The sequence below is a fragment of the Labrus mixtus genome, chromosome 7, assembly GCF_963584025.1.
Source record: "Labrus mixtus chromosome 7, fLabMix1.1, whole genome shotgun sequence".
NCBI classification, from domain to species: Eukaryota; Metazoa; Chordata; class Actinopteri; order Labriformes; family Labridae; genus Labrus; species Labrus mixtus.
This window is the reverse complement of record NC_083618.1, coordinates 25,059,332-25,122,786: the sequence shown is the minus strand read 5'-3', so window position 1 is coordinate 25,122,786 and position 63,455 is coordinate 25,059,332. Positions and strand designations below refer to the sequence as shown.

The following is a 63,455-nucleotide window of genomic DNA, read 5'->3' as shown; positions in this document are numbered from 1 at the left end:
GTCCCGCTGGCTGTGTTGTTGTTAGAGCCGTGTTTACATGGACGGGACGGCCGGCTCCTCCCCTTGTGTATAAAAGCTGTTTTAGTCAAGGACTAGAGAGAAGAAGAAGAACATACTCACTGATTATTTGGATGTTAGTAAGAGTTTTTAGATCACTATCTTTCAGTGTCAGTTTACATGCAATGTGACGCTACAAGCTTACTAAAGAGCGCTAACATTAGCATGCTAACACAACAATGCAGGACACAGGTGATGGCAGCTCGAGCTGAGGACAATTTTGTCCGTTGTTTGCGTTAAACTCCTTCATGCGACTGCTAGTGGAGGGGGGTTGGAGGTGTGTCTCTGTAGGAGAGAGGAGGCTTCAGTATGGAGGAGGCGTGGCCAAACAGCAGTTTGTTTTGGTTTCATGCTGGAGCTCAAAAAGTCACACATTCTTCTTTAATTGAAAACTAAAGAAATATTAAACTAAAATGTTACAAACATTTTCTTTAACTGAAAACAGAAATCAAAAGAAGACTACTGAAAAATGATCACCAACTGAAACTTGTGCGTAAGGTTTTTTTATGTAAAAAATAGAATAATAAATAAATAAATGAGTGACATGCAGACTATCTCTTTTTATCTCAGACACGTCAGTTTATATTTTAATGAGCTTGCTGAAGTTTAAATTATTTCAGGGAATTAAACTTTATTCATCTTTTAAAGAATCTGCTTGAGATCTTTCTCTGAACCACCGTCATTTTCACGAAATAAACACAAAACTAACAAACCAGCATTTCAGACCAACATCATTGAAACAACGTTGAAATAAAAAAACAATGGTGTTAACCATGTAAAGTTTGAGGGCAGTTAATGATTGGATAGGATTAAAGTTAACTTTTAAATCAAAATAAATAAAACACTTGGTTTTCGTTGTTCAATAAAGTTAATGATTTAAGAATGTATTCATCTTCTCAACATTATCCTAACTTTGATCAAACCTGTCGAAAACCTAGATTTAAACTGAACACATACACACACGCACACACACGCACACACACACACACACACACACACACACACACACACACACACACACACAGACTCCTCCCTGTTGGTCAATATACCTGTCGAGCAGGTAAGTTTGGCCTCAGGCCAGAGTTTGAAGCACGTAGTTTACTGGAAACGTCTCGATGTGTGCCAGAAATAATTCCAGAGGGAGGAGCAGGTTATTACTGGACACACACACACACACACACACACACACACACACACACACACACACACACACACACACACACACACACACACAAACAAGCACACACACACAAGCACAAGCACACACACACAACACACACAGACAATTTATTTCTTCTAACTGTGGCCTGGTTTATTGCAAACTATACTATACTTTTAATATATTCTAATGGTTGGTCATATAATCTTTACAGAGCAGCAAAGTGATCAGGAGTCAAAACAGAACTCAAGGTGCTGCTGTGCCAGCTCTTAATACAAGCTTCGTCAAAAAGAAAAGTTTTAAACCTACTCTTAAAAGTACAGAGTGTCTCTGCCTCCCAGACCTTAAGTGGTAGATTATTCCAAAGTAGAGGGGCCTCATAACTGAAGACTTTACCTCCCATAGTACATTTAGAAACTGTAGGTACCACGAGCAGGCCTGATAACTGAAGGCTCTACCTCCCATAGTACATTTAGAAACTGTAGGTACCATGAGCAGGCCTGCATTCTGGGAGCGTAATGTTCTCTAAGGGTAGTACGGAACTATTAGCTCTTTAAGATAAGACGGTGCCTGACTATTAAGAGCTTTGGGAAGAAGGATTTTAAATGCTATTCTAGATTTTATAGGGAGCCAGTGCTGAGAAGCCAGTACAGGAGTAATGTGGTCCCTTTTGCTAGTTCTAGTCAGTACACCAGCTGCAGCATTTTGGAGTAGGGTTAGTGACAGGATATGTCTGATTTTAGAGATATTACAATGGTGAAGTTTATATTTATGACATCGAACTATAGATTATTGTAGCTACAGTTTATAAAATTAAATTGTTGTTTGTCACCTCAGTATTTTTTTTCTACGCTGTTTTATAGATGTGTTACGGAGACAGTCACAATCATGACTTAATATTAAAGTTGTCCTAGGTATGTCAGATGGGTTGATTTATTAAATATATTCAACATGTTCAGATTTGTTTCAGCGTGAAATTTTTCCCTCTACAAAACATTTTTTAATGTAGTTTGTATAAGTGAAAACAACGCTTTTTCTGCCGCAGTAACTTCCATCCGCCCAAACAAATAAACAGACGGTAACCATTAGTCACGCCCCGTTTCATCCAGGGCTTTCTGGATCATTTGAACTGTCGCACCTCAAACAGCCTTCAGTAATCACAATCATAAGTTCAGCAGCATGTTTAGTGTTTTCAATAAAGTAATAAAGTCTGAGCAGTAAAAACTTCCCGTCAGGAGGAGATAAAAATCGACTGAGAACATATCTCCAACACAACACACGCGATCACATGACCTCCATATCAGCTGTTATCACACGTCTCTGACAGGAAGCCCGGGGTAGGAGGTGTTCAAGTAGAATGATGTTTTTAAAATGATATGATTCTTTCGATGAAGTATTAAAATCATGTATGATTTTAATATATATTTTCTCACCTGTACTTTCGCTACCTGTGCTATATATACTTCTCTGCCAGAGGAATATTCACACGCACATATACATTTATATAAGTGGTCTGGTTTGAGATTCGGAGGCTCCTTGAACATGCAGTTTGCATAAAGGCCTCACAGAGATCCAGCCCCGTATCGAATCAAATGGCTGTTTATACAAGTCTGACTTCAGTAAAAATCGAATGTGCTGGACTCTGGACTTCTTAAGGAACAGGATACAGAGAATCTGGGTAAACCTCTACTGGTTCACCACAAGGGGGTGTGCTTTCACCTTTAATCTTCATTATTCACACAAATGTATCCGTGGCAGTGTGACAATCGAACCATTATAAAACATGCAGAGGATTCTGGTTAGAGTGTACCTCAGTGTGAGGACTCTAACCTCCAGACAAGCATAAAAATAAAGATGCTGATTGGCCTCATCAAAGAAGTCTCTGTAATTAAAAGTGACACAATCGAATAAGTGCTGACAGAACGTTTTCACCTGTTTGTCGTATAAACAGTTTCTTCCTGTTCGTTTTTGATCGCCCTCATTGCTCTCACCTGTGTCTTGTTGTTCAATCAATCAATCATTATTTGTATAGCGCCAATTCATAACAAGTGTTATTTCGAGTCGCTTGCAGGAAGGATTTCTTCTTTGTGTTCCTCACGTTCCTGTTGTCCTCGCCGCTGAGGTGGAGGTCGGAGCAGGCCGTGCATGAATGAGGACGGCGATGGTGGTGGCTGAGCGTTGGGTGGTGGGTTAGGGACTACACGGCCCGATGGTAGTGACTGGGCGTCTGGGACATCAGGTGGTAGTAGTGCCAGATCATCTTGCTGAAGGTTGGGGGAGCTCCGTTTACTTGAGGGCCTGGATTCTGCTGCCAGGACAAAAGGGACTGGGCTTCTGGGGGGTCCATAGTAGAAGGATGTCCTCACCTACAATCCACACAAACACAACAATAACAATTCACTAAGACAGAACAATAGAAGCTATGACAACAGACAGGAAGCACAGGAACATGCATGATGTTCCGGTGCTTTTCTTCTCTCTGGAGAAACGACTCTTTAAATGATTTTCATGTTTTTGTTCAACATTTCTGTAAAACTTTTCACTCCATGCAGACACATGGTGGAGATTTAGGACTGCTAGGCCGTGCACATCACTCCTGTTTGACCACAGTGAGCTTCATAATCCGTGACCTCTGCGTAAGAAGATCTAAAAACGTGTTAAATCTCAAAACTCCAAAAGAAAAAGTTTGTCACAGAGGTGTTGACTGAAACTGAACCTGTCAGCAGGGTTGGAGTGTGCTCTGGAACACAAAAGAATCATTTCTTGTCTGTGACATCATCGTCACAAGACGAACACACGATAAATAAACGATGTAGACTCCTGTGAAGACGCCGAGCCGCCACGTTAACACAATGGAGCCATTATGAGACGACAACAAGCCAGGCAAGTGTCGCTTTACTGGCTGTGAACAAAAGACGGAACAGTTTCATCACTGACTTTGGCACACACACACAGATACACACAAACACACATATGCACACACACTTTATACACGCACACACATACTCACAAGCATACACACACACACACACACACACACACACACACACACAAACACTTTATAAACACACACTTTATACACACACACACACACACACACACACACATACTCACACGCACACACACACACACACACACACACACACACACACACACACACACACACACACAAACACTTTATACACACACACAGACACACACGTGCACACACACAAACACAAACACTTTATAAACAAACACTTTATAAACAAACACTTTATAAACAAACACTTTATACACACACATAAAGACACAAACACACACATATAATCACACACACACACACACACACACACACACACACACACACACACAAACACTTTATAAACACACACTTTGGGTGTTTTCGTAGCAGGGGCGCTTTGCAGACTCTATTGTTGGTTTCTTGTTGTGTCCGTGTCATTGATCCATACAGAACTCTATGAATGTGTGCAGAGTACTTCCTGAGAATGTACTGGAGAAATCCCTTCAGTCTGTATGCAAATCAAGCTTGTTAATTATTGGCAGTTTTTTCCTGAACTGAAATGTCTCCAATAAAACAGTTCAGTTAACAGAGGCCTGAGTGTTTGTAGACTAACAACAGAATATCTTTCTCTTCTTAGGCTCGCTGGATTGACTCATCCATTCATACACATTCACACATTGATGGTAGAGGCTGCTGAGTAAAGAGTCCATCAGTATTAACTCATCCATTCATACGCATTCACACACTGATGGTAGAGGCTGCTGAGTAAAGAGTCCATCAGTATTAACTCATCCGTTCATACAAATTCACACACTGATGGTAGAGGCTGCTGAGTAAAGAGTCCATCAGTATTAACTCATCCATTCATACGCATTCACACACTGATGGTAGAGGCCGCTGAGTAAAGAGTCCATCAGTATTAACTCATCCACTCATACACATTCACACACTGATGGTAGAGGCCGCTGAGTAAAGAGTCCATCAGTATTAACTCATCCACTCATACGCATTCACACACTGATGGTAGAGGCCGCTGAGTAAAGAGTCCATCAGTATTAACTCATCCATTCATACGCATTCACACACTGATGGTAGAGGCTGCTGAGTAAAGAGTCCATCTGTATTAACTCATCCACTCATACGCATTCACACACTGATGGTAGAGGCTGCTGCGTAAAGAGTCCATCAGTATTAACTCATCCACTCATACGCATTCACACACTGATGGTAGAGGCTGCTGCGTAAAGAGTCCATCAGTATTAACTCATCCATTCACACACATTCACACACTGATGGTAGAGGCTGCTGAGTAAAGAGTCCATCAGTATTAACTCATCCACTCATACACATTCACACACTGATGGTAGAGGCTGCTGCGTAAAGAGTCCATCAGTATTAACTCATCCATTCATACGCATTCACACACTGATGGTAGAGGCTGCTGAGTAAAGAGTCCATCAGTATTAACTCATCCATTCACACACATTCACACACTGATGGTAGAGGCTGCTGAGTAAAGAGTCCATCAGTATTAACTCATCCATTCACGCACATTCACACACTGATGGTAGAGGCTGCTGAGTAAAGAGTCCATCAGTATTAACTCATCCATTCACACACATTCACACACTGATGGTAGAGGCTGCTGAGTAAAGAGTCCATCAGTATTAACTCATCCATTCACACACATTCACACACTGATGGTAGAGGCTGCTGTGTAAAGAGTCATTCCTTTTAAGTTTAGTTACAAGAAAACAAACATTTCCCCCCCCCCCAAAAAAGAAACATAAATCAGTGTAAGAACCTTTATAATAGTTCAAGTGACTTTAATTTGTGCATCTTGGAGGAATTAAAAGTCCATGAAGTGAGATCAGATGTTTACCTGGGCAGGTGGTGTGTGATAAACACTTCATGTCAGAATAGAGTGGGATTAATCTCTGGTTTCTGTTAAAGCAATAAACACAAGCACATTCTTTTTAACAAACTGACTGTAATGTTTTTCTTATGGTTCCATACTTTGGTTTTAATCAGCCTATCAATGTGTAGACCAGATTTAACAAATCAGATCAAAGGGGGTTGTACAGCACGCCTACAAAGATCTTAATTTCAGAAGCTTCATGAGGTCAAGGTTGACACGAGCTTTAGGTTACTCAGTTATTAAAAGTCAATAAAGTATTGGATTGTAAAGGTGGACTCATTAGAAATGTTATCACAACATTCAAACTGGGCCCCTCCTCCTCGGCTCACCTCCCCCAGAAGCTCCGCCCCCTGCAGGACGTAGTGTGAAAGTTTACTGCTTGTACCTACACTGCAAGCTAACGCACGCTAGCACAAGCTATCCGCTGCTGTTTGTCACCTGCCTGTCCAACAGGAAGCAGACCAACTCCACGTCCACGGGTAAAAGACAACACAAGGTTCACCCTCGTTTTAGAACGAGCTTTATCCGCTTGGTGTTTCTCCTCACTCTGATTATATTTTCTCTTCTTTGCTGCTACGTCCACGTCCGTCTTATTCATCGGTTTGAATGGCGTCCAATCACTGAATTGTATCCACTCCTAAACTCACCTGCTGCGCTGTCATTGGCTGGAGGAAACACACCAGCTACCCACCCAGAAACGTCCCGAGTCAACCAGAACAAAGCAGAACAGTAAAATCCAGTCAGAGGACAGAGTCTCTGCAGACAGTCACCACCACACATGTATGGAGGCCCAGAAGGGACGATGGAGCAGCTTCACTTTAGGAGAAGTCTGAATTTTATTTTGAAGGAGACAGATACTGACTCTGTCTTTATGTTCTCTGCCACAAGAAGAGAATCTGAAATTGTCGAGACTGACAAACTGACAGTTTAATTGATGAAGGAAACAATGCAGGACGATTGTACAAAACTCTGTAAGAAGACAGTTTAGTTGGTTTCCAAGGAACAGAACTGTTCCCACTGACATAATGGTTAATGTGAACCGGAGACAGAGTGAAAGCTGCTCAGGTATTTAGCATGACAGAGTTAAAGTAAACTATTGTCTGTCACCACACAGACAGCCGGAGGGAGGGTGGGGTGGGGTGGGGGTGGGGGAATCTGGTTCCTCTTGTTTTCAGAAAGAGAGTTTGGTATTTGTCTGTTATTCCACTGCTCTGATTGTAAAGCTTTCCCGGAACACAATAGCTACCGTCATTACTGTCTAACACTAAAACAGCAAACAGCCAGGACGCGTGTGCGGTAACACACACAGCCTAACCTCTGATTACATTAACACAAAATATACTGACTGCACAATATATCTACTGAAGTCACTGCAAACTCCAATCTAAGAAATGTGTGTCTAATTTAAAGACAAAAACGTCTCGTTGGACTTTTATACCTGACCTGATATTCTTCTTATTTATTAATAATAATAATTTAAACTTTATTAATCCCGCGAGGGGAAATTCCGTTTTTACACTCTGTTTAATGAACATGCTACATAAACAGAGTTTGAAATACACACACATGCACAAACAGGATCCTATGGACATGCATTGATGGAGGGGTCTCGGGGTGTCGGGGGGGGGGGAGCGAGTGCTCCAGAGCAGTTTTGGGATTCGGTGCCTTGCTCAAGGGTACCTCAGAGGAGGTGGACTGGCACCTCTCCAGCTACCAGACCAATTACCGGACTTGAACTTGAATTTCATGGTAAATGGGTTTGTCCCATAAGCAGATGACTCATAACAAGCATCTCAGACCTTATTCCCGTCTTTAGATCTTGAAATGAGACGTTGATCTTGGTCTTGTTGGGTGAATTTGTGAAGTTTCCTTGGATTAGAGTTTTTTCAGTGTATCTTTAAGATTTCAGTCACCAGGTTGGAGTTTGACTCCGTAACAAAGCAGCATCAGGAATAAAGGAATATACAGTGAATACAGGATGCAGCTGCAGGGCTGACAGACAGGGGGAAAGTAAATGCACAGCTCCCCTCTGTGGCGGTTGAGTGTAATGACAACACATTAACTGCCCTGATTCTCTGTAATGAATCAGTTCATATTTACTGATTATATGAGGAATATAAAAGGTGTATATAAGTGTAGAATAGTATCATAGGAACACATTCAGGTGAGGTCTCCATCCCCAAACCTCTTATTGGACTCCTTTACCTGTCTCACCTTGTCACTTGTCTCACCGCTCACCTGTCTCACCTGCTTCAGCTCACTTGTCTCACCTCTCACTTGTCACCTGTCTCACCTCTCTCACCTGCTTCAGCTGTCTCACCTGCTTCAGCTGTCTCACCTCTCACCTGTCTCACCTCTCTCACCTGCTTCACCTCTCTCACCTGTCACCTGTCTCACCTGCTTCAGCTGTCTCACCTCTCACCTGCTTCACCTCTCTCACCTGTCACTGTCTCACCTCTCACCTGTCTCACTTGCTTCAGCTGTCTCACCTGCTTCAGCTGTCTCACCTGCTTCACCTCTCTCACTTGTCTCACCTGCTTCAGCTGTCTCACCTCACCTGCTTCAGCTGTCTAACCTGTCACCTGTCTCTCTCTCTGTGTGAAGACTTAAGAGTGTTTTTATTTAAATAATAAGTTGAAGTAAAGTTTGTGTTACTGACTTCTCAATCCTCTGTGTTCACCTCAAACAAACCTTTAGTTTCATAACCATATTCGATCAGAATAAAATATTAACCATGTTTAAACGATGTCTGTAACCCGGGTGGTAAATCTGACAGTAAAAAAGGTTAAACCGGGATAAACATTGAAATAGAAACTTTAAATATGAGTGAAGTCTGAGTTATAACAACAGTTCATGTATCAGAAGTAAAAGACAATAAGACAGTTAATGTTTTTATTATCTGTCACACGGATCAGACAGCAGGACACTCAAACCATCACTTTTTATTATTCTTATATCTGAACATGTTCGAAAGCAACTCTACACACGAGCCTAAATACACACACACACACACACACACACACACAGAGACACACACACACAGACACACTCACACACAGTTGGTTCCTTAGTCAATCTGGAAAAACTAAAGCACCACAACATGAACATAACACTGTGCAAAACTTTTCTGAATACAAAATAAAATCCAAATAAAAAAGCTTAGAAAAGTCACGTAGAGCCGCACGATATGTTAAAGTCACGTAGCGCTGTACGATGTGTTTAAAGTCCCGTAGAGCTGTACGATGTGTTTAAAGTCACGTAGAGCCGTACGATATGTCAAAGTCACGTAGAACCGTACAATATGTCAAAGTCACGTAGAGCAGTACGACGTGTTTAAAGTCACGTAGAGCCGTATGATATGTTAAAGTCACGTAGAGCTGTACGATGTGTTTAATGTCATGTAGAGCTGTACGATGTGTTTAAAGTCATGTAGAGCTGTACGACGTGTTTAAAGTCACGTAGAGCCGTATGATATGTTAAAGTCACGTAGAGCTGTACGATGTGTTTAAAGACACGTACAGCCGTACGGTGTGTTTAAAGTCACGTAGAGCCATACGATATGTTAAAGTCACGTAGAGCTGTACGATGTGTTTAATGTCATGTAGAGCTGTACGATGTGTTTAAAGTCACGTAGAGCCGTATGATGTGTTTAAAGTCACGTTGAGCTGTACGATATGTTAAAGTCACGTTGAGCTGTACGATATGTTAAAGTCACGTAGAGCTGTACGATGTGTTTAAAGTCACGTAGAGCTGTACGATATGTTAAAGTCACGTTGAGCTGTACGATATGTTAAAGTCACGTTGAGCTGTACAATATGTTAAAGTCGCGTAGAGCTGTACGATATGTTAAAGTCGCGTAGAGCTGTACGATGTGTTTAAAGTCACGTTGAGCTGTACGATATGTTAAAGTCACGTTGAGCTGTACGATATGTTAAAGTCGCGTAGAGCTGTACGATGTGTTTAAAGTCACGTAGGGCTGTACGATATGTTAAAGTCACGTAGAGCTGTACGATGTGTTTAAAGTCACGTAGAGCCGTACGATATGTTCAAAGTCACGTTGAGCCGCACGATATGTTAAAGTCACGTAGTGCTGTACGATGTGTTTAAAGTCACGTTGAGCCGTACAATATGTTAAAGTCACGTAGAGCTGTACGATGTGTTTAAAGTCACGTAGAGCTGTACAATGTGTTTAAAGTCATGTAGAGCCATACGATATGTTCAAAGTCACGTAGAGCCGTACGATGTGTTTAAAGTCACATAGAGCTGTACGATGTGTGGCTCAGAAAATTATTTACAGAATACATTTACACACTGAAGTAAAAACAAAAACAGTTAATTAAAAGGAGTTGCAGATCAATTTGCACCATGAGGTTTAAAACATTTAATTAGAACTATCATTATATCAACAGGAGTCCTCTTTGAAGATGCTATGGTGACCACTGATGGTGGAGTCCTGAGAGAGAGAGAGAGAGAGAGAGAGAGAGGGAGACAGAGAGAGAGAGAGAGGGAGATAGAGAGAGAGAGAGAGACAGAGAGACAGAGAGAGGGAGACAGAGACAGAGAGAGAGAGAGGGAGACAGAGAGACAGAGAGGGAGACAGAGAGGGAGACAGAGACAGAGAGACAGAGAGGGAGACAGAGAGAGAGAGAGAGAGAGAGAGAGAGAGAGGGAGAGGAGACAGAGAGAGAGAGGGAGACAGAGAGACAGAGAGAGAGAGAGAGAGAGAGAGGGAGACAGAGAGAGAGAGAGAGGGAGACAGAGAGAGAGAGAGAGAGAGAGACAGAGAGACAGAGAGAGAGAGAGAGACAGAGAGACAGAGAGAGAGAGAGGGAGACAGAGAGACAGAGAGAGGGAGAGGGAGACAGAGAGAGAGAGAGAGGGAGACAGAGAGAGAGAGTTATTAACGACAGTCTCAGAGGTTCTACAATTAATTATTAAGACACTTTTTCTTTATCTTTTTCTTAAAGGTGCAGAGGGACTCTGCAGATCAAATGGTGTTTGGAAGTTCGTTCCACCACCGGGGGGGCAACAGAGGAGAAGAGTCTAGTCAGCGTCTTAGGACCCTGTTGTGAAGGTTGTATCAGACGCCTTTCATTGGCAGAGCGTAGTGGGCAGTAGGGAGTGTAGACCTGGATGAGAGAGTTAAAGTAAGGAGGAGATGTTTCTGTCGCTGTTTTGTAAGCGAGCAGCAGAGTTTTAAATTTGATGTGAGCAGTAACTGGGAGCCAGTGTAAGGAGATGAACAGCGGAGTGACATGTGCTCTTTTAGGAAGGTTGAAGACCAGTCGTGCAGCATTTTGTATCATCTGCAGGGGTTTGATAGTGCATGTAGGAAGACCTGACAGTAGAGAGTTGCAATAGTCAATGTGTGATATCAACGGCTGTCGCTCAGTTGGTAGAGTGGTTGTCTCTCAATCGGAAGGTCAAGGGTCTGATCCCCAGCTCCTGAAGCAACATGTCCGATGGGTCCTTGGGCAATACACTTAACCACGAATTGCTCCGGCTGCTTCGTCGGCGGTGAATGAATGCCTATGATTGGGATTAGTTACTTCTGATTGCATAGATGGACTGGCTGGGATGTCAAGGAGCTCAGTCTTTGAAAGATTGAATTGAAGGTGGTGTTCATGCATCCATTTAGAGATATCAGCAAGGCATGACGAGATTCTTGCTGAGACTATACCATCGTCTGGCGGGAATGACAGGAAGAGCTGGGTATCGTCAGCATAGCAGTGGTATGAGAAGCCATGAGAGCGGATTACTGAACCAAGTGAGCTTGTGTATATGGAGAAGAGAAGGGGACCAAACACTGACCCTTGGGGTACCCCTGTGGATAAACTGTGCGCTTTGGACACTTCTGCCTTCCACGACACTCTAAAGGATCGCCCAGAGAGGTAGGACACGAACCAGCAGAGGGCAGATCCAGAAATGTCAAGTTCAGAGAGCATGGATAGGAGGATTTGACGATTGACTGTGTCAAAGGCAGCACTGACAACTGCTGATCCGCAGCTCTAGCCAAATGTAAAGATTCTGTTACTGACAGTAGTGCAGTCTCAGTAGAGTGGCCCGCTTAAAGCCTGACTGATATGGGTCATAAAAATAATTTCTGGACAGGAACTCAGAGTGCTTGAGTATACCCGTTGACTGAGAGGACTTGATGAAGTGCTTAAAGGGATACTTCACCCGTTGAAACAAGAATCTGTATTGACATTTGGTCATATATGTAGTAGAAATGTGAAATAAATTTTGAAATTGGTGCCTTCTTGGCCGAGAAAAGGCAGAAATTGTCTTTTTGACTCATGTGGATGAAACACACCAAATCCCAGAATGCACAGCACGTCAGGCCACTACCACTAAGGTCCTCGATTTCAGAATCAGAATCAGAAATACTTTCTTAATACCAGAGGGAATTTCGATCGTTACAGTTTCTCCAAAATATACAATATAGCAGTAGAAATATAGTAATAAAAACATTTACAGACATATTTACTTCAACACGAGGACATTTGCTCAACAGATTCCGAGATTTCTTCCAGAATTGATCTTGGAAATTCCTGGCAGAAAACAGACTCTATGTCAGCAGCCGCTATATTTATATTTTTTCGCCATTATCGAGCCTGTTAGCATAGCTTCCAAGCAATATGGCGGACGTTAAGTTTCGATTCTGAGAGTGAGTTCCTACCCACTGATCTGTGATTGGTCTGTAGCTTCAGTGGTCGAAAATATGAGGAACTAGCGTTGTAGTTTCACACCGCTGACTGCAACAGGCAGGCCATATGTCTCGGCCAGCGCTAGCGGCCCCGGCGACCAGTAGCCGCAGCGGCCAAAACTCAAGACCGGCCTGTCGGCAGCAGCCTTCTCGCTGCTATGTTTATATTTTTTCGCCATTATTGAGCTTTCTCCATAGAGTTTCACACCGCTATCCGCAACAGCTTCTGCAGGAGGTTTTTAGGGTAACTAAAGCCAACCTGTTCAGGGAGGAAGTAACTTAAGCCCTCCTGTATGTGTGTGTTTGAGTGTGTGTATGGTTGGGTGTGTGTGTGTGAGGTTATACTGACTGTGGTCACTGTAAAATGTCGGCCAGCTTCTCCTGGTAAAACTCATAGTTGTCTTTGCAGTCCTCCCACAGGTTCAGAGGTTCTTCTTCGTTCTCCACAAACGTATCCCAGGTGTACGAGAAGTCCAGAGGCTTCATCACTCTCAGCTTACAGCCGGCAGCGTGCAGCATTTTCAGTCCGTCTTGGATCTCTGACTCCTCCCACTCAAACAGACGAGCAGCGAACACGCTCAGTTTGATGTTTTTCCTCACTTTTAACACCTCAGCGATCTTCGCTGCACAAGCAGAGCACGGACTGGACGACACATACCTGTGAGTGCAGAAAGGGATGTATGTAATATTTATATCTATGACTTTAGAAATGAATCTACACTAACACAGAAAGAGAAATAATTGATCTTCTTCATATTGATCTGTTATGATTATGAAGCTCTCATCGAGTTTCAGGATTAACTTGAGTCATAGAAGCTTTGAGTCCAGACTGAAGTTACTAAACCTTGTATATCTGACGGTGAAACAGAGCTCAGTACCAGGTCACAGTGTATTTGAGAGCTGGGTCATAGTGAGGAATACACTGTGTGAAGAAGGCCTCCTCCACATGAGGTCCTGTGTGTTCATCCTCCAGATATCCTCTCAGCAGCCCATCAGCCATGTCTCCTCTGTCCACCAGGTAACACAGGAACGTCTTATTACGGCCTGACGAGTACTCCACGTTCTTAAACTGGAACTTAAAGACGAAAGGTTCGATCCGGTCTCTATAGAGAACAGAATCTATATCAACATACATGTTTATATTAGCATTATTATTTGTATCTGATATTTGATCTGCAAGGATCAAAAGTTTGGTCTGAAGTTTGTGTGTACTAACACAAGTATGAACATAATGAATGTATGGTTCTGTATCCACAGATTGACCATCACATCCTATTACAGAGAGTGGAAAATACTTGGAATAACATGGAGAGCTTTAAATTAGTTTAAATCCTATGTTAATGGTGAATCATTATATATGCTTCCTCTGGGTAATATTATAAGGAAACACCCAAAACATTTTCATTGTTATGCAGATGAAACTCAGCTATACATAAAAATGAAGAATGATAAGCCAGTTATGAAAACTAGAAATGTGCCTTAAGGACGTTTGGACCTGGATGACCAGAAATTGTTTCGCAACACAACTCAAACAAGATTGAAGTTATTGTGCTAGGCCCTTGAAACCTCAGAGAGACTTTATCTAATGATATGACTGTCCTTAATGACATCAGTTATCAGGCCTGCTCGTGGTACCTACAGTCTGTAAATGTACTATGGGAGGTAGAGCCTTCAGTTATCAGGCCTGCTCTTGGTACCTACAGTCTCTAGATGTACTATGGGAGGTAGAGTCTTCAGTTATCAGGCCCCTCTCTGTTGGAATCATTCACCAGCAAGGGTCCAGGAAGCAGACACACTCCTAGTCATGCTGCTTTAGGCCTGGACTACCGTGGGAACAGGCATCCCCTCCCCTCTCCCCTCCCCCCCTCTCTCGCTGTGCACTCACATCATATTTCTGCTATGTCACTATCTGTTAAGCTTAGTTACTAACCACATCTTTTCCTAGGAGCTCCTGAGCTCTCGTAGGTTCCTCTGGATCGTTGGTGGGGATTGCCCCCCGTTTGTCTTTATCCTTATCTCAGGGATCAGATCAGATCTCTCAGATCAGACTCTACAGATCAGATCTCTCACATCAGACTCTACAGATCAGACTTTACAGATCAGACTCTACAGATCAGATCTCTCACATCAGACTCTACAGATCAGATCTCTACAGATCAGATCTCTCACATCAGACTCTACAGATCATCACTATTTATTAAATATTTGTTTTTTAAAAACTCACCCAGCAATGATTTCAAACGGAGGAAGTTCCATCGGTTCCACCTGAAGTTCTCCATTCTCTCCGTTACTCGTTGCAGCCTCAGAAGACACTTCTCCTCCATCCTTATCTCCTTCATTCCTCACCTCCTTCACCACTTCAGCTGACTCCTTCTCTTTCTTCTCCTTCCTCTTTGTTACAGAACGACTTTTATCGGACATTATGAGTTCAGAACGTCTGTGTGGAGATAAAGAAGTGAACAGAGTAGACACAGAGAGAGAGCTGCACTAAAACTGACAGAGGGACGAGACAGAGAGAGAGAAAGAGAGTGTGGGTGAGCGTGGGGGGGGGAATGTGAGCGGGTGAAAGAGTTTGTGTGTGTGTGTGGGGGGGAGGAGAGGGACAGGTGGGAGTTAGTGGGGGGGCAGGGGAGTGAGGGAGTGACAGAGAGGGGGTAAGTGAGGGGGAGAAAGGGGTGTGTGTGAGGGGGGAGACCTCCCATCTTTAATGACACATTTCTGTTCTTGTTTTAAATGTGTTTTTTTATTTTAAATTATTTAAATGGTTTTTTTTTATATTTCAGTGAAAACAAAACGTTTATTGTTTTGTTAAAGTAATCTGTGTGACCTTTGACCTTTGAAGGACATAGGTCACACCATCTCCTGTTTGATCCTAAAGGGTGTTTCTGTGTTTTTCAGGTTGTTAGAGGAACTCTGAATATTTCACGTTTCAATAAGTTTCAAATTTTCTTGTTCAGCTTCAGTCTATAAATATGTGAAGCTGCAGCACCTTTAAAGGCTCCTGTAGGTCAAACATGCAGACGCAGGCGGGCAGCTGCTGCAGCTCTATTTACAGACTGTAGGGGGAGGGGGGGAGGTAATCTGTATCACAGCAGGAAGATTTAAAGTTCACTGACACATGTACAAAAAGATATACATGTAAATACTAGAGGATAAACATGAATAAACATTTGAAATGTTATTTTAATATAAACCGTGTTTGTCTGTGAAGATGATTAACAGCAGTGACCTGACATTTGATCACACACACACACACGCATGCACAAACACAAACACACACACACACACACACACACACACAAACACACACAAACACACACACACACACACACACACACACACACACACACACACACACACACACACACACACACACACACACATTAAAGACTAAAGGTACCCTAATGTCCAGAGAGAGAGTTTTTTACAAACTGAACAAGCTCCGATTCATTGATTTAAACTTCATTGATCTCTGAACTCCTCACTTCATTGGCCGTTAGGTTAGGGTCATGTCTTTTACAATAACATCAAACATATACATCATTTAATAAAACAAAAGGTCAAAAATACAATTCAGTCAGAAATACTCTCGTCATGAGTTAACCATTTATTGTACTTCTGGTTTGTATTCAGCGTATCGGTTCTGCTCTTAGCTCTCAGCAGTATCAGTGCAGCGTGCCACAGACTCTGCTGGGAGCTCAAGCATTTAATTCCCCTCATGGGGACACACAGAACCTGAATGTGCATGTGATGATACGAACATCTTGCAGACATAACAAGCAAAGAATTCATCCTAGAATATGAAATGTGCTGACTGAAGCTGGTGGAGGTCGGCGTGGTAAAGGAAGAACTTCTCAGCACAGAGCGGATGTGATGCAGGAGGAGTGAGAGGCAGAATGGTTTAAATAGACTGCCTTGTTGTCACAGTGTGATCATGATTGGTTGGAATTGGGGCGGTTCTCCGATCAGCTGATAGCAGCTTGCGGGCAGGACTACCGTATTCTGCCTGAACTAACGGAGGACTCCACGAACCAAAAGTTTACTTTAAAGAGCCCATATTATGCCCTTTTTGGGGTTCGTATATTTAATCTACGTACCTACTAAAGTATGTTCACAATAGCTAAAGAGCGAAAAAGATGTAATATGTGTGTAATATATGCAAATCGGTAGCTAACGCAATAGCTTCATTGCGTTGTCTATGTATATGTGAAGTGTGGAAACTTCACATATACATACCACAGGTGAGACTAAAGACAGGTGAGACTAAAGAGACAGGATTAAAGACACAGGCGAGACTAAAGACACAGGTGAGACTAACAAGACACAGGTGAGACTAAAGAGACACAGGTGAGACTGAAGACACAGGCGAGACTAAAGACACAGGTGAGACTAAAGACACAGGCGAGACTAAAGACACAGGCGAGACTAAAGACACAGGTGAGACTAAAGACAGGCGAGACTAAAGACACAGGTGAGACTAAAGACAGGTGAGACTAAAGACACAGGTGAGACTAAAGCGACAGGTGAGACTAAAGACATAGGTGAGACTAAAGAGACATAGGTGAGACTAAAGAGACATAGGTGAGACTAAAGACACAGGTGAGACTAAAGATACAGGTGAGACTAAAGACACAGGTGAGACTAAAGATACAGGTGAGACTAAAGACACAGGTGAGACAAAGGCTACTCCTCATGTCTCTTAAATTACATCCACGTTTACTTCACTTGCGCGAGGAAACGAAGCCGAGGAGAGAGGAAACGAGGAAACGAAAAGGAAATGAGGAAACGAAGCCGAGGAGAGAGGAAATGAGGAAACGAAGCAGAGGAAAGACGAAACGAGGAAACGAAGCAGAGGAAGGATTTTTATGATTGTAAACTCAAAGGTGAACACCCCCCCCCCCCCCCCCCACACACACACACACAGTAGGTGTTTATTACAGAGTGACATCAGAGTTAAAAGGTTAAAAGTGATGAATCATTAACCTCGGACAGTTTTTCAGTCTGATCAGGAAGCTGCCGGTGAGAACTCAAGTCAGTCACCTGAACCCTCGGCTCACCTGAGACTGTTAAACCAGACACAGACCAGAGATCTGTCAAACCAGGACCATGTCTTCATCAGTGTCGCCCTCAGCAGGTGGAGTGCTGGTGGTCACCCATGTGTACCCTCCTAATTCTCAGTACCAAGGGCAGCAGGTGTGTGAGGGGGCGCAGACGTTCAGCCGGGCATGCCCACTTGCTGTCGGGGTGAGTTTGACACTGACCAGGTGATCCGAATTTTCTCCAGTTTTAGTTCATTATTATATTGTGAAATCTGTGTGTTTCTCAGGTGTTTCATGTTGTAAACCTCTGAGTGATAAAACCTGAACAGAATCTCTGAGGTCACAAATAAATGTTTTATATCTTTGATTACAGTCATGTGATATGTCATCAGAGCAGGAAGTCTCTTAGATTATGAACATGTGACAGACACCTAAATCAAAGATGAAATCTTTTTTTGATTTTCTCTCAAAGTGTCAGTTTGATGCTCCGAAGCTGTGCCCCCTTTTCATCCAGGTTCCTCTTCCTCCTCTTTCTCTTGCTCTTTTTCTGTGGCCTCTGCAGACGGTGCAGATCATTATTGGTGTGATGGTGTTTTTGTTCGGGGTTGTCGTGGTTGCCACCCAACAACTCTCTCTGGGGGTGCTCGGTGGTTTCTTCGTATGGGGAGCTGCGTTTGTGAGTTTTTACAGATTTTTATAATTTATTTAAAGTTTAGTTATAAAGTTCCATCCATTTTCTGCCGTTTATCCGAGGTCGAAGGTTGCAGTGGGAGCAGGTGAAATCAGTCGCACCCGACTTCCCGCTCCCCAGCAACCTTTTCCAGCTCTACCTGAGGGATTCTGAGGCGTTCCTAGGCCCAGGTTTGAATCCCCCAGTAGATCTATAGAGTTCCCAGGATTTCCAGGACCCCACCCACAGACTCCAGGACGGCTGTTAGGTGCATACGCACCTGTGTGAATAGAATGTCATGTTTCATGTTATAAACACATTTTAAACAAAACATTAAAAGTTAAAATATTTATTTTCAAATATTGTAAAATGTAGATTTTAAAGTTTGATAATGTTTTCCACATCTTTGAAATCTTTCTGAATATACTGATCCCTTTTTAAATATTAAAGTGTTTTATTTTTATCTGATGTTCTCAGTACATCACAGCCGGCTCTCTCACAGTGGCTGCTGGGAAATCTTTCAACCGCTGCCTGGTGAGTAACTTCCTGTTTCCTGTCAGTAGCTGCTGTTCTCCACTGGAGGGCAGTGACACCAATGTAGCCTTGGTAATGTTAGCATCATGATAATAACTTAAAATCTCCCAGCATGCTTCACTTCTGATGTCGTCTGGCGTGTCGTCTGCTCCCTTCCAGGTGAACACCACTCTCGGGTTTAACGTGGTTGCCTCGGTGGCGTCGTTTACGGCCATCATCCTGTACACTTTGGATGCTGCACTACTGCCTCTTTGCTACGACTGCCCCTACTGGGTATTTAGTTTGCTTTCTTTTTTCTCAGATTTGAGAATAAGTAGAACACATGCAAGGCTCTAAACATGAGACACCAAACAGCTCCACGTCTGATCAGCTCCATGTCTGGTCAGACCTCCAGTCTTCTTCATGTCTTTTAGAGGACTGGGGGTCTTCTGGGAGTTCTGGAGGAGACAGTTTGTTGCAGTTTATTGTGGTCAGGGTCAGCTCCTTGAAGTCTGAAGGAAAACAGGAGGATTGCTCCCTCAGGGGAGTGAGTCTCTGCCTCAGGTGAAGGAGTTCAAGTCTCTCAGGTCTTCTTCAAGTGAAAATTAAGATGGACAGATGGGTTGGTGCAGCATTAGCAGTATGGCGAGCATTGAACCCGACCGTTGTGGTCTGGAGACAAAGCTCTACCATCCCCCCCAGGGGGGGAGCTGGTTGTTGTTTGGGGGGGGGGGGGGCTAGTCCTTGTTCGGGGGGGGGGAGCTGGTCCTTGTTCATCAATAAATGATGATTCAGCGTGTGAGTCACATCCATCAGGTGATAAAAAACAGGCAGCTTCATTAAGGCAGGCTGTTATCAAATGGTAAGTAACCTACTTCAGAGCTCAAAGGTCAGCATCAGTTAGCTGCTGCAAGCACGGTCAGTAAAACTTTATTTATATTTATACAACACAGCAAGCAGACAAAGAACAAAGCACGCTAATGACACCGAGACACGCCGATATAATTACAGTGTGTGTCTGTGTGTGTTGCAGATCCAGAATCAGGCCCGGGGTTTCTCGGGGGTCCTGGCCGTGTTCCATTTATTGGAGTTCATTGTTTCCATCACCGTCTCAGCGTTCGCCTGTAAGGCTACCTGTAACTGTGGCAGAGAGGTGAGTTCCTCCAGCCCGACTGTATATGTTTATGTGTGCAGAGACTAACTGATGTGTGTGTGTGTGTGTGTGTGTGTGTGTGTGTGTGTGTGTGTGTGCAGAGAATAACTGATGTGTGTGTGTGTGTGTGTGTGTGTGTGTGTGTGTGCAGAGAATAACTGATGTGTGTGTTTGGTGTGTGTGTGTGTGTGTGTGTGTGTGTGTCTGTGTGTGTGTGCAGAGAATAACTGATGTGTGTGTTTGGTGTGTGTGTGTGTGTGTGTGTGTGTGTCTGTGTGTGTGTGCAGAGACTAACTGATGTGTGTGTTTGGTGTGTGTGTGTGTGTGTGTGTGTGTGTGTGTGTATGTGCAGAGAATAACTGATGTGTGTGTTTGGTGTGTGTGTGTGTGTGTGTGTGTGTGTGTGTGTGTGTGTGTGTGTGTGTGCAGAGACTAACTGATGTGTGTGTGTCTTTGCTGTGTTTCAGCAGCAGCCGTTCTACATCATTCCTGGAAATGCTTCAATGGCTCCACAAGCTGTTCCCACTTTCCAGGCTGCGTCGGCCTCCGTGACTCCGCCCCCCCCACAGGTCAGCTGCCCCCTCCCTGAAGGAGGCGCTACAGAGCTCAGTGACTCAAGCAAACACAATCAGAACCAGGTTCAGTTGGGGGGGAGCTGGTCGTTGTTCAAGCGGGGGGGGGGGGGGGGTTCAGGAGCAGGTCGTTGTTCGGGGGGGGGGGGGGGTGCAGGAGCTGGTCGTTGTTCAGGGGAGGGGAGCTGGTCATTGTTCAGGGGGGGGAGCTGGTCGTTGTTCAGGGGGGGGAGCTGGTCGTTATTCAGCCTTAGGATTGCAAGTGTCCAGGGTCAGGAGAGGGCGTGAGTGGGAAACCCATTGCCGCAACTTGGCCCTGGTTTGTCCTCATGGATGAGGTGTTGGGACAGAGGCATTCCACCTCACCCCCTGTCCTAATTGCCTCCATCCCTGAGGACACACCAGGGCCAAGCGAGGCAGTGGGTGACCAGGAGGAGGAGAGGTCAGGGAGAGAGGAAAGAGAGGGAAGTCAGGCAGGAGGAAAGAGAGAGAGGGAAAATCATGATGAACTGATGCAATTAAAAAGAGGACATGAGGTTCCAGAGGGAGGCAGCAGAGAAGAGGGCACACTTCAATAACTAGACTTTGAATATTTAAAATTATAAATAAAATGTTGTGACTAAATCCACAGAAAACTACAGTCCCAGTGATTAATAAGTATCAAGGAGCCACTGCTAGTAGTTTCTCACAGGAAAGAAAGGTAAGAATATCAGTAGAATAATGCAAGAGTAAATTGGAAGCAACTGGGCTTTCACTTCAACCAATCCTCATAGCTTCATTATACCAAAATACCTACAGTTAGTCTGGCACTATAGGGAAATGGCATTTCTGATGGAACTAAGAAAAATTACTAAAACCTAATGGTAGTATCAGTATGAAGAGTATTATTACAACCCTGCTTCACAGTACACACAAAATTTAACCTCTATTGTGTAGATTATCAAAAATCCAAAAATGGGATTTAAACAGGCTAAAATCCATCTCTCTCTCTCTCATCAATAATAATTGAATAAATGGCCGTATTCCATTTATTGGAGTTCATTGTTTCCATCACCGTCTCAGTGTTCGCCTGTAAGGCTACCTGTAACTGTGGCAGAGAGGTGAGTTCCTCCAGCCCGACTGTGTGTGTGTTCGTTGTGTGTGTGTGTGTGTGTGTGTGTGTGTGTGTGTGTGTGTGTGTGTGTGTGTGTGTGCAGAGACTAACTGATGTGTGTGTGTCTTTGCTGTGTTTCAGCAGCAGCCGTTCTACATCATTCCTGGAAATGCTTCAATGGCTCCACAAGCTGTTCCCACTTTCCAGGCTGCGTCGGCCTCCGTGATTCCGCCCCCCCCACAGGTCAGCTGCCCCCTCCCTGAAGGAGGCGCTCAGTGACTCAAGCAAACTCATTGTTCGGGGGGGGGGGGCTGGTAGTTGTTCGGGGGGGGGGGAGCTGGTCATTGTTCGGGGGGGGGGCTGGTCGTTGTTCGGGGGGGGGGAGCTGGTCGTTGTTCGGGGGGGGGGAGCTGGTCATTGTTCGGGGGGGGAGCTGGTAGTTGTTCAGGGGGGGAGCTGGTCGTTGTTCGGGGGGGGGGGGAGCTGGTCGTTGTTCAGGTTGTGGTCCTGGATCTGGTTTAGGTTGTGATGGTGCTGTGTTGTTTTGCAGATGGTGAACCTCCATAAAGAGGAACTTACTGTTCCGGAGCCTCCAGCATATGGTGATAACTGACACAGCGTCACGAACCTGTTTCACGCTGACGTGAGGTTCGGCTGCGATGTGAAATAAATTTAATAACTTTAAAACAAAGTGATTATAAAATGTAAAAACTGAAACTTAAACACTGAACTTTGAATCAAAATGTTTTCCAGAATAAACTGTTGAAATCTGACTCTAAATAAACTCCTTTCTGCTGACGGACTTTTTGTCTTCTCATCATTTCAAACGCATTAGCAAAGACTCCGCTGATCATGCTAACGCCATTAAAGGGAGCTCATGCTAACGCCATTAAAGGGAGACTCCGCTGATCATGCACAAGGTGTCTCCTTCATCGACATTTTAACCTCTTCTGGAACCGATTATTCAGTTAGGACGACATTCACCCAAACTGGTAAAGCTGCTAACGGAGTTTCTCTCTCACATGTTCCACTCCCAGGTAATCATAAAAATCCACCGAAGTCCACTCCCTCTGACCAGTCCCACTACCCAGGTCCTATGGCAAGTGTTAGTTAATGTGGTCCTTTAGTTACTGGTCATTTAGTTACTGGTCCTTTAGTTACTGTGGTCCTTTAGTTACTGGTCCTTTAGTTACTGGTCCTTTAGTTACTGTGGTCCTTTAGTTACTGGTCCTTTAGTTACTGGTCCTTTAGTTACTGTGGTCCTTTAGTTACTGGTCCTTTAGTTACTGTGGTCCTTTAGTTACTGGTTCTTTAGTTACTGTGGTCCTTTAGTTACTGGTCCTTTAGTTACTGGTCCTTTAGTTACTGTGGTCCTTTAGTTACTGGTCCTTTAGTTACTGGTCCTTTAGTTACTGTGGTCCTTTAGTTACTGGTCCTTTAGTTACTGGTCCTTTAGTTACTGTGGTCCTTTAGTTACTGGTCCTTTAGTTACTGGTCATTTAGTTACTGTGGTCCTTTAGTTACTGGTCATTTAGTTACTGGTCCTTTAGTTACTGGTCATTTAGTTACTGGTCCTTTAGTTACTGGTCATTTAGTTACTGTGGTCCTTTAGTTACTGGTCCTTTAGTTACTGGTCCTTTAGTTACTGTGGTCCTTTAGTTACTGTGGTCCTTTAGTTACTGGTCCTTTAGTTACTGGTCATTTAGTTACTGTGGTCCTTTAGTTACTGGTCCTTTAGTTACTGTGGTCATTTAGTTACTGTGGTCATTTAGTTACTGTGGTCCTTTAGTTACTGGTCATTTAGTTACTGTGGTCATTTAGTTACTGTGGTCATTTAGTTACTGGTCCTTTAGTTACTGGTCATTTAGTTACTGTGGTCATTTAGTTACTGTGGTCCTTTAGTTACTGGTCCTTTAGTTACTGTGGTCCTTTAGTTACTGTGGTCCTTTAGTTACTGGTCCTTTAGTTACTGTGGTCCTTTAGTTACTGGTCCTTTAGTTACTGGTCATTTAGTTACTGTGGTCCTTTAGTTACTGGTCATTTAGTTACTGGTCCTTTAGTTACTGGTCATTTAGTTACTGGTCCTTTAGTTACTGGTCATTTAGTTACTGTGGTCCTTTAGTTACTGGTCCTTTAGTTACTGGTCCTTTAGTTACTGTGGTCCTTTAGTTACTGTGGTCCTTTAGTTACTGGTCCTTTAGTTACTGGTCATTTAGTTACTGTGGTCCTTTAGTTACTGGTCCTTTAGTTACTGTGGTCATTTAGTTACTGTGGTCATTTAGTTACTGTGGTCCTTTAGTTACTGGTCATTTAGTTACTGTGGTCATTTAGTTACTGTGGTCATTTAGTTACTGGTCCTTTAGTTACTGGTCATTTAGTTACTGTGGTCATTTAGTTACTGTGGTCCTTTAGTTACTGGTCCTTTAGTTACTGTGGTCCTTTAGTTACTGTGGTCCTTTAGTTACTGTGGTCCTTTAGTTACTGGTCATTTAGTTACTGTGGTCATTTAGTTACTGGTCATTTAGTTACTGTGATCCTTTAGTTACTGGTCCTTTAGTTACTGGTCCTTTAGTTACTGGTCCTTTAGTTACTGTGGTCCTTTAGTTACTGTGGTCATTTAGTTACTGGTCCTTTAGTTACTGGTCCTTTAGTTACTGGTCATTTAGTTACTGTGGTCCTTTAGTTACTGTGGTCCTTTAGTTACTGGTCATTTAGTTACTGTGGTCATTTAGTTACTGTGGTCCTTTAGTTACTGGTCATTTAGTTACTGTGGTCCTTTAGTTACTGTGGTCATTTAGTTACTGGTCCTTTAGTTACTGGTCCTTTAGTTACTGTGGTCCTTTAGTTACTGGTCATTTAGTTACTGTGGTCCTTTAGTTACTGTGGTCATTTAGTTACTGGTCCTTTAGTTACTGGTCCTTTAGTTACTGTGGTCCTTTAGTTACTGGTCCTTTAGTTACTGTGGTCATTTAGTTACTGTGGTCATTTAGTTACTGGTCCTTTAGTTACTGGTTCTTTAGTTACTGGTCCTTTAGTTACTGGTCCTTTAGTTACTGTGGTCCTTTAGTTACTGGTCCTTTAGTTACTGGTCCTTTAGTTACTGTGGTCCTTTGGTAACTGGTCCTTTAGTTACTGGTCATCTAGTTACTGTTCCTTTAGTTACTGTGGTCCTTTGGTAACTGGTCCTTTAGTTACTGGTCATTTAGTTACTGTTCCTTTAGTTACTGGTCCTTTAGTTACTGTGGTCCATTGGTAACTGGTCCTTTAGTTACTGTGGCCCTTTAGTAACTGTGGTCCTTTGGTAACTGGTCCTTTAGTTACTGGTCATTTAGTTACTGTTCCTTTAGTTACTGGTCATTTAGTTACTGGTCCTTTAGTTACTGGTCCTTTAGTTACTGTGGTCCTTTAGTTACTGGTCCTTTAGTTACTGTGGTCCTTTAGTTACTGGTCCTTTAGTTACTGGTCCTTTAGTTACTGTGGTCCTTTAGTTACTGCTCCTTTAGTTACAGGTCCTTTAGTTACTGCTCCTTTAGTTACTGTGGTCCTGTGTGTGTATGTGTTTGTGTGTGTGCGTCTGACTATGTATGTGTGTGTGTGATTGTGTGTTTATTTTGTTTTTAATTGGATTTTTGAATCTGAATTATGATTGTTGAAATATCTATCTGTTTCTTGCATTCCTGTTTTTAACCTTTGTGTAAAGCTCACTGAGCTTACCTGTAATGAAATGCTTCATAAATAAACGTTCTATTGTAAACCACAGTGTTGTTCTATCTAAACTCGCAGCACAAGCTGCCCTCTGATCCTGATCCAGAGTCAGTCCTGCAACAAAGACCGGTCTGTGAACCAGTGAAGCCTGAGATCATGATCTGAACCCTAATTCTTGCTGCGAAATAAATGTAATGGACTGTCTGGGCCTCTTTTGTGGTGCGCCTGCAGTCAGGCTCATTGTCTATATTTATTCTGTCACCAAACAGCTGCTCAGAAAAGAAATCCCTGACACGTCGAGCCGACAGCTGCCATTCCTCTGAGGGTTCAGAGTGAAAATGGTAACAGACAGAGAGGAGCTCAGAGCGATGTCCCTCAGCAGAAACAACCTGAACAACATGAAAGGGAATCATTAAGGAGCTTTAACAGGCACTCAGGACCACCACATTTAAAACATATCTTGAGCAATCCTTTATAAAATACATCAAACTACAAACTCTCTCTCCTGGATCCATAATGGCCGACAGCAGCAGCCCCCCGCTGACGTCCTATATCATGGACGAGGAGACTCTGAAGAGAAAACAGAAGGAGAAGCTGAAGAAGCTGATGGCTACAGGGGGAAACCCCCGACCTGCTCGCTCCCTCCTCTTCCTCACACTGAGGAACCCGTTCAGGAAGGCCTGCATCAGCATTGTCGAGTGGAAGTATCCTAAACCCCGTTCTGCTCTGACTGTAGATCCATGTGGTCAACTATGTCCCGCCATTTAAATCTTTACTTCTCTACCAATTAGCTTTATTATGGTAGCCATGTAAGTTCTTCTTGGTAGTCTCGTTACTTTCTTATTGTTAGCTTTGTTAGCTTCTTGTAGTAAGCCTTGTGAGCTTCTTGTAGTTAGTTAGCATTGTGAGCTTCTTGTAGTTAGCCTTGTTAGCTTCTTGTATTTAGCCTTGTTAGCTTCTTGTAGTTAGCCTTGTTAGCTTCTTGTAGTTAGTTAGCCTTGTGAGCTTCTTGTAGTTAGCCTTGTTAGCTTCCTATAAATCCTCTTCAGACCTTTTGAGATCATCATCCTGTTAGCCATCTTTGCTAACTGCGTTGCTCTGGCTGTATATCTGCCCATGCCAGAGGAAGACAGCAACAACACCAATAGCAACCTGGTGCGTCATTGCGTGTGTGTGTGCGCGCGTGTGTGTTTTCCTGTGTGTGTGTTAGTAAATACTGTGTTTTAAATTCTAACAGTTTTAATGTCTCACAATGTGCAGATTGAGTTGTCATAACTCTTTTCACAGCATGTTTTCATTGATAATAATATATCAAGATGACTTGTAACATTAATGTGTCACATTGATTAATAAAGAATTGAATGAATCTTCTTTGTTCATCTAATCTTTTAATGTTCATGTTTTCATCACAAATTAAAACGGTTTGAAACAAAGTCCAGAGTCTTGTTTGATTTCATTAACATTTCATTTTTTAACTCAATGAATGTTTGACAAACTCAACATGTTTTATTTTACTCACATGATCACTACGGCCTACGTTACACGCAGCACCGCCAGACATCACAGCGACAGCACTGCCGTTAAATGCTGACTTTGGAGGGGCAATATGTCCAGGTCTCTAAAGACCCTCCATGGTCCACACTCTGATGACTGAGAAACAAGGCTGGGCCACAAACGCACACAGATATGGGATGACTGATGGGACCAGTGGGTTCCAAAATTGGGATGTTTAGGACCAGTGGGTTCAGGGATTGACCTTGAATTCAGAAAATTACATATCAATGAAACTTGCCAAACATGGCGTCAACATATGGAACCAACAAACATGTGTGATGGTCCAGCTAAACATGGCGTCAACAGTATTACAAAGAATAAATTAAAATCCTTAAAAGCACAAAAATATCTCTTTAAAGTTTCAGATCATTCCCAGATTTATCAGTGGGAATGTTAACTGTAACAAATTTTTCCACAGTCAGGTGTAAGGTGTAACGGCTGTGAAGGTGCTTTTATTTAGCAAACAAACAGGAAGTACCTGAAATGAACTTGAAATATTGGTCACACGTGTTTCTTATCATTGATCAGGTGTAGTAAAGTTTACTGTAAAGTTTAACATTCAGTAAAGGTTACTGTAAAAATGATGATGTAACTCTACCAAACCATTCCAACACTTTAAAGTTAAATACTTTTATTACAGATTATGATCAGTCTAATCGGTGTCTCTGTATTATCTCTGATCTATGGGTTCGGGTTAGTATGAAACGCGCTCTGATGGAGGACCCAGCTGCAGTTTCAAAATGAAGGATTGACCTGATTTATCGCCAAGGACAAAAACTGTCTCAAATATCAGCTGATTGAAATTAGAATGAAAGAGGACACAGGCAATCCTCTGAAAGACAGACAGGCAGGAGCAGACGGACAGAGACAGACAGACAGGCAGGCAGGCAGGCAAACAGACAGACAGGCAGGCAGACCGACAGACAGACAGACAGACAGGCAGGCAGGCAGACAGACAGACAGACAGACAGACAGGCAGGCAGGCAAACAGACAGGCAGGCAGGCAGACAGACAGACAGGCAGGCAGGCAAACAGACAGGCAGGCAGGCAGGCAGGCAGGCAGGCAGGCAGACAGGCAGACAGACAGGCAGGCAGGCAGGCAGACAGACAGGCAGACAGACAGACAGGCAGACAGACAGACAGGCAGATTTAAAATCAACATAAAGTGACATATTAAAGTGAAATAAAACCATTTGAACTGATGCAGTTAATTTTTCTGTTTTCAGCGGTGTGAAAATGGTCTTTTCAGATCACAACAACGAACTACCGCCGCCTGCTGACAAGGAGAGTTATTTCCTTTCATGCATGAGCAGAACGTACGTGGTGGTTGGCCGTCGGCTGTAGTCTTAGCGGTGTGTTCAAGTGCAACTTTTTGGCCAAGACGTGAGGCGACACCACAGGCGGCCATCGTCTACACTATTTCTTTGCCGTCTGTGTGTTGTGTCATGGCCTTTAGTAGTAGCCTTAAATAGTAGTTTTCTAAGTTGCAAAGGTGACAGACGCCCTCTTTTGGTATAAAATGGTATTACATGTGACTGCTGGTAAACTAGTAAACAGCTTGTCGGTTAATATATTTTTAATCGGTTGGATTCTTAACAGCGATTAATCGATTGATCATTAACATCCCTAATTGTTGTTGTTTACATTTGTTGTTGTTCATCGTTGTTGTCTGTTGGTCTTGTTTATTGTTTTAGCTTATCATTGTTGTTCATATTTGTTTGTTGTTCATGGTTGTTGATGTTTATTGTTGTGACACAGGAGAGTCTGGAGTACATCTTCCTCATCATTTTCTCCATCGAGTGTTTCCTGAAGATCGTGGCGTACGGATTTCTCTTCCACGCAGATGCTTACTTAAGAAACTGCTGGAACATTCTGGACTTTGTTTGTGTGTCTGTCGGGTCAGTATTTGTTTGTATACCATTCACACACACACACACACATGCAAACATACACAGATATGACTTGGGGGTTAAAACAGTCCGGGGCTGTCAGCGGCTCCACGATTCATCCATGTGTTTTTTTAAAATCTGGATAGCATTGCTATGTTACGGGAAGGACACTTTGTTAGACACCAAAGGTGGCGAAATTGGTAAAAGCAAATGATGCTGACTTTAGCAAGCTGCGTTCCATTATTAGTGATTATCTCAACAGAAGAAGTGACGTGTTTGTTTACACATGTATGTTCTAATGTTCTGTGTGTGTGCATCATTTTTCTGTTTCAATATAATCACTGTTTGTTTATCTGCAGCTTGTTCAATGTATACTGTGTGTGTGTGTGTGTGTGTGTGTGTGTGTGTGTGTGTGTGTGTGTAGCTTGTTCACAGTAGCGGTAGATGCCATTAACCACCTAAGTGGGGTGGAGGCTCCGGTGGGAGAAAAAGGTGGAGGTTTTGACATGAAAGCTTTGAGAGCGTTCAGAGTCCTCAGACCTCTCAGACTGGTTTCTGGAGTCCCCAGTAAGACACTCGTGTGAATGATCAGAGCGTGTGTGAGGACATTAATACACGTATCTGTATCAGAGCGGTATTACCTGTGTTTTCTTTTGTACCTCCATCAGGCCTGCAGGTGGTGATGAACTCCATCCTGAAGTCCATGCTCCCTCTCTTCCACATCACCCTGCTCGTCCTCTTCATGGTCACCATTTACTCCATCATGGGCCTAGAGCTCTTCAAGTGTAAGATGCACAAGACCTGCTACTACACCGGCACAGGTAAGATCACCGTAGTAACTGATTCTAAACACCTGGGGCTGAAACTTCAAGGATAGTTCAGTATACCCAGAGTGTCTGTCAGTTACTTGTCTTCACTAACCTGACATCAGCGATCACACATAACGGTCACATGTAGCTCTTTAGAAACCTCATAAATTCACCCGGAGTTTCTGTGACAGCGTTCACATAAAAAGGGCGGATTTAGCTTCATATAACGATCATCATACTAAACAATGACACTCATCACTGTGACCTGTATGAGAGGGTCTGTTTGCCTTCTCTTGAAGAGAGGCGCAACAAACACTGTTTTTTATATATCTTTAAGGCTCTTATTGGTAAACTTCCACCTTACATCACAGACCTGTTGGAGTGGAATACGAGTGCCTACATGACCCGCTCTTCTGATTGGCTCGTTCTTAAAGTCCCTCAAGCTTTTACTGAACTCGATAAATCTGCATTTTCTTTTGATGCCCCAAATTTGTGGAACGCCCTCCAGCAAACTCTAAGGATCGGAGTTCTTCCCTCTCTTCCAGAGTTTAGGAATTTGATTTTGAACAACTTTGTTTCAAATTGTAACTGTTTTAAATGATCTCAGTGGTTTTTGTCACAGATTCTGAGTGTTTGATGTGTTTTTGCTTGTTTTACTGTGCTTGTAATCTCGACTGCATTGGAAATGAGGGAAACCTCAGTGTCTTTTCGAGAATAAATAAAGGTTTGAATTGAATTGAATTGAATTGAATTTCAGCTGCAGCTCTGATGTTAACATAGCGCCTATCAGTCTGTGCTGAAGGTTAAGGGTTAATACCAGTAAAGAACAACTTATAAATTTAATGTAATGTGTGTTTGCGCTCTCCTCACCTTCAGCTCACAGAGCTCCACGATAAAGAGATCTGATTGGTTATTAGGCGGAGTTTGTGTGTTTAGAATATTAATCAATTTAGAATTTAGAACTCATTTAAACTCGTGATTTTTTCAAACTAAAAAGAAAGATCCTCTGAAGCTGCCTTCTGTTGTTATATCTCAGGGTGATGGGATTGAGTGTTATAATCTCATAAATACCTCAGATTCTGAAAGCTGAATCTGTTTTTTAAGTTTCATATTCAGCAGCCTGTAAAGAAGTAAAAGTTGCAGCTGGGCTTTAATTTTAAGTATTTAAGTCTTGACTCTCTCTAGCTGCAGAAATGGGACTTGTTTCTGTTCCTTTTATGCCTTTTAATGACTGTGGTGATGTTTTATGTATGCATGCATCTTCTCAATGCCTGAAAGTTTGGATACTGTTGTTACGATTTGATGTGATTAATTCAAACAGGACACAACAAAGTTATCAAAATAACCAACCCACAACACACACTAAACAACAGCTTGATGTGTGCTTTGCTTGTAATTATAAAATAATGAAAACTATATCTAAAGATTAAACTCTTGATTTCTTTGCACTAAAAGAAAGCTGGTTTATTTGGGGCCTCACACGGGGCACATGCGTTATGATGTGATTAATAATTATACTGAATTATTAGTATTAATAAACTCAATAATTAATCTGAATGAATAACAACCGGGCACCACCATGGAATCATGGGATAATAATGGTAGCCGGAGAGGTGCCATAAGCCTAACCCTATTTTATCTTTGTACAAATGTTAGAAGATTCAGTCCACTGTGAGCCAATCACAAATCCCATTCCTGTTATCTGTTAAAGTGCATTTTGAAACAGGGAAAAGGAGTTTCAGGTTCACTGCTCCTGCAGGATGGATGTGATCTGACTCATGACTTCCTGCTCTGTGACTAAGATATATTGCGCTGTCTTTGTTTTGTATTTTACGTCTGTATCTTTGTTAAAATTAGCTGCTGAGCTGAGCTTGTTAAGGGGACTCTTTATCTCAACGAGGTTTTCCTGGTTAAATAGTCTTTTAATTAAAGAAATGTTCCCATTTATTGCAGGCATTATAGCCACAGTAGAAAATGAGAAGCCCTCTCCGTGCGCTCAGGCAGGAAATGGTCGTCGGTGTTCGATAAACGGCACGGAGTGCCGAGCTGGTTGGCCCGGTCCGAACCATGGGATCACACACTTTGATAACCTGGGTTTCTCCATGCTGACCGTGTACCAGTGCATCACCACGCAGGGTTGGACCGACGTCCTGTACTGGGTCAGTCATCACAGTGTTTGATCCTGTCAGGTTTACTATTTAACACATAATGACTTATTCAAACACCTGGTGTGTTCTTACAGGTGAACGATGCCATCGGGATGGAATGGCCCTGGATCTTTTTCACCACACTCATCCTTGTGGGATCATTCTTTGTCCTAAACCTGGTTCTAGGAGTGCTCAGTGGGTATGTACCAGCCTTTATTTCTTTCATATTAATGACGTTATCCTTCATTCTGTTTGTTTCACTCTATTCTGACTCAGAGAGTTCACGAAGGAGCGTGAGAAGGCGAAGTCTCGAGGAGAGTTTCAGAAGCTGAGGGAGACTCAGCAGCTGGATGAAGATCTGAAGGGTTACATGGAGTGGATCACTCAGGCTGAAGTGATGGACAACGACCAGGAGGGGCAGGGTGATACACACGCACAACAATAACAACAGGTTCATTTACATAAGCTGCTCAATAAACTGTGTATGTACTTTAATTGTGTGTGTATGTGTGTGTGTATGTGTGTGTATGTGTGTCCTCAGGTCTGCTGGACACAGAAAATGGCGGCTCAGAGACAGGAAGTGTCAGTAAGATGGACACCATGCAGCTCATCGTTTATTACTAGTCAGTGAATTTAAGTTTCTGGTTAGAGATGTTAATGAAGCTTCTCATATATATTAATTATATAAATGAATATAATAAAAAGTAATAATAATAAGTTCCTCTGATTCAATCCGTTTTATTCTTTGTTCAGTAAACTCGCTCGTAAGTGGAACCGCTGGCTTCGCCGGCGATGTCTTGTTTACGTGAAGTCGAGACTTTTCTATTGGTGGGTCATCATGCTCGTCTTCTTCAACACGCTCGCCATTGCCACCGAACACCACCAACAGTCTGAACGACTCACCAACTGGCAAGGTGAGAGTGTAACACAAACACACAAACACACACTCCTCCTCCTCCTCTCTCTCCTCCTCAGATGATGCTAACAAGCTGCTGCTGTCCCTGTTTGCTCTGGAGATGATGAAGGCAATGTACTCTCTCTCCTCCTCCTTGCTCTCCTCCTCCTCCTCCTCTCTCTACTCCTCTCACTCCTCCTCCTTGCTCTCCTCCTCTCTCCTCCTCCTCGCTCTCCTCCTCCTCCTCCTCTCTCTCATCCTCTCTCCTCCTCCTCCTCGCTCTCCTCCTCTTCCTCCTCTCTCTCCTCCTCCTCTCTCCTCCTCCTCCTCTCTCCTCTCTCCTCCTCCCCCTCTCTCTCCTCCTCCTCTCTCTCCTCCTCCTCTCTCTCCTCCTCCTCCTCCTCTCTCCTCTCTCCTCCTCCTCTCTCTCCTCCTCCTCTCTCCTCCTCCTCCTCTCTCTCCTCCTCCTCCTCCTCTCTCCTCCTCCCCCTCTCTCTCCTCCTCCTCCTCTCTCCTCCTCCCCCTCTTTCTCCTCTCTCTCCTCCTCCTCCTCCTCTCTCCTCTCTCCTCCTCCCCCTCTCTCTCCTCCTCCTCCTCTCTCCTCCTCCTCTCTCCTCCTCCTCCTCCTCTCTCCTCTCTCCTCCTCCCCCTCTCTCTCCTCTTCCTCCTCAGATAATGCTAACAAGCTGCTGCTGTCCATGTTTGCTCTGGAGATGCTGATGAAGATGTACGCTCTGGGTCTGCCCTCGTATTTCATGTCTCTGTTTAACCGCTTCGACTGCTTCGTGGTGTCGACAGGAATCATGGAGCTCGTCCTTGTGCACATGGGCATCATGTCAGTGATGGGGATCTCTGTGCTACGCTGCATCCGCCTGCTGCGCCTGCTCAAAGTCACACGGTCTGCACTCATTCATTCACAACATGACCATGATCACATGATCTCTGTGGCTTCACTGATTGGTTGATCCTTCTTCCGAAAAACAAACAGCTGATTAAAAACATTATGAACAGAAGGACTGTTATTTGTAGTCACTATCTGAAGTTCTTTATTGTTCATTTTTTTGTTTTGTTTGTAGTTACTGGACCTCTCTCAGTAATCTCGTGGCGTCCCTCTTGAATTCGGTTCGCTCCATCGCCTGCCTGCTGCTGCTCCTCTTCCTCTTTATTGTCATCTTCTCTCTGCTCGGCATGCAGGTGTTTGGAGGAAAGTTCAACTTTCCCAACCAGCTGAAACCTCGCAGCTCTTTCGACAGCTTCCCTCAGGCCCTCATCACCGTCTTCCAGGTACAAACACACTGTTCGAGCCCTCATCACCGTCTTCCAGGTACAAACATATTGTTCGAGCCCTCATCACCGTCTTCCAGGTACAAACATATTGTTCAAGCCCTCATCACCGTCTTCCAGGTACAAACATATTGTTCAAGCCCTGATCACCGTCTCACTGGTACAACGACAGACTTTGACAGTAAAGTTTCTGTTTAGTTTTAGCTCTCTTTAGGCCGGACTAAACCCAAACTCTTTTGGATAAATGAAGCAATTTTAATTGTTTGGACTCCTGGTAAGAGTGCTGTCAGGCTGTCAGCTGTTTCATCTCTGAAATAAAGGCACCCTGATGATGGGGCTTATGGGGAGGTTGGCGATTGTGATGATGATGAATATTAATCGTCCTGTTCAAGATCCTGACAGGTGAGGACTGGAACACCGTCATGTATGATGGCATCATGGCTCATGGAGGACCGAGCATGCCCGGCATCCTTGTCAGCATTTACTTCATCATTCTTTTCGTCTGCGGAAACTGTATCCTCACAGAGAGAGAGTCGGTGTGTGTGTGTGTGTGTGTGTGTGTGTGTGTGTGTGTGTGTGCTCATAGTTTAGTTTAGATCTTTGACTCGTCTGTTTTCAGTCATCCTGCTGAACGTATTCTTGGCGATTGCTGTGGATAATCTGGCTGAAGCTGAGTCACTGACTTTGGCTCAGAAAGAAAAAGCAGAGGAGCAGAAACGTAAGAAGGCTCTCAGGTGGGTCTTCTCCTTTCTTAAAGTAACACACTACAATTAAACCTGTTCTTTTTCCATGTCGTCAAATACCGATGCTTTGTCTATCGTGAGTTTAACCTCAGGAGATGTCGGTCAGCTGAACCATCACGTGGAAGAACAGAATGCAGTCAGATTTCCGATTCTAAATACTGTTAAGCTTCATGTTCTCATTTGGTGTTTTGTGACAGAGATGTTAAATAAAATCTAATGATTGGTAAACTTTGAGACATCAAACAGTTGATGATGCCTCCTGTTTGAAGTTTATATACAGAATGAGTTTCTTCTGTTGTCGAACTAATTGTCCGGTCGACCTCTATAGCGCTTTAATTAAAGAAATCATTTGACTCTTTGATCACTTTGAAATTCTTCTTCTTGAAACTTTGAAAATGTCACATCGTCTCTGAAACTGTTGTGAGGGTTTAGTTTGTCACAATAACTAGTCCATGTTCAGTGACAGGAAGTCCTCCTGTTTATATCATCCCCAGTGTCCTATGAACGCCTCGGTTTAGATGAAGTCTTCTTTTGTTCGATAGTCTTAATGGAAATCTACAGCTCGCTATAGACATTTTTATGGTCCAGACCATACATTTCTATGTAACAACCTCTGTGTTGATCACAGAGCCAACATGCCGGACAAAGCTTCAGAGGAGAAAGCAAACCTGGCTAAGAAGTTAGCTGAGCAGCGAGCGAAGGGCGTGGAGGGCATTCCAACTACAGCCAAGGTGAGGCGACAGCTCAGCGTCTCATTATAACAATATGAAGTGTTCTCTGCCTTAAGCTCTGTTTATAAGCAAACACATCCAATTTATTTTCAGCTGAAAATCGACGAGTTTGAGTCCCATGTGAACGAGATCAAAGACCCGTTTCCTCCGGCAGACTTTCCAGGTGAATCTGTGTGAAGCCTGCGATGAATCAAACTGTTCTTGTTTACTGATTGATGGATTTATGGATTTGTTGAACCCTCTCTCTCTGACCAGGTGATGATGAAGAGGAGGACCCTGAGATCCCGGATAGTCCCCGACCTCGTCCTATGGCGGACCTGCAGCTGAAAGAGGAGGCCGTGCCGATGCCTGAGGCCAGCTCATTTTTCATCTTTGGACCTCAGAACAAGTACGAAGCCGTTTAACAATGATCAATCTGCTGTGGTTCCAAAAGAAGCTGACCACAGCTGAGGAGAATCAGAACGTTAACCAGAAATAAATAGAGGCCAAACTATCAGAGGTCGAATGACTGGTGGAAACTCGAGTGTTAGAAAAGGTTTCGTTTGATTTTGAAATACAGAGATGTCCCCTTAAGACAAAAAAAACCAGAAAACACTAAAACATTTTCTGAAAGCTCGAGACTTTGACAGAACTGGAGGTCACTTTTCTCTACATCACGTTTTCACTGCGAGAGAGCGAGGTTAAAGAAAACGAGGAAACGAGGAATAATTGTAAAAGTGACCAGTTTCAGTTCTGACAGTAAAACAGATTAATCTGTGTTACAGCTGTGAAGACGTCTGGAACCACACTACAACCAAAACCACCAAAACAGACAAAGCAAGGGATCCTGAGCAGCAGCTGGCTGTTGTAACTGTAGAGATACATGTGCATGTACGGTGGCCCTGAGTAGTCCAACAATCCTCGAAAATGATTAGGACAGAAAATCCAACCTGTTCTGTAGATTTACACGAAAGTTTCAGAGCCAGTGTGCAAACGTGATTGGCTCGACATGAGTTCTTATTTCTCTTTAAACGTCAGTGATGAAGACATCTTTAACCCTTCAGGTTCAGAAAGCTGTGCCATCGTATCATCAATGCGACCACCTTCACCAACATCATCCTCCTCTTCATCCTGCTCTCCTCCGTCTCTCTGGCTGCTGAGGATCCCATCGACCCCATGTCCTTCAGGAACCAGGTGACCCCCCACACACCTGTGCAGATCATATGAAGTACTTTTCTGATAGAAATGTAGAATAAAGTCAAACACTTGTTATTACTTGTTATCTACATGTTTGTACAGACAGAATAATTATTGATTTTTCCAGGTGTTGGCGTACGCTGACATCGTCTTCACCTCCGTGTTCACAGCAGAGATCGTTCTGAAGGTAAAAACTGATGTTTATATTAAAGTGTAAATAATTTATTATACATATAAACAAACTTCACAGACCGTTCAAATGTTGTTGGAATAAAAAGAACCCAAAGAATACGGATTCTGATCGACCTGTTTCACCTGCTCGTTTCCTCCTCACCTGTTCAAATGCTAAGAACACCATGTACGCTCTAACACAGTGGACATACATTTACCATCATGGAGAGAAGATGTCTGGTTGGCTGTGATAAACAGGTAACCTGCCCCCCCCCCCCCCCCCCCCCCACATGTTTATTTCATACCTGTGTTTCAGATGACGACGTACGGAGCCATCCTTCATACCGGTTCATTCTGCAGAAACTCGTTCAACATCCTCGACCTGCTGGTGGTCAGCGTGTCGCTGCTGTCCATGGGCATGGAGTGAGTCAATGTACACAACACTACTACACACCTACTACACAACACTACTACACACCTACTACACAACACTACTACACACCTACTACACAACACTACTACACAACTAAGACACAACACTACTACACACCTACTACACAACACTACTACACACCTACTACACAAGACTACTACACACCTAAGACACAACACTACCTCACACCCTCTACACAACACTACTACACACCTACTACACAACACTACTACACAGCTACTACACAACTAAGACACAACACTACACAACTAATACACAAGACTACTACACACCTACTACACAAGACTACTACACACCTACTACAAAACACTACACACCTTCTACACAACACTACTACACACCTAATACACACCAAATACACAACACTAAACACCTAATACATACCTAATACACAACACTACACACCTTATACACACCTAATACACAACACTAAACACCTAATACACACCTAATACACAACACTACTACACACCTAATACACACTTAATACACAACACTACACACCTTATACACACCTAATACACAACACTAAACACCTAATACACACCTAATACACAACACTACTACACACCTAATACACACCTAATACACAACACTAAACACCTAATACACACCTAATACACAACACTAAACACCTAATACACACCTAATACACAACACTACTACACACCTAATACACACTTAATACACAACACTACTACACACCTAATACACACTTAATACACAACACTAAACACCTAATACACACCTAATACACAACACTAAACACCTAATACACACCTAATACACAACACTAAACACCTAATACACACTTAATACACAACACTAAACACCTAATGCACGTTTTGCTTCTGTAATCACCAATGTGTTTTTGCAGTAACCTCTGGCAGCCGCTTCCACCTTGAAGGTTTTGAACAAAGACCACTCAGACTCCATGTACCCAACCAGGTTACACATGACATTTTTCTAGGGGTCGGAGTTGAAGACTTCACAGACAGGAGTCTATGTCAGACATTCCCAGTTCACCCTTACTACATAAAACACACCACACACAACACATCACAACACACTGCCTCTATGGGTCACACTACACATATAACACACAACTCATACACACAAAGAACAACACACTTTCTCTGCTGTGTGTATGTGATCAGATCCAGTGCCATCTCTGTGGTGAAGATCCTCAGGGTGCTGAGGGTGTTGAGGCCTTTAAGGGCGATAAACAGAGCCAAGGGACTGAAGGTGAGATAGAGACTGGATAATAATGTCCTCAAATATCTGCATATGTGTGTGTGTGTGTGTGTGTGTGTGTGTGTGTGTGTGTGGTAATATATAATGACCATGTCTCTGCAGCACGTGGTTCAGTGTGTGTTTGTGGCTGTGAAGACGATCGGAAACATCGTTCTGGTGACGATGCTGCTCGACTTCATGTTCGCCTGTATCGGAGTTCAGCTCTTCAAAGTGAGTCAGAGAGTAAATCTGTGTTTATTATTAATGATAATAATAGTGTTTCATAATGATGTCATCATTTTAACGTAATATTTATAAACTGTTTCCTATACATGTAATGTTTATTATGACTTATGTTTGTTATGAGATCTTGATCTCATTGGGTTCAGTACCAGAATAAATACAGGGGAAATGAAAAATAAAATCATTAAAATATTTACTGATGGCTTTTTGTCTCTAAGGGGAAGTTTTACTCATGCACAGATCCAGACCAGATGACCGAGGAGACCTGCAGGTACGTTTATCAGGTAAACAAACACTTGTGTTGTTTTTTCACGTGTCTGATAGTTACTCACCTGTACCCCCACACCCCAACTCCCCTGTGTCTCAGAGGCTGGTTCATTAGGTACCAGGAGGGGGCGCTGCACGAGATGGAGCTCCATCAGAGACGCTGGACCAACTCGGAGCTGAATTTTGACAACATCCTAAATGGCATGCTGGCCCTGTTCACCATCTCCACCTTCGAGGGTTGGCCGAGGTCAGACCTGATCCTAGTCCTAATTCCTTAAACTGACCCTACACCTGAGCCTAGTCCTGATCGCCTAGTCCTGATCCTTAAACTAATGCCAGACATTAGCCTAGACCTAATCATTAAACTGACCCAACACATGAGCTTGGTCCTAATAACCTAGTCCTGATCCTTAAAATGACCCCAGACCTTAGCCTAGTCCTGATCCTTAAAATGACCCCTAGACCTTAACCTAGTCCTAATCATTAAACTGACCCCAGACCTGAGCCTAGTCCTGATCCTTAAACTGGCACCAGATTTCAGCTCCATTTAAACTGAAGATTTGAATGGAGCTGAGTTTATTGTGGCCTTGATCCGGCTCCTTAAGATCTGAGAGCAGGTCCCAGCAGGTACGTCAACAAGAGAAAGTAGGAAGGTGTACAAAGGCTGTGGCTCAGGGGAGGCAAGGACAGAGTCCTCCGCATCCTCTGTTTGATGAGTTTGAGACAATCACAGGCCATGACAGTCTGAAAGGTTCTGAGCCAGCAGGTTGTGTGTTTTAGCTTGACCTGCTACCTCAGGTGTGTGTGTGTGTGTGTGTGTGTGTGTGTGTGTGTGTGTGTCACAGACTCCTGTATAAAGCCATAGACTCTAACCTGGAGGACAAAGGTCCTGTGTACGACAACAGAGTGGCCATCTCCATCTTCTTCATCGTCTACCTCATCCTCATCGCCTTCTTCATGATGAACATCTTCGTCGGCTTCGTCATTGTCACCTTCCAGGAGCAGGGAGAGCAGGAGTACAAGAACTGCGAGCTGGACAAGAACCAGGTACACACACTACACAAACACACACACAGAAACACACACACCTATTGAACTGTTTTACCTGTTGACCTTTGTGAACTGTTCAGCTGTCTCACTTGTCTTACCTGTCTTATCTTTTCACCTGAGTGACCAGTTCACCTATTGACTTGTCCACTGGTCTTACCTGTAAGACCTGTTCACTGGTCTTACCTGTTCACCGGTCTTACCTGCTCACCTGTCTTACCTGTGTCACCTGCAGCGTCAGTGTGTGCAATACGCTCTGAAGGCCCGCCCTCTTAGGTGTTACATACCCAAGAACCCGTATCAGTACCAGGTGTGGTATATCGTCACTTCCTGTTACTTTGAGTACCTGATGTTCCTGCTCATCATGCTCAACACCATGTGTCTGGGGATGCAGGTACACACACACACTCACTCACACTACACACACACACACACACACACACACACACACACACACACACGCACACAAAGGGTTAAATGTTCCTCTAATCCAGTGCAAACTGCGTCTCTGTGTGTCGCTGCGGTTTGTATTCAAATGACCCATTATTCAGTCATTTGAAGAATAATCATCTCTTTCTCTGTGAATCAGCCTCATTGTAAAAAGAGTCTAACTCACCAACAGGGGGCGCTAATAGTCACGCACAGTTAGAGTGTAAACATGGTCGTCTGCTGAGAGTTGGTGGTAACTGCGCCGCAGTATTTATAAGAGATGTGATGCTCAAACACTCCAGAGATTAGGAAAACCCTTCCACCTCTGTAAGACTCACCTGTCTGATTATATATTTACCTATCAGCACTGTAACCAGTCAGATCACGTCACTCACCTGTCTGATTATATATTTACCTATCAGCACTGTAACCAGTCAGATCACGTCATTCACCTGTCTGATTATATATTTACCTATCAGCACTGTAACCAGTCGGATCAGGTCACTCATCTGTCTGATTATATATTTACCTATCAGCACTGTAACCAGTCAGATCACGTCACTCACCTGTCTGATTATATATTTACCTGTCAGCACTGTAACCAGTCGGATCACGTCACTCACCTGTCCGACATGCTGAACGTGATCTTCACGGTCCTCTTCACTGTGGAGATGATCCTGAAGCTCATGGCGTTCAAAGCAAAGGTCAGTCTGTATATTTGTATTCATGTTGTTAAATATTAAATATGGAGGATTTTATTTTATCTTAAACAGGTTCATCAATTCTTTGATTTGAACTTCATTTTCCTGTGAAAACACGAACATGAAAACATGTAAATATTTAATAATCATGAATATCACTGAACACACACACACATTAACACACACATACATTAAGATGTATATACATTACATGCATATACATGTATATATGTATGTATTATATGTATTGTATATACATTATATGTATATACATTAAGACCACACATTTACACACATTTACACACACACATCGTGTCATTGTTATAGGGTTACTTTGGAGACCCGTGGAACGTGTTCGACTTCGTCATCGTTATTGGGAGTGTGGTGGACGTCATTCTGAGCGAGATCGATGTAAGAAACATAATTCTTCTATTGAACATTATTTCATCATTATCTACCTGTCCAGGTGTAACCCTGCCTCTCACACACACACACATCATTATCTACCTGATAATGTAGTTTGTGCATACTCGCGTACAAACCAAACTCACCCTGGTGAAGTAAACGTTCCCCCACGATCACAGAATACTGAAGAGCACTTTGTTTTAAACTCTTTAAATAACGAGCTAATGAGCGGCTGTGATGCTCTGACACGGCGAATGATCTTTACCCCCCGTCTTCCATTATGACATCACTTCCTGTCTCTGTCACAGGCTTGCCTTCACATCCTGTAGCACCTGGTTTTTGTTCTTCTGTGACATCACTTCCTGTGTGTGTCTCCTCCCACAGGCAGCTCTGGCCTCCTCTGGAGGACTTTACTGTCTCCACGGCTGTGCTGTAACTATCCACCTGCTGCACCTGCATGAACATGATGCATGACACACCTGAGCATTGTTCACACACAGGTGGACCTTTACCTCAAGTATCAGGACACCAACATCTGAAAACCTTTACCTTATATGGAGGTGTCTTCCTGTCAGCAGCTGGTCTCCACCAATCAGAAGTAGCTGAATTTAGAAACATATCCGTGTTTACAGGGTTTAAGGAGCTAGTTCATGATGACACACATAGAGAGATGAAGCGTCTGAGTGAGAAAGCAGGTTTGTTTGAGAGCACAGAGCTAAACATTGCTGTGTCGTCTGCATAACGCTGAATCTTAAGAACGAGAGAGAGTTCAAAATATCGAAATTCATCTGTTTGTAAAGACATGAATCTGTAGAAGGACTCTGATCCATAACGCTGTAATATTAGTGAACAATTAGCATGAATGACCCTGTTGAATATTTCAGATCTTTAATATGTGTTCAGCGTTCCTGTTAGCCTGCATGTTTGAATCTCCTCCCATAATAACATCATGATGAACGTGTGATTACACAAAGTTTAAATAAACACCAACAATGTTTGAAACATGAGCTAAAATATTAAAAACGTTTTATTTCTGCAGGCTGTGGATCCCATGCAGGCCATCGCGGTGAGTTTCAACGGCTTCACTTAAATTCAACTTAAAAATTTATTTAAACTGACCTGTGATCAGGGACATGATGTTTAAACTGACCTGTGATCAGGAACATGATGTTTAAACTGACCTGTGATCAGTGGACATGATGTTTAAACTGACCTGTGATCAGAGAACATGATGTTCAAACTGACCTGTGATCAGAGAACATGATGTTTAAACTGACCTGTGATCAGTCCTCAGAAAACATGAGTGTTTCCGTGACTTTCTTCCGGCTGTTCCGTGTGATGCGTTTGGTGAAACTTTTAAATCGATCTGAGGGCATCAGGAATCTTCTGTGGACCTTCATCAAGTCCCTGCAGGTTAATATTATTCTTATTATTCTTATTATTATCATCATTATATATATATATGTATATATATTTTGTTTTATTTATTTATTTTTTTTACCGTCTGTGTCTCAGGCTCTTCCATATGTGGCGCTTCTCATCCTCATGTTGTTCTTTATATATGCTGTGGTTGGAATGCAGGTACACACACACACACACACACACTGGCTTGAAATCTTGAGTGGTATACCAGTGGGATTGATGGACTGGTAAGGACGCATGAGTGTGACATCAGTGCAGCCGGAGTTGTCTGCCTGAAGTACCTCGCAGCAGAGCCACATCATCGAGGATTTCATGTTCTTGGTCTTTCTCAGGTTCAGAATCAGTTACAGACAAGACAGAGCTGGTTCAGAAGAATAATATATAGTGTCATCAGCATAAGGACGATATTTTTACTGAATTTTGTTTGATATCATTTGTAAATGATGTAATCAGATGTGGGCCTGCTATAGCTCCCTAGGGTACTCCTTTATGATCACTTTAAGAATAATCAGTTAGTGGAGACTGTAGACCAGCAAAGGGAAAGACAACAGTTGGCCAGTCTTCCTTCTGATTTAAAGGCCCTTAAGAATACCCTCCCACCAAAAATAAAACATGAACTGATCAAAAGCTCTTAATAACAAACTATGGTTTAAACATCAGCAAACCTGCGAACACTAAATTACATGTTTTATTATAGCACAGCATATTTTTTCTTTGTGTTTGTTCATAGGTGTTATTTTTAGTTATTGCTCTTAAATTCTTACTCTGAGTCATTATCATATCAATGTGTGCTTTACTGTTTGTTTTTATGCATCTTAGATAACCTTAGAAAACAGTCCTCATCGTTAAAGAACTGGTTTTAACTGGTTACATTTGAGTTTTTATTAGCAACAGGACCCTAACCCCCTCACCCCCTAACCCAGGACCCTAACCCAGGACCCTAACCCCCTAACCCCTTAACCCACCACCCTAACCCTAACCCAGTGGGAACAGATGATGCACAGTCTGTAACAACATCTTCTCTTTATGCAGATATTTGGTAAAATTGCGTTGGTTGACGGAACATACGTCAACAGGAACAACAACTTTCAGACGTTCCCACAGGCGGTGCTGCTGCTGTTCAGGTGTTTATGAACGTGTGACTGATGAGCTGTTTGTGTTTATGAACGTGTGACTGATCAGCTGTTTGTGTTTATGAAGGTGTGACTGATCAGCTGTTTGTGTTTATGAAGGTGTGACTGATCAGCTGTTTTTTGTTTATGAAGGTGTGACTGATCAGCTGTTTTTTGTTTATGAAGGTGTGACTGATCAGCTGTTTGTGTTTATGAATGTGTGACTGATCAGCTGTTTGTGTTTATGAACGTGTGACTGATCAGCTATTTTTGTTTATGAATGTGTGACTGATCAGCTGTTTGTGTTTATGAACGTGTGACTGATCAGCTATTTTTGTTTATGAATGTGTGACTCATCAGCTGTTTTTGTTTATGAACGTGTGACTGATCAGCTGTTTGTGTTTATGAACGTGTGACTCATCAGCTGTTTGTGTTTATGAATGTGTGACTCATCAGCTGTTTATGTTTATGAACGTGTGACTGATCAGCTGTTTTTGTTTATGAACGTGTGACTGATGAGCTGTTTGTGTTTATGAAGGTGTGACTGATGAGCTGTTTGTGTTTATGAACGTGTGACTGATCAGCTGTTTATGTTTATGAACATGTGACTGATCAGCTGTTTGTGTTCATGAACGTGTGACTGATCAGCTGTTTGTGTTCATGAACGTGTGACTGATCAGCTGTTTGTGTTTATGATCAGCTGTTTGTGTTTATGAATGTGTGACTGATCAGCTGTTTGTGTTTATGAACGTGTGACTGATCAGCTGTTTATGTTTATGAATGTGTGACTGATCAGCTGTTTGTGTTTATGAACGTGTGACTGATCAGCTGTTTGTGTTTATGATCAGCTGTTTGTGTTTATGAACGTGTGACTGATCAGCTGTTTGTGTTTATGAACATGTGACTGATCAGCTGTTTGTGTTCATGAACGTGTGACTGATCAGCTGTTTGTGTTCATGAACGTGTGACTGATCAGCTGTTTGTGTTTATGATCAGCTGTTTGTGTTTATGAATGTGTGACTGATCAGCTGTTTGTGTTTATGAACGTGTGACTGATCAGCTGTTTATGTTTATGAATGTGTGACTGATCAGCTGTTTGTGTTTATGAACGTGTGACTGATCAGCTGTTTGTGTTTATGATCAGCTGTTTGTGTTTATGAACGTGTGACTGATCAGCTGTTTGTGTTTATGAACATGTGACTGATCAGCTGTTTGTGTTCATGAACGTGTGACTGATCAGCTGTTTGTGTTCATGAACGTGTTTATGATCAGCTGTTTGTGTTTATGATCAGCTGTTTGTGTTTATGAATGTGTGACTGATCAGCTGTTTGTGTTTATGAACGTGTGACTGATCAGCTGTTTATGTTTATGAATGTGTGACTGATCAGCTGTTTGTGTTTATGAACGTGTGACTGATCAGCTGTTTGTGTTTATGATCAGCTGTTTGTGTTTATGAACGTGTGACTGATCAGCTGTTTGTGTTTATGAACATGTGACTGATCAGCTGTTTGTGTTTATGAATGTGTGACTGATCAGCTGTTTTTTGTTTATGAATGTGTGAATTCAGTTTCATTGTCTCTATTGTGCAGGTGTGCGACAGGTGAGGCGTGGCACGAGGTCATGTTAGCAAGTATGTACGGCAAGAAGTGTGACCCAAAATCAGATTATCTTCCCGGAGAGGAGAACACCTGTGGCTCCAACTTCGCCATCATCTACTTCATGAGTTTCTACATGCTGTGTGCATTCCTGGTAACACACACACACACACACACACACACACACACACAAAGGAAACCCATCAGTCATGTTTAACGTTATTAGTCAGTAACAAATGTGTGTGTGTGTGTGTGTGTGTGTGTGTGTGTGTGTGTGGTGTTCTTGTTCTTCAAAGATCATTAACCTGTTTGTGGCCGTCATCATGGATAACTTTGACTACCTGACTCGTGATTGGTCGATCCTCGGTCCTCAGCACCTGGATGAGTTTAAGAAGATCTGGGCGGAGTACGACCCTGAGGCCACGTAAGCCACCGTACTTTATATATGTGTGTCTTATATGTGTGGCCCTTAGGAGCCACCATACTTTCAGGTCTTATATGTTTGGCCCTTAGGATCTCAATTAGTTGTTCATGATTGAGCTGTCTGCTCTAGTGAGACTAACTCATGTAGAGGTGCTGTTATGACCTTGGTGGTCCATGTGTGAAGGCTTAACAGACTAAACTGAAGAGACTCTCTTTGAGTCCAAAGTTGGTCCATATTAAAGTATGAAATAAACTACTGTATCTGTGTGTTAGTATCTAACCCTTTTCTAAATATTGTCTGTCCTATAGGGGGCGTATTAAGCACCTTGATGTGGTGACTCTCTTGCGTAGGATTCCTCCTCCTCTGGGTTTTGGAAAGTTTTGTCCACATCGAATCGCCTGCAAGGTGAGAAACTGTTGCACCTGGTGTCAGGTCAACATCAAGTTGGTATAAACACTTCACAACGTTCACACACCATGACGCTAACATCCTCTGATATCTAACCATGACCCCAACATCCTCTGATATCTAACCATGACCCCAACATCATTATTTATGAATTCCCCCTTCTCTGCACACACACCTCACTGCAAATACCATCAAGTCCACAAAGACCAGCTCTAATTACCACAGGAAGTTACAGTGGTGCTGTTGAACGCCATTGACAACTGTGCAGTAGAAAGGTGAACTTTCTCCGTCTCTCCCTCTCTCTCTTTCTCTCTCTCTCCGCTCACTCTAATAAACGCAGAAGGAGGCACATTGCACTCAGTTGCGCTGCAGTATTTATAAGAGTTGTGACGCTTAAACTTTCCAGTGATCAGGAAAACACTTTCACCTCTTTATGCCTTCAAAATAAAAGCTCTGTAAATAACGGATTAACATAACCAGGGGTTAAATCAGTCCGGGTCTGTCAGCGCTCTGGAGCCTTTACCATGACAATGCAAGATTTCCTCCTGTTTCAGAGTTTCCTTTGCTTGCTCCATATAGACAACTTACAGTGTGTGTGTGTGTGTGTGTGTGTGTGTGTGTGTGTGTGTGTGTGTGTGTGTGTGTGTGTGTGTGTGTTACAGAGGCTGGTGTCTATGAACATGCCCCTGAACAGTGACGGCACAGTTACCTTTAACGCCACGCTGTTCGCTCTGGTCAGAACGGCTCTGAAGATCAAGACTGAAGGTCAGTGTGTGTGTGTGTGTGTGTGTGTGTGTGTGTGTGTGTGTGTGTGTGTGTGTGTGTGTGTGTGTGTGTGTGTGTGTGTGTGTGTGTAAATTGGCTGAGTGGTGTTGATGAACCAGCAGCTCATGGTGTGATTTTTAGGGTTTTTCTGTCTATTCAGGAAACTTTGAACAAGCTAACGAGGAGCTCCGAGGGATCATCAAGAAGATCTGGAAACGAACCAGCATGAAACTCCTGGACCAGGTCATCCCACCAATCGGAGGTCAGAGATTCAGCCGTGACGGACAGTAACATCTGGATCTGATATGAGGATGAACTCTATGAATACATAAGCTCGGTATTAAAACTCTCTGTGTGTTCTCTCAGACGATGAGGTGACAGTGGGAAAGTTCTATGCCACCTTCCTGATCCAGGATTATTTCAGGAAACTGAAGAAGAGACAGGAGGAGTACTATGGTTGCCGACCCACCAAGAACAATGCCACAAATGAGATTCAGGTGAGCTCAGCAGGCCCTGAGCACGAGGTTGATTTCTGATGATCTCTTGAAAACTAACAGGTGTTTGTGTGGATCAGGCCGGTCTGAGGAACATCGAGGAGGAAGCAGCTCCTGAACTTCACAGAACGATCTCTGGAGACCTGGTCACCGAGGAGGAGATGGAGCGAGCCATCGATGAAGCTACTGACACCATCTTCAGGGTGACAACGACACAGGAAGTGTTTTAACAGAATAGGGATAAACAGTTCCATCTGACACAGGATTTAAGATTGGCATCACACCTGTATCACACCTGTATCATACCCGTATCACACCTAACACCTGTATCACACCTGTATCATACCTAACATCTGTATCACATCTAACACCTGCATCACATCTAACACCTGTATCACACCTGTATTACACCTAACACCTGTATCACACCTAACAGCTGTATCATACCTTCATCACACCTAACACCTGTATCACACCTGTATCATACCTGTATCATACCTAACATCTGTATCACATCTAACACCTGCATCACATCTAACACCTGTATCACACCTGTATCACACCTAACACCTGTATCACACCTAACACCTGTATCATACCTGTATCACACCTAACACCTGTATCATACCTGTATCATACCTTTATCACACCGATATCATACCTGTATCATACCTGTATCACACCTAACACCTGTATCACATCTAACACCTGTATCATACCTGTATCACACCTAACACCTGTATCACATCTAACACCTGTATCACACCTGTATCATACCTGTATCACATCTAACGCCTGTATCACACCTAACACCTGTATCACACCTAACACCTGTATCACACCTGTATCATACCTAACACCTGTATCACATCTAACACCTGTATCACATCTAACACCTGTATCATACCTAACACCTGTATCACAACTAACACCTGTATCACACCTAACACCTGTATCACACCTATATCATACCTGTATCACACCTAACACCTGTATCACATCTAACACCTGTATCACATCTAACACCTGTATCACATCTAACACCTGTATCACATCTAACACCTGTATCATACCTAACACCTGTATCACACCTGTATCATACCTAACACATGTATCACATCTAACACCTGTATCACATCTAACACCTGTATCACACCTAACACCTGTATCACACCTGTATCACACCTGTATCATACCTAACACCTGTATCACAACTAACACCTGTATCACACCTAACACCTGTATCACACCTATATCATACCTGTATCACACCTAACACCTGTATCATACCTGTATCATACCTTTATCACACCGATATCATACCTGTATTGTACCTGTATCATACCTGTATCATACCTGTATCACACCTATATCATACCTGTATCATACCTGTATCATACATTTATCACACCTGTATCACACCTGTATCATAACTTCATCACACCTGTCTAAAACCTGTATAGTATAACACCTCTCTAACATCGGGGCTGTGTAACACCTGTCTACACCTGTCTAACAGCTGTATAGTATAACACCTGTATATCGTGTCACAGAGGCAGGGCAGTCTGTTTGGGAACACTGAGCCGTTTCCTGGAGACACAACCCAGGACACAAACCAGAGGCCCCTGCAGATGACTGAGGGAAACCCCAACAACAGAGCACATCGAGACAGGTACCGCAGTGTGTGTGTGTGTGTGTGTGTGTGTCTGTGTGTGTGTGTGTGTGTGTGTGTGTGTGTGTGTGTGTGTGTGTGTGTGTGTTTTTTTTTTTTTACCGTGCTCTGACTTTTTGTCTTTTTTTCAGTCTTTATTAAAGTGTGAGGAGCTGATCTCTGATTGGACGACCTGATAGATATGAACTCTTCCTGTTGAAATATTTCAAATAAAAATCTGTGAAATGCTTTGACTGTTTGTCTGCTTGTTATTCCACGTTTACATTTTTATTCTAACGTTATTAAAACAGCTGATCATGCTCCAAATCACGTCTGTATTTAATGACTTCATGAACTTCTGATCAGGTGAGCCTCAGTTTTACAGCTGGGTCATCAAACAGTCACCTGATCATGATTCAGCACTTTGTTTTCATTCATTAAAGGGACACTGCCTGAAACATTAATTTAAAGACACAGCACCCCCTAGTGGTTACAGGATGTCATTAAGATTAAGATTAACTTTATTGTCCCAGTGGGAAATTTGTCTTGGACTTCACAGAGCTCTGATGCAGTAACAAAAAATAACAAAATACATTCATTCGTCAGTAAAACATGTCAGTTAAATAATCATTAAATTCCATACAAGTGAATTACTAAAACCATAAATATGTAATAGTTATGAAAAGTGATAACAGTGCAGGTACATCTACACATCTTCACACACACACTCACACCACCTCATACATGCACACGTATACACACACATTACAGTTCAGGTACTGTTGAGGGCTTTGATGGACAAGGGAACAAAGGTATTTCTGAAACGGTTGTTCCTCCCTCGGGGTGCCCTGTATCGTCGGCCTGAGGGGAGGAGCTGGTATTCAGGGTGAAGAACATGAGATGGGTCTGAGATTATTTTTTGTGCCTGTCTGATTATGGTTTGTTGAAAGATGTCTTGGAGGCTGGGGTGTTGATGAACTCCCATGATTTTCATGGCTGTCTTTGTGAGTCTGTTGATTTGGGCCTTTGACTGAACGGTCAAATTTCCAAACCATGCAGAGATTTGGAAATTTGACCGTTCATGTTCATGTTGTCACTGTGAGCTGCAGCTCCTCACCTGTTGAAGGTATCCTCGTCAGATTTACTCAGTGAGAGCTTATGAATGTTGTCTTCAGAGTTTATGTCAGGGGGCGGGGCTTTGCCTCAGTTAGTCATCATCGGATCTAAACTAACATTTTTGTGACGTCTGAGCCCAAATTCATCTCTGTGTTTACATTTTAAAAAGTTATAGCACCCCCTACAGGCAACATAAGCAACTGTTAATTTATCCTCACCTGTGACTGTTACAAAGTTTAATATATCCCTTGTGGTGGAGTTTCTGTACCTATTTAGACTTAAATGTACAGACAGTCAGACCTGATGGCGTTCAGCTGTGACTAGATGAACACGGACAGCTCAACGGGTTTCTCTCATCAACGTTTGGCTCCAAATTGTACTCGACATCACAGACTAGTTTAGGTGGGTCAATGTGACCCTGACGTCAATAATGTCTTTTGCATATAGGCAAAGCCTCGGTGGAGGGCAGAATGAGTTGCAAGGCACTAAGCAAGGTGAGAAGTAAGTCTCCTCATGAGCATTCTGCAATTCTACAATTCACTTAGCAGACGCTTTTATCCAAAGCGACGTACATCAGAGAGTAAGTACAACACAAGCAAGGATCTAGAAAAAAGGGAACAATGTCAGTAAGAGCAAACGATCAGCTTTGAGTCCGATTGGACACACAGGTGCTGACAGGAAGTGACCAGAGGCAAAGCACAACATTGAGGGCAGTTCTTGAGAGCTCTAATCAGTATAGAAACCATTTTATAGGTCGTCGTTATCAAACAAAAACCATCGTCACAACCATCATCATCATCAATAATATGGAGACCATCATCATTAAGTTAGTAGGTATTCATGAAAGACCTGGGTCTTTATCTTTTTCTTAAAGGTGCAGAGGGACTCTGCAGATCGAATGGAGTTTGGAAGTTCATTCCACCACCGGGGGGTGACAGAGGAGAAGAGTCTAGTCAGCGTCTTAGGACCCTGTTGTGAAGGTTAGATCAGACGCCTTTCATTGGCAGAGCGTAGTGGGCGGGAGGGAGTGTAGACCTGGATGCAGAGGGGTGACGGGTTTGCTGTCGAGCAGTTCCGAGTCAGAATTAAATCAAGAGTGTTGCCAGCTTTGTGGGTAGGAGGAGTTGGAACCTGCGTGAGGTCAAATGAGGATAGGAGAGCAAGGAAGTCTGTTGCCTGGGCTTTATCAGTGTGTATATTCATGTCTCCCATTACAATCAGTGGTGTTCCATCATCAGGGATTTCTGAGAGTAGTATTCATTTTATAAACAACTGAATCATTACTGTGTGAAGTCAAGTCTTAGTCATTTCCTCAACATCCCTCTCCAATTTGTTCAGAATGGTGATAAGCTCAAAGGCCTGTTGCCATGTCAACCCACTACTCGCTGTGGAGACTGTATTTTATTTTATTTTTATTTTTATTTTTTAGGGCCCGAGCACGCACAGGGTGCAAGGACCCGATTGTAACCCAAGGAATTATTATTATCATTATTATTATTATTATTATTATTATATAGCCTTAAATCATTTCATCACCCCCCCCCCCCCCCCCCCCCCCCGGTGTCTCCCCCTGGTGTCTGCCCCCCGGTGTTTCCCCTAATGAACCCCACCCACCCATTTGTTTCAGGTGTGTTTTGGGGAAAAAAAAGAGAGGTCTTATGTATTCAGGCCGATAAGGTTTATTTTAGATGTTCACCATAGATCAGCTTAAACAGTAAAACAGCTTGTACTTATTGCTCTCATGTGTGTCGTACATGTTTTCTTAACAGTCCATCAGGACCCGCCCACAGGTAGACGGGGCAGGCAGATGTAGGCGGAGGCGAACAGGTTAAGGTCGAAGGGGTTTCCGTCCAGGCGGATGTCCTCCAGATTTCTGCGAATGAAGTTTCTGTCGTGTCGGTGACAGAACGTGTCGACATGCAGAGACTGGATGTTGTTGTTCTGATCGAGACAGAAGAGTAGAGAAGAAGTCAGAGAACCATCGATATGATGAAAGAATGAGATGAATGAATGAGAAAGATGGTGGACTGCGAGGTGTGTGTGTGTGTGTGTGTGTGTGTGTGTGTGTGTGTGTGTGTGTGTGTGTGTGTGTGTGTGTGTGTGTGTGTGTACCTGCAGGTGTAACACTCGGAGGCTCAGGGGAAGCGGTGTGGGGATATAATCCAGATTATTGTTGGACAGATACAGGAACTCCAGCTGACTCATGTCCTGCAGAGTGAACAAACACACAGTGTAATAAGAGAGTGTATTCATCAGATTCACAGTGATCTTTAAAAAGTCAAGTTAACCTTTTTCTGGATGTTTACAGACAGCCAATCAGAGTCCAGGATTCTAATAAACTCGGTTATTCTGCAGCTCACTAAGTACTGCTTCAATCTGAGCATGCTCAGTTTGTGCTTCTGAAACTGTCTGTTATTAGTAATAATTAATGATTACTTTATATATGAAAATAAACTCATACAGATGAAGCCTAGAAAAACTTCCGCTATTTCTGTATGACTGTAACGAGATCCCCCATGGTGACGCAGTCGATGGCGTCGTCAACGTGGGCGGACCTGTAACGCCCCTAAGCGTCACTTGAGGAAACTAGTTGCAACGTTAATCTAACCACCAGGAGGAGCAGTGATTATGGAAGCTAAAGTGATTACTGCTAACACACACCTGAGAGGGCTCCTCCCCCTAACACACACCTGTCAGAGCTCCTCCTCCTTATTCACCTGTCAGAGCTCCTCCTCCTTATTCACCTGACAGAGCTCCTCATCATTATTCACCTGACAGAGCTCCTCCTCCTAACACACACCTGTCAGAGCTCCTCCTCCTTATTCACCTAACAGAGCTCCTCATCATTATTCACCTGACAGAGCTCCTCCTCCTTATTCACCTGACAGAGCTCCTCATCATTATTCACCTGACAGAGCTCCTCCTCCTAACACACACCTGTCAGAGCTCCTCCTCCTTATTCACCTAACAGAGCTCCTCATCATTATTCACCTGACAGAGCTCCTCCTCCTCACACACATGATGAATCACCTGGATATTACCTTGAAGCCCTCAGCATGCAGCCCACGGCTGCTCAACTGGTTGTTCCTCACGTCGATGAGCTTCAGAGAGCGCGGCAGCTCAGGTAGAACCTTCATGTTATTATCAGCTAACAGTAAGTCCTCCAGGTGAGACAGAGACACAAACACGTCCTCGTCCATCCCCGAGATCGTGTTCCCCGACAGGTCGATGGACTGCAGACGCTCTGAAAACAAAAACATCACATTTAACTCTACCTGGAGAGTAGATCACAGGTCTCACAGGTGAGTTAGAGTTATTTATATAACAGGTGATGTACAGGTGAGTTAGAGTTGTTTATATAACAGGTGATGTACAGGTGAGTTAGAGTTATTTATATAACAGGTGATGTACAGGTGAGTTAGAGTTGTTTATATAACAGGTGATGTACAGGTGAGTTAGAGTTATTTATATAACAGGTGATGTACAGGTGAGTTAGAGTTGTTTATATAACAGGTGATGTACAGGTGAGTTAGAGTTGTTTATATAACAGGTGATGTACAGGTGAGTTAGAGTTGTTTATATAACAGGTGATGTACAGGTGAGTTAGAGTTATTTATATAACAGGTGATGTACAGGTGAGTTAGAGTTATTTATATAACAGGTGATGTTCAGGTGAGTTAGAGTTGTTTATATAACAGGTGATGTACAGGTGAGTTAGAGTTGTTTATATAACAGGTGATGTACAGGTGAGTTAGAGTTGTTTATATAACAGGTGATGTACAGGTGAGTTAGAGTTATTTATATAACAGCTGATGTGTTGTAGTTTTTAATTGCTGTGATCTCAGGTGAGTTCGTCCTCACTCAGGTTCATGAAGTCCGTGTTCTTCACGTGTCGGATTCTGTTGAAACGCCCATAAAAGCGGGTCGTTTCTTTGGGGAGGGGGGGGATCTGGTCCAGACCCGTGTCGTCACAGTACACACTCCCACTGATACACACACACAGCAGACAGGTGGGCATACCTGCAGGTGGACAGTGGGCATGGCTCAACAGAGGAGTATAGAAACATTGAACATGATTATGAACTAACTCTCTGACATACCCAGACCAGTCTCAGGTCCAAACAGACCCGGTCCATTAAAATCCAGAGTGACAGGGGTGGGAGGGTGGGTGGGGAGGGAGGGCTGGGTAGGCGGAGTCACTTCCTCTTCCTGCTCTTCAGGTGTGGGCTGGGGGGGTGGGGCATCGGTGTCAGGGACTATGGGGCCCACCTCAATCTGAGAGAGGGAGATCCAGAAAGAGAGAAGTGTTCAGCTCAAAATTGAAGTAAAATAGTCGGATAAACGTCGTCTTCACTTAACATCCTCAGAGGAGATTAAGCTAGGATCAGGACCAGGTCCCAGTCTGATGACCTGTTAGCTAGGATCAGGACCAGGTCCCAGTCTGATGACCTCTTAGCTAGGATCAGGACCAGGGCCCAGTCTGATGACCTGTTAGCTAGGATCAGGACCAGGTCCCAGTCTGATGACCTGTTAGCTAGGATCAGGACCAGGGCCCAGTCTGATGACCTCTTAGCTAGGATCAGGACCAGGGCCCAGTCTGATGACCTGTTAGCTAGGATCAGTACCAGGTCCCAGTCTGATTACCTGTTAGCTAGGATCAGTTTGAGTTCAGGATATGTCAGGTCATTCTGCAAGACGAGGAGAGACGACTTGTGAGGGCAAACCAAAACTCATGAATGAAGCATCATGTTCCCAAAACAAGCAGATTTTACGGAGATGTAATCCTAATAAACAGGCTGAAAGGATGCTGAAATCATGAACCATGTAAGTAACCAACCACATATCTTCCTGGTTGCTCCCTTATGACGTTAAAATGATCAAAAGTGTTTATTGACATGTTGATGTCGGGGGTTCAGGTTTTTAATCATCTTCAGGTAGACTTCAGAACCAGTTTAGAACGTCTTTTCAGTGAGGGTCAGGTGCCCATCTGGATCAGTTTTCAGATGGACTGCACAAAGCTGTATTCATGATTTGTTTATTACAAAATTAGAAACATTAAAATGATGACCGGATTCAACCCCCACCCCCCCCCCCCCCTCCTCAATGCACACACACCTCCTGGTCCAGGTCTTCATAGTCATAGCTGTCTCCATAGTTGTTAGAGTCCAGGTTCTCCCAGTCCACCTCACTGGTCAGGTCGTAGTTCTCAAGGTCGAACACTTCTCCATCAGGCTCTCCTGGAGGGGCAGAGAGGGCGGGCAAGGGGCCCACCACCAGGACCAGGACCATGGCCCCCATCAGGGCCCATAGTAGCCACGTCCTGTCAGACATAGAGACCTGCTGACATAGAATTAATGTACCTGCGTCAAAGGCTTTATATGCAATTTTTTTCATCCAGTAGATGTCGCCCTTGAGCACCAGCATGAAACCAAAACAACTCGCGTTGTATTGCTGTGTTTGCATGCTAATGCTAGCGATCTTTACTATGCTCGTATCTTCACACTGCATCTAAATTTACCCGAAATGACCGTGATCTAGAAGTTAAGCAGTGAGGACAGTATGTTGTTCTTCTTTTCTCTAGTCCCTCAATTAAACAACTTTTATACGCAAGGGGAGGAGTCTGCCTGCCGTCCCGACGATATAAACAAACTGAAGGCAGGACTCGGAAAACTCGGAAAACATCACAGTTACACCCATTGTAGACAGTCATGACTCACAGAGTTATTTTCAGAGGATATACTTGATTTCTATTACATTTAAGTGTGAAAAATCGCATATAAAGCCTTTAAAGGATTGAGCGACTTTGTGCCCGCTTAACCTGAGCTTATAATTTTCTTTAAACAGCTGATTAACAATTGTTACAAAGGGTTAAATGTTCCCCAAACTGCGCTGCAGTGCAAACTGTGTCTCTGTGCGTCGATGCTGTTTGTTAAATGATCCATTATTCAGTCATTTGAAGAACAATCATCTCTTTTTCTATAAATCAGCCTCATTGTAAAAAGAGTCTAACTCACAGACAGGGGGCGCTAACAGCCACGCACAGTTAGAGTGAAAACATGGTCGTGTTCTGATAGTTGGTGGTAACTGCGCCGAAGTATTTATAAGAGATGTGACGCTCAAACATTCCAGAGATCAGGAAAACCACCTCTGTATGCCTTCAAAATGAAAGCTCTGTAAATAAATTCTGTAAATATGACTATTATTAATATAAACACTGAGGGGTTCAATCAGTCCGGGACTGTCAGTAGCTTCGCGCTGAATCCATATGTGTGGAGACGCTCTGAAGCCTTTACTATGACGATGTCTTTGAGCCATCCTTTCTTGTCCATTCAGGGAGAAAGCTTTGTTTGAAAAAGTGAAACTCATCTCATATGTTTAGAGCCTGTCCTCTTTAAAAAGTGTCAAAAGTTTCTCATCTTTATGTGGACAGAACTGAGCTCCGTCATTATGAGAGTGGAACTCCGTCAGTGTGAGAGTGCAGCTCCATCAGCATGAGAGTGCAGCCCCGTCAGTGAGAGTGCAGCTCCATCAGTGTGAAAGTGCAGCGCCATCAGTGTGAGAGTGCAGCTCCATCGTCATGAGAGTGCAGCCCCGTCAGTGAGAGTGCAGCGCCATCAGTGTGAGAGTGCAGCTCCATCAGCATGAGAGTGCAGCCCCGTCAGTGAGAGTGCAGCTCCATCAGTGTGAGAGTGCAGCTCCATCAGTGTGAGAGTGCAGCTCCATCAGTGTGAAAGTGCAGCTCCATCAGTGTGAGAGTGCAGCTCCATCAGTGTGAAAGTGCAGCGCCATCAGTGTGAGAGTGCAGCTCCATCAGCATGAGAGTGCAGCTCCGTCAGTGTGAGAGTGCAGCTCCATCAGCATGAGAGTGCAGCCCCGTCAGTGAGAGTGCAGCTCCATCAGTGTGAGAGTGCAGCTCCATCAGCATGAGAGTGCAGCTCCATCAGTGTGAGAGTGCAGCTCCGTCAGTGTGAGAGTGCAGCTCCATCAGCATGAGAGTGCAGCTCCATCAGCATGAGAGTGCAGCTCCGTCAGTATGAGAGTGCAGCTCCGTCGTCATGAGAGTGCAGCTCCATCAGTGTGATAGTGCAGTTCAGTTAGTGTGAGAGTGCAGTTCAGTTAGTGTGAGAGTGCAGCTCCATCAGTGTGAGAGTGCAGCTCCGTCAGTGTGAGAGTGCAGCTCCATCAGCATGAGAGTGCAGCTTCGTCAGAGTGAGAGTGCAGCTCCGTCAGAGTGAGAGTGCAGCTCCGTCACTGTGAGAGCGCAACTCCTTCAGTGTGAGAGTGCAGCTCCGTCAGTATGAGAGTGCAGCTCCATCAGTGTGAGAGCGCAACTCCTTCAGTGTGAGAGTGCAGCTCCATCAGTGTGAGAGTGCAGCTCCATCGTCATGAGAGTGCAGCTCCATCAGTGTGAGAGTGCAGCTCCATCGTCATGAGAGTGCAGCTCCATCAGTGTGAGAGTGCAGCTCCATCGTCATGAGAGTGCAGCTCCATCAGTGTGAGAGTGCAGCTCCATCGTCATGAGAGTGCAACTCCTTCAGTGTGAGAGTGCAGCTCCATCAGAGTGAGAGTGCAGCTTCGTCAGTGTGAGAGTGCAGCTCTGTCGTCATGAGAGTGCAGGTCCGTCACAGTGAGAGTGCAGCTGAGTGAAGCTGCAGATATCTTCTCTCCGCATTCAGACACTAAAGAAGAGCTAACTGTGTTCGTGTCTGAGGATCATGAGAGCTTTGAGAGTTAGACTCAGAGACGGAGACGATAGAGAACATGATGAAAGAGTTATCAGGTTGTCGGTGTGTGTGTATGTGTGTGAGTGAGTGTGTGTGTGTGTGCTTTGTCAGTTTGTTCAGATGCACAGAGGAATGTTTCACTGAAGCTGACAGCAGTGTGTGAGTGCAGCTCCGTCAGTGTGAGAGTGCAGCTCCATCAGCATGAGAGTGCAGCTTCGTCAGAGTGAGAGTGCAGCTCCGTCAGAGTGAGAGTGCAGCTCCGTCACTGTGAGAGCGCAACTCCTTCAGTGTGAGAGTGCAGCTCCGTCAGTGTGAGAGTGCAGCTCCGTCAGTGTGAGAGTGCAGCTCCATCAGCATGAGAGTGCAGCTTCGTCAGAGTGAGAGTGCAGCTCCGTCAGAGTGAGAGTGCAGCTCCGTCACTGTGAGAGCGCAACTCCTTCAGTGTGAGAGTGCAGCTCCGTCAGTATGAGAGTGCAGCTCCATCAGTGTGAGAGCGCAACTCCTTCAGTGTGAGAGTGCAGCTCCATCAGTGTGAGAGTGCAGCTCCATCGTCATGAGAGTGCAGCTCCATCAGTGTGAGAGTGCAGCTCCATCGTCATGAGAGTGCAGCTCCATCAGTGTGAGAGTGCAGCTCCATCGTCATGAGAGTGCAGCTCCGTCAGTGTGAGAGTGCAGCTCCGTCAGAGTGAGAGTGCAGCTTCGTCAGTGTGAGAGTGCAGCTCTGTCGTCATGAGAGTGCAGGTCCGTCACAGTGAGAGTGCAGCTGAGTGAAGCTGCAGATATCTTCTCTCCGCATTCAGACACTAAAGAAGAGCTAACTGTGTTCGTGTCTGAGGATCATGAGAGCTTTGAGAGTTAGACTCAGAGACGGAGACGATAGAGAACATGATGAAAGAGTTATCAGGTTGTCGGTGTGTGTGTATGTGTGTGAGTGAGTGTGTGTGTGTGTGCTTTGTCAGTTTGTTCAGATGCACAGAGGAATGTTTCACTGAAGCTGACAGCAGTGTGTGAGTGTGCTGGCAGACACACAAACACACAAACAAAAGTTAGAGTTAATTAAACCTGTAATAATCAAACAGCTGTTCTCTGTAAACTGAGAGAGAGATTAAGAATTCCAGCAGAGATTAGAGCGGCTGCTGACGCACACACGCGCGCGCACACACACACACACACACACACACACACACACACACGTTGTTCTTTTCTTGTGTTTAATTAATATAGAGAGAAAGTCATATTTAATATTGATTAATTAATGAGTACACACTAATTATTTATTTTTATTATTACATCGCTGTGTACATTTGATTCTTATTGGCCGATTACACATAGCAACGTCCTGCTGTCCCTGAATAGATAACAGCAGTTACGAAGAACAAATCAAGGCAGAAGCTATGGCTTCAGAGTTAACCGTTGCTATGGAAACGGCTCTAACAGTAGATTGTGACGGACTATTTTCTGAGCGGATGAAATATATATATTTTTATTTTTAAAAGCCGTTATTTTATTTCAAGTGATTGATCTCTGAAGGCGTGTTGTCGTCCTATCGGCTGAAACAGATCATCAATGTGACAAACACTTACTGATTCTGATCGATCAGGAACAAGCCAAAACCTCCAACTCTGATCCTGATCCTGTTCTGGTGGATCCTGTCCTGGTGGGTCCTATCCTGGTGGGTACTGTACTGGTGAGTCCTGTTCTGGTGGATCCTGTCCTGGTGGGTCCTATCCTGGTGGGTACTGTACTGGTGAGTCCTGTTCTAGTGGATCCTGTCCTTGTGGGTCCTGTTCTTGTGGATCCTGTCCTGGTGGATGTTTCTCTCTGTCTCTCACTTTCTGTGTTTCTGGTCAGACTGAGAGGACAAAGCTTTATTGTGAGCTGGAGGGAAGGGGGGTGGTCATTTCAGTCAGCGTGTACTCAGCTGTCTGCAGTGACCCCAAACACACACACACACACACACACACACGCACGCAGACACACACACACACACACACACACACACACACACGCACACATACACACGCAGACTATAAACCCTGTTGTGTAAACAAAGTTTGGAAAAATAAATGCAGTTTGTTTCTAATGACTAGAGTTCATTCTCACTGGGTGCTGAGAGTTTATATAATACAGGCAGAAACCTGGATCAGAACCAGACTCATGTTGAACAGACAGAAACCTGGGGCAGAACCAGACTCAGGTTGAACAGACAGAAACCTGGAACAGAAGCAGACTCACGATGAACAGACAGAAACCTGGAGCAGAACCAGACTCAAGGAGCTGGTCCAAACCTGTGCCAGCCCTAACTATATGCTTTATCAAAAAGGAAAGTTTTAAGCGTATTCTTAAAAATACAGTGTGTCTCCCTCCCAGACTCTGACTGGTAGATGATTCCAGAGGAGAGTGGCTTGTTAAGTGAAGGGTCTACCTCCCACATTACATTTAGAGACTGTAGGTACCAAGAGCAGACCTGATAACTGAAGGCTCTACGTCCCACATTACATTTAGAGACTGTAGGTACCAAGAGCAGACCTGATAACTGAAGGCTCTACGTCCCATAGTACATTTAGAGACTGTAGGTACCAAGAGCAAGCCTGATAACTGAAGGCTCTACGTCCCATAGTACATTTAGAGACTGTAGGTACCAAGAGCAGACCTGATAACTGAAGGCTCTACGTCCCATAGTACATTTAGAGACTGTAGGTACCAAGAGCAAGCCTGATAACTGAAGGCTCTACGTCCCATAGTACATTTAGAGACTGTAGGTACCAAGAGCAAGCCTGATAACTGAAGGCTCTACCTCCCACATCACTTTTAGAGACTGTAGGTAACACGAGCAGGCCAGATCACTGAAGGCTCTACCTCTCATAGAACATTTAGAGACCGTAGGTACCACAAGCGGATTGATAACTGAAGGCTCTACCTCCCATAGTACATTTAGAGACTGTAGGTACCACGAGCAGGCCTGATAACTGAAGGCTCTACCTCTCATAGTACATTTAGAGACTGTAGGTAACATGAGCAGGCCTGATAACTGAAGGCTCTACCTCTCATAGTACATTTAGAGACTGTAGGTAACATGAGCAGGCCTGATAACTGAAGGCTCTACCTCTCATAGTACATTTAGAGACTGTAGGTACCACGAGTGGATTGATAACTGAAGGCTCTACCTCTCATAGTACATTTACAGACTGTAGGTAACATGAGCAGGCCTGATAACTGAAGGCTCTACCTCTCATAGTACATTTACAGACTGTAGGTAACATGAGCAGGCCTGGTCTACACTGATCGTGCAGCCAAAGTAGTTTTACTAATTTATTGATGTCCCTCTTAGCTGGATAGACCATAATGTCCTTATGGCTGTATGTGACCAGGGATCAGGTCAGCCTTCATGACTGTGAAACAGGGTTGGAAATTAGCACCCGTCACCCGCCAAAACGGGTGATTTTTTGCAGTGACGGGTGAATTTGCTCAACCTCACATTGGCGGGTAAATAAAAATTACATAACAGAGTGCTTTGTGACAACAAATGGCGTTAAATTAATCCCTGCGTCGGCTCTGACTTGATGAGAAGACACAGTCGTTCATATGGCCCACAGGGCTCCGCCTCCTCCTTGGGTCAGTGTTTACAATGATAGGCTATCTGCTGAAATGGCTTGACTCTATGTCTCTTTAGCCAAGCGCATTCCGGATTAGCATCTCAATTTCAGAAGGTCTACCTGCTAAATGTGTGTTTAAACCGATGCCTCCCTGTCTTAAGTCCAAGATGATTAAAAGAAGCGGGCCGTGGCGGTGTCGGGGACAAGTGGTCAAAAGAGCGGCTGTAAATACTTTCACTCCTTACAACCTTATTGCTAATCTTAGCTCCGCTAAAACTTCTTCCGCTCGATAATAAATGCATTCGTTATCCGATAAGGTCTTCACAATAAAAGTTCCAAGTTTAAATGTCGATGACAGACTTTTATTGTGAAACAGCGATATCAGGAAATGGGGTACTTTCAGTGCTAACAACTTAACACAGACACAGGAGAGAAACAAACCTTTAAAACCTCACAGATTCAGTTAGAAGCTACATCCTCCTTAGAGGTGAAAACAGTAACTAAACGACTTTCTAAATTAAATTCTTTCCAGCAGAAACCTGTATGTTTGTGCTGACTCTCCTCATTTAAGTTCATATGCTTTTAAAACAACACATTGATTATCTTGCCTCTCAGTCGAGCTTAGGTGCAGCTAAATCAGACTTTAAGAACATAACTGAATGGAAGCTCTTGAGAGATGAAGAGGATGCCAGTATTTTCTTTAATAGCTGAAGGAAATTCCCTTTATAAAATAGTAAATTATTTAAATACTGTAAGCCTTGATTTGATATTATTCGTCATGACATTTTGCTGCCGGTAATAAAGTGGCATGTAAAAAAAATGATTGACGGCTAGATTTTTCAATCCACCAGTCACAGTTGCAGTTAGGCAAAAAATGTAATTTCCAACCCTGCTGTGAACATATACTCCTCTCTCCTGAGGATGTATGCTAACAATAGAGTCATCCTCAGACCAGGCTCTGACAGCTGAACTCTCAGAAAACATCTTACTATAGTTCACGACCACATCTGGATCATGTAGCATAGCTTTAAGCCCAGAGTGAAAGAATGTTATAGTTTCAACTCAAAGTATAGTATAATATACTATTAATATAGTACAGTATAGTAATAAATCACTATGTATGAAATAAAAGTCTATATAAATTCAACTCAGATTTCAAAATTGAATTGAATTGAAGGGCAATAAAGAAGTTATTCAGCTTCTAAAAACTTTCTTTGATTAACTAACAGATGATCAATCTCAGTGAAGTAGAAACACTTCCTGGTTTTTGTGGAAGAACTGGAGATTCAGTCATTTGACTCTGAAATGCTGCCCTCTAGTGCCCACTTGCTGCAAACACACACAGTGGGCATTTCTCAAACTGCTCCCTCCACACTCACAC

The 63,455-nt window shown here is 43.5% G+C and overlaps 4 protein-coding genes and 2 long non-coding RNA genes across 11 annotated transcripts; 3 read left to right on the top strand and 3 right to left on the bottom strand.

Moving 5' to 3' along the window:
- The first annotated feature begins 10,119 nt into the window (after nt 1–10,119).
- LOC132977021 (uncharacterized) lies at nt 10,120–10,691 on the top strand. Its single transcript, XR_009673760.1, has 2 exons — nt 10,120–10,246; nt 10,334–10,691. It is a non-coding gene; the product is annotated as an uncharacterized LOC132977021 (long non-coding RNA).
- apobec2a (apolipoprotein B mRNA editing enzyme, catalytic polypeptide-like 2a) lies at nt 10,451–15,418 on the bottom strand. Its single transcript, XM_061041353.1, has 4 exons — nt 15,069–15,418; nt 13,723–13,947; nt 13,194–13,502; nt 10,451–10,591 (listed from the first exon to the last, which is right to left on the bottom strand). The coding sequence occupies exons 1-3, from the start codon at nt 15,263–15,265 to the stop codon at nt 13,199–13,201; spliced, it is 726 nt and encodes a 241-aa protein (XP_060897336.1). The 5' UTR covers nt 15,266–15,418; the 3' UTR covers nt 10,451–10,591; nt 13,194–13,198.
- Nucleotides 15,419–17,854: 2,436 nt separating this feature from the next.
- On the top strand, nt 17,855–22,683 carry LOC132977025 (membrane-spanning 4-domains subfamily A member 15-like). Of its 5 annotated transcripts, none has more exons than XM_061041366.1 (8): nt 17,855–18,088; nt 18,446–18,559; nt 19,031–19,087; nt 19,247–19,360; nt 20,106–20,219; nt 20,690–20,788; nt 22,029–22,127; nt 22,435–22,683. In XM_061041366.1, exons 1-8 carry the CDS (start codon nt 17,951–17,953, stop codon nt 22,495–22,497), a joined length of 798 nt encoding a protein of 265 aa, XP_060897349.1. In that variant the 5' UTR covers nt 17,855–17,950; the 3' UTR covers nt 22,498–22,683. The 5 variants fall into 5 exon arrangements, with proteins under 5 accessions (XP_060897349.1, XP_060897348.1, XP_060897347.1 ...); XM_061041365.1 differs by having other exon boundaries at nt 22,026–22,127; XM_061041364.1 differs by having other exon boundaries at nt 20,687–20,788.
- A 3,422-nt stretch (nt 22,684–26,105) lies between these two features.
- LOC132977022 (dihydropyridine-sensitive L-type skeletal muscle calcium channel subunit alpha-1-like) lies at nt 26,106–49,887 on the top strand. Its single transcript, XM_061041355.1, has 42 exons — nt 26,106–26,293; nt 26,639–26,744; nt 28,902–29,041; nt 29,457–29,599; nt 29,701–29,853; nt 31,795–32,000; nt 32,084–32,187; nt 32,265–32,410; nt 32,530–32,611; nt 32,742–32,902; nt 33,556–33,781; nt 33,960–34,167; nt 34,560–34,680; nt 34,787–34,901; nt 35,539–35,641; nt 35,735–35,804; nt 35,897–36,029; nt 36,685–36,814; nt 36,945–37,004; nt 37,305–37,411; nt 38,600–38,687; nt 38,799–38,906; nt 39,137–39,189; nt 39,286–39,432; nt 40,031–40,232; nt 40,468–40,626; nt 41,255–41,365; nt 41,690–41,773; nt 42,152–42,199; nt 42,807–42,833; nt 43,055–43,180; nt 43,283–43,348; nt 44,222–44,313; nt 45,891–46,050; nt 46,193–46,320; nt 46,629–46,725; nt 47,391–47,493; nt 47,654–47,755; nt 47,860–47,990; nt 48,068–48,190; nt 49,541–49,659; nt 49,791–49,887. Exons 1-42 carry the CDS (start codon nt 26,106–26,108, stop codon nt 49,798–49,800), a joined length of 4,986 nt encoding a protein of 1,661 aa, XP_060897338.1. The 3' UTR covers nt 49,801–49,887.
- LOC132977027 (uncharacterized) lies at nt 48,212–49,259 on the bottom strand. The gene is made up of 3 exons (XR_009673761.1): nt 49,151–49,259; nt 48,388–49,114; nt 48,212–48,282 (listed from the first exon to the last, which is right to left on the bottom strand). It is a non-coding gene; the product is annotated as an uncharacterized LOC132977027 (long non-coding RNA).
- A 2,530-nt stretch (nt 49,888–52,417) lies between the features above and the next one.
- On the bottom strand, nt 52,418–60,345 carry optc (opticin). 2 transcript variants are annotated; one of them, XM_061041361.1, is made up of 7 exons: nt 60,062–60,345; nt 55,870–56,094; nt 54,855–55,029; nt 54,616–54,774; nt 53,796–53,998; nt 52,867–52,962; nt 52,418–52,695 (listed from the first exon to the last, which is right to left on the bottom strand). In XM_061041361.1, the coding sequence occupies exons 2-7, from the start codon at nt 56,083–56,085 to the stop codon at nt 52,528–52,530; spliced, it is 1,017 nt and encodes a 338-aa protein (XP_060897344.1). In that variant the 5' UTR covers nt 56,086–56,094; nt 60,062–60,345; the 3' UTR covers nt 52,418–52,527. The 2 variants fall into 2 exon arrangements, with proteins under 2 accessions (XP_060897344.1, XP_060897345.1); XM_061041362.1 differs by having other exon boundaries at nt 55,870–56,091.
- Nucleotides 60,346–63,455: the final 3,110 nt, after the last annotated feature.

What these genes read in the sequence shown, in the direction of transcription:
- apobec2a (XM_061041353.1), bottom strand. Translation starts at nt 15,265, where the DNA reads ATGTCCGATAAAAGTCGTTCTGTAACAAAGAGGAAGGAGAAGAAAGAG. An exon ending in CCGTTTGAAATCATTGCTGG is followed by an intron (nt 13,948 to 15,068) that starts GTGAGTTTTTAA and finishes TGTTCTCTATAG; the next exon opens with AGACCGGATCGAACCTTTCG. An exon ending in CTCAAATACACTGTGACCTG is followed by an intron (nt 13,503 to 13,722) that starts GTACTGAGCTCT and finishes CTGCACTCACAG; the next exon opens with GTATGTGTCGTCCAGTCCGT.
- LOC132977025 (XM_061041363.1), top strand. Translation starts at nt 17,951, where the DNA reads ATGTCTTCATCAGTGTCGCCCTCAGCAGGTGGAGTGCTGGTGGTCACC. An exon ending in TCGTATGGGGAGCTGCGTTT is followed by an intron (nt 18,560 to 19,030) that starts GTGAGTTTTTAC and finishes TGATGTTCTCAG; the next exon opens with TACATCACAGCCGGCTCTCT. An exon ending in TGACTCCGCCCCCCCCACAG is followed by an intron (nt 20,789 to 22,025) that starts GTCAGCTGCCCC and finishes GCTGTGTTTCAG; the next exon opens with CAGCAGCCGTTCTACATCAT.
- LOC132977022 (XM_061041355.1), top strand. Translation starts at nt 26,106, where the DNA reads ATGGCCGACAGCAGCAGCCCCCCGCTGACGTCCTATATCATGGACGAG. An exon ending in TTTGTTTGTGTGTCTGTCGG is followed by an intron (nt 29,042 to 29,456) that starts GTCAGTATTTGT and finishes GTGTGTGTGTAG; the next exon opens with CTTGTTCACAGTAGCGGTAG. An exon ending in CCATGTCCTTCAGGAACCAG is followed by an intron (nt 36,815 to 36,944) that starts GTGACCCCCCAC and finishes TGATTTTTCCAG; the next exon opens with GTGTTGGCGTACGCTGACAT.
- optc (XM_061041361.1), bottom strand. Translation starts at nt 56,085, where the DNA reads ATGTCTGACAGGACGTGGCTACTATGGGCCCTGATGGGGGCCATGGTC. An exon ending in TGGACCTGAGACTGGTCTGG is followed by an intron (nt 54,775 to 54,854) that starts GTATGTCAGAGA and finishes GTCCACCTGCAG; the next exon opens with GTATGCCCACCTGTCTGCTG. An exon ending in TCCGAGTGTTACACCTGCAG is followed by an intron (nt 52,696 to 52,866) that starts GTACACACACAC and finishes TGTCTCGATCAG; the next exon opens with AACAACAACATCCAGTCTCT.